The sequence below is a fragment of the Larus michahellis genome, chromosome 11, assembly GCF_964199755.1.
Source record: "Larus michahellis chromosome 11, bLarMic1.1, whole genome shotgun sequence".
NCBI classification, from domain to species: domain Eukaryota; kingdom Metazoa; phylum Chordata; class Aves; order Charadriiformes; family Laridae; genus Larus; species Larus michahellis.
The window spans coordinates 18552394-18623648 of record NC_133906.1 but is presented as its reverse complement, the minus strand read 5'-3'; the positions used below and the strand labels follow the sequence as shown (position 1 = coordinate 18623648).

The 71255-nt window shown below is 50.6% G+C and overlaps 1 protein-coding gene across 1 annotated transcript; it reads left to right on the top strand.

Annotated features, from left to right (window-relative positions):
- Nucleotides 1-24372: 24372 nt before the first annotated feature.
- FAT2 (FAT atypical cadherin 2) lies at nt 24373-70515 on the top strand. Its single transcript, XM_074603546.1, has 24 exons — nt 24373-27637; nt 28091-28405; nt 35516-35577; nt 36415-36726; nt 37377-37587; nt 40062-40219; nt 41972-42247; nt 42696-42906; nt 43857-47909; nt 50231-50427; nt 51056-51209; nt 51976-52209; nt 53012-53401; nt 54694-54908; nt 55535-55672; nt 56329-56472; nt 57173-57370; nt 58461-59268; nt 60060-60205; nt 63534-63975; nt 64538-64573; nt 66502-66655; nt 68529-69121; nt 69983-70515. Exons 1-24 carry the CDS (start codon nt 24373-24375, stop codon nt 70513-70515), a joined length of 13245 nt encoding a protein of 4414 aa, XP_074459647.1.
- Nucleotides 70516-71255: the final 740 nt, after the last annotated feature.

Here is a 71255-nt window from a genome sequence, read left to right as displayed (position 1 = left end):
GCGACATTGTTTCAAGGATGTAGCTCCAATCTGGCTTTTTTGCGAGGTGCCTGCTACCACGTGCGGTCAGTGATAAGATCAGAGAGGGACAATCAAGGGAAGAAGGGAGCGAAAGCTGGACCAGTCGGTCAAACCCAGGATGCTCTGCAGAGGGGCTGAGCCCAGTCAGCTGCTCCCAGGGTTGTGCATTGATTTGAGGGTACCCCAGAGCCGTGTGGGGTGTTCTGCTCCCCTTTCAGACAAAACCCTGGCTTCCGAATAGCCCCTGCTATTGCTCGGGAGCCACGTGTACGCAGTCATTGCTGGAGGGAACAGGTTGCAATACCTCACTCCCCTTCCCCAGCCCATCTTGGCTTGGGATATGCTGGCAGCTGGGAAGAAGCCGTGTTGAAATGGTGACCTCAGGCTCTGCAGGAGCTTGATTTGGGAAGGCGATGTGCTCCGGGCAGCATGGCAAGCCCACACTGAGGACTGCCATGCTGTCCTGGCCTCCTCATGCACAGGCTCACTTCCCACAACCAAACCCTTTGCCGAGCCGCAAGGAGGGGGACAGAAGGCAGCCTCCAGCTCTTTCCAGCAAATAAACTGCTCAGTCTGGCGTGAGCTGATTTCAGGGCTCCTACAGCCCTACATCAGCATCCCACATGGCTCAGCCCAAACGCAGTCCCTCAGGGCTGTTTAGCCACCAGCCTTCCCCAGGACAAGGGAATAGCCTAAAGCCGGTTTCACACGCGTGCTCCCGCTGCGGAGCCCCACTCCTATTTCTCTTTGCCCTACAAGATCCTCCTTCCCCAAGGCACTTTCCTCCACGCTACAGGACAGCAAATCCCACCAAGGTGGACTTACCCTTATCTTTCTTCTGCTGCAAAGCCACCGCTCCAGCCTGGGTCACACCAAAGGACTCTCGGAGAGGTGATGGACAACCTCCCCCCCTGCCATTAACCGTAACCTCCTGCAGCTGCTCCCCTCCACTTTATCAGGCAGCAAACTCCCCACCTGTACCAGTCACCAGCACCATTTCCCCTAACCCTTTCTCTGCCAGCACGGTCCCTGCCCAGAGGCAATGGCAGGCAGGCCCACGTCAGCACGGCGTACATCAACCTGACCTCTCAACTTTGGGAACTCAAATGAAAACGGGCCTGGGAGATAAACCAGCCTCCCAGGTTTGCTTTTTAAAGCTCAATGCAAATGAGGACGGAGGACATTTTGCAAAAATCAACATTGCCTCCCGCTGCGGCGTTTCAGCTCTGTTATGAAACAAAAAGAAACCTGTGGTTTATGGGATGGCTTGGTACTGACTGTATCAATGGGTCAGGAGCGTCTGTCAAACGCGCAGCCAAGTAAAGAGGTCGGAGGGTGGCTTGAGGTCTCAGCAAAGCCTCCTGCAAAGGACTCGGTGCTGTCAAAGCGCTGGGGAGGGTTTGTATCTGCTGAGCAAGGAAGAGTGCCTGGGGCTGCGCTCCTGATACCCATCGGTCCCCGTGGCCGAGGTTGCTCAAGCTCCTGGGCATCGTGGCTCGCCCCACGCTGCTGGGAACGGAGCAGGAGCGACGGGCGGAGGAGTCATGTTCGCGCCCTCAGCTCCCTCCAAAACACTCACGGATGGTTTGGAGCAGGATGCCAGAACCACCCATCATACTTCACTTTTTTTGTTTTTTCCCTTTAGTCTTTGCTATAATCCTTTAATGAATTAAGTGGAGCAATTAAGCAGGATTTTTATTTTTTTTTAAAGTGAACGCGCATGAAAATGGAGATGAGTATTTTTGCTGTTCAAACACTTAATATGATAATGAATGCAAAGCCCCTCAGCTCTAGGGATTCTCCACACCTCTCACCCAGCCCTTTTTCTGTTTATCTTTCTGGCAGACTGCCTCTCATATTTATTCTAACGAAGGTCGACCCTTCCTCTTGCTCACGCTATACTCAAAGTGCAAGCGAGAGGGGGAGGAGGGAAGGGTGGAGACTCAAAGCTGCTTCAGAGCAAAAGCCCCAACCCAACATCAACAGTGGAGAGCCCTTTCACGGTAGAAAATGGGGAAACCTCCTTTCTGGGGCAATTCAGAGGGCACCACGACCTCAGGGCAGAGTCAGCATCGTGAGCAAAGCCCTGGCACCGTGGGGCTGCTCTGCAGCCCTCTCAGGGCCATGGTGCCTGGTGCTACAGGCAAAGAAGAGGAACCTTCATCCTCTTCCCACGCATGGCCCCGTTGCACCCATCTTTCACAGGTTCAAGGCAAATCAGGAAAGCCCTGTTTAGAGGGGATGCTGAAGAGACTCTGTGTTTGCTATCCAGTAACGTATCCAGCCTTCGTCTCAAGTGGCTGAGTTGATTCTTCATGCCCAGCTCACTGGGGAAGGATCTGCTGCACAGGGTGACAAGGTAAGGACCTTCGCCATCCCTGACAAGAGGAGGCTGGGCAGGCTCTCCTTCCCAAGGCAGCCCTTTGGTAGCCTGTAACTTCTGACCCCATCAAACCTCCTAGTCCTCAGGCCCCTTCTCCATTCCTCTGTTCTCCCACCTAACCCGTGTTTGGCTTAAAAAATTTGTAAGCATAGTTGAACGTCTCTGTGCCTCAGTTTCCCCACCCATGAAAAGGAGGTTAACAGATCCCCCTGCCTCCCTTGGAGGAGGTAGGCACAGGGAGATGACAAACATCTGGGAGATGTCACAGGCCCAGGTCAACACCGAGAGGTGCCCTGCCCCTCCTGCTCCCTCACAAGTGTTTTACCCCTCACCAAGAAGACTGCCAGCCCTACAGCTGTCCTCATCCCCCCACCCCAGAAACCATGGGAAGGAGCCCAGGAATGAGAAAAACCAACAGCACAAGGAAACCACTGGGACATTTCTCTGAATGCTTGGGCAAAGCGTTTCAAAGATGGGCAAAGTCTTACCTGTAACTCCCACGGGCACTTAGCAAATGTGGCTCGCTGGAAAGCAGGCGGTGGGTCACCGGTGAGTGCCAAACAGACTGTCCCCGCTGGGCTGGATGGTCTCCCTCGGCACTAAGATTTGCTGATTGGGTTGGGGAAATGCCTCTGCAACCCACAGTTCTCTCATTTTTCACTCTTTTTTTTTTTTTCTTTTTTAAAAAAAAACCACCTTCTTCCTGTTTTGATCAAAATGCATTTCCTGACACAAAAAGGTCTTGGTAAACGTTCCCTGACTCATCGAACTGGCCAAACAGATCTTCTGCCTCCTCGGGAACTGGACCATCCTGTTTGCGGGTGCAACAGCCGCCCCCAGCTGTGTGCCGAGGGCTGAGGAAGGCCGTTCCCATTGCAAAACACTCCCTGCCAGATGTGGGCAAGCCTTCCCCCACATCTGGACAGCAGTCAGCCATTTTGATTTCCTCTCTCAGTCGTTTGTTGCCTTGTCCTGGAGCAGGACAAGCCTTGGAGATGACGCTCTTGGCCCATTTCTGCAGAGCAGTCTACCAGCTTTTTGTCTGTAGGACCATGGTTTTGTAAACCTGGAAGGAAGGTACTAACAGCCGCGGAAAAGTAGCTTCACTTCTGGGAAAGAAGTTTTTATCCCCTCCTTTGATACCCTATGAGAAATCGGTGATGGTTGGGACACTGGATTTGTTCAGTAGCACAAGTTCACAGAGATTTGGGTGACTGCTACTGCGTCCATTGGTGGCCACCAACCTTTACAACATGGCTGAGACCCTACTTTTCTCCGCACCAACGCACAAAGAGTGCTGCATAGGTTGGAAAGGCTGCAGTGATCATGGCCAAACATAACAGTCAATAAAGCTGATGACCCTTGCTTGATTGTCCAGTTCAGCCAAAGCAAACACTTTTCCCCTTGGGCAGCTGTGCAAGACGCTTCAGAAATGAGGGAAATTGCTCCCCCAACGTCCCTGGGAAATCTCAGGGACACACCATCCATCAATATTTTGCAGTGTGAGACAACAGCAACATCTCCTGCTACACTGGTACAAGCCCAGACACTGTGCTCTGGCTTCCTGTAAACAAGAACTGTTTAGCTCTAAATTCTTCTTTTGGCTCAGGCTCCCCTGGTTCAGGGAGGATGGTATCGAGATAATCATCACGGGGATTGTATTCCTGGTACAAGGCTCCATTGCACAATGGCACCTCTTTATAATGCCCTTGGAGCAAGGAAGTTCCAAGCTGGCTTCTCCGCCAGGCATGACTGGGCGTCAGGTCTCAGCACCAAGCCGAAGGAGAAGTGGTAGACAGTGAGGATCTGAAAGGGGAGAAGAAAAATCTGGGGTTGAGGCAACTGATTAACAGAGAAACATTTACAGACTGCCATGCAAAGGAGAAAAGGGGACAAAGGATCTGGGCTGGAGTAGGACAGAATTTTTTTCCCAAAGCAAGACATAGCAGGAGAGGAGCGGTCTTTCCTAGGGAAAAGAGTTGGTGGCCCCGGATTTTTCAGGCCAGACCAGAACAAACACAAATAATTTCCTTACTTGAAAATTAACCTCCACTTTGAAAGGGTTTCTGCTTGAGCTGGGCAAAATGGAGACCTCTGAGTGCAGCAGGAGAGCGGGCAGTCATAGAATCATAGAATCGTAGGGTTAGAAGGGACCTCTGGAGATCACCCAGTCCCACCCCCTGCCAGAGCAGGGTCACCCAGAGCAGGTGGCACAGGAACACGTCCAGGTGGGTTTGGAATGTCTCCAGAGATGGAGACTCCACCACCTCTCTGGGCAGCCTGTGCCAGGGCTCTGCCACCCTCAAAGGAAAGAAGTTCCCCCTCATGTTTAGGTGGAACTTCCTATGCTCAAGTTTGTGCCCATTACCTCTTGTCCTGTCCCCGGGCACCACTGAAAAGAGCCTGGCCCCATGCTCCTGACACCCGCCCTTCAAGTATTTATAAGTGTTGATAAGATCCCCCCTCAGCCATCTTTTTTCCAGACTGAAGAGACCCAAATCCCTCAGCCTTTCTTCATAAGAGAGGTGTTCCAGTCCCCTCATCATCTTCATAGCCCTTTGCTGCACCCTCTCCAGCAGTTCCCTGTCCTTCTTGAACCGGGGAGCCCAGCACTGGACACAGTGCTCCAGGTGCGGCCTCACCATGGCAGAGTAGAGGGGGAGGATGACCTCCCTCGACCTGCTGGCCACACTCTTCTTGATGCACCCCAAGTGCAATCCCTGCTCTGCCCGTGCAATCCCCAACACGCGATCCAGTGCACTGGGCTAACGTTGGACACCCAGTCTAAGCGAGTTGTGCTGGGCCAGTGAGGGGAGAGAGGCATCTTCTGGGAACAGCTCATTCCCCCTGGACAGACACCTGAATTTAAGGGTTTGTAATTTAACTTCTCGTCCCTGCTCTGCCCTTCAGATAAATTAACTCGCTGTCCTCTTCCCCCACCCAACCACTTCCCATGGTCTCCCCACCACCCATCTTCACTGCCACCTTCACCAGCCTCTGCACGAACACCAAGCTGAAGCCTGCTTTCTCAGACAGGATGATGGAAAAGCATGTCTGCTTTAATCCATCCACCACAGCCCTGCTCCTTCCTGAGAAACAGTTCCACAAGGAGGGACTTGCTGGGGTCCTGCCTTGGCTGGAAGCCACCATGCCTTGAGGTGCACAGTGGGGAGAAGGGGCTCCAGTGCCGTAACTTCAGAAAGAATTATGGTGGCCCGGGACACTCCTGGTGGACAAAAGCATGAGCCAGTGAAGTCCTGTGAAGAGCACCAGCTTCTTAACTAATTAAGCTAGGTGGGTTAAGGAGTTGGTGATACCAGAGGCACTGGCCATGTAGGCACTCTGGGAATGTAAGGCCAGCCACACTATCTCAGAAAATGAGAGAGGAGCCTCCTGCCAGACCTGGAGGCTGTTCCCTGTCCTTGTCCCCCCAGCACGCTCTGATGAAATCACCCCCTCAGGTCTGGTGGACAGTTTTGCTTGAGGTCACTTCCCCGTGCCTCTCAGGGACATGGTGGCTCCTCTCCCTGCACTGCCCCGACGGCCACCCCGTGGAGATTGCAGTCACACGCCGCTCCGGATTCAGTCACCGCCACCCCAGCCAACGATGAGATCAGCCATCCGGCACGTGGTGGAGACCGATTGGCTTGAGATGAGCTAATGCCTGCTCTGCGCAGACGGATGGAGGGGGAGGAGGAGGAGACACGCTGACTTGCTAGCTCATCCCATGACGAGAGCCGTGGTCCAGCCCGTGCCCTCCCAGGAGGACAATCCGCAGTTCCCGCCTCCCAGTAGGGCTCAACTCAGACGATGGAAGCAGGGCCATGGCACATCCCGGTACTCTCTGCCGGCAGGTCTTCATTGCCTTCCCTGCAACACCAAACCTTCTCCTGTGGTCTTGCACAGCATCTCGCCCCATCCCATCAGGGCCCATCTGTCTGTAAAGTGATGACATCCCCTCTGTGGGCTGGCATCCCAGCCTTCTGTTGCGCTGAGCTTCTGACTCTGTCCTGGTGCCAGATGGCTTTGGAGGCAGATGACTTCATCTCTTTTAAAGGGGCAAGGGACCTGTCAGCATTGCTCTGTAGGAATCAGTGTGCATCATCCTTGGTGGAGAAGCCAACAAGGGGAGCACGGCACAGCAGTGGTTATGACCCCACAAAGGGCCCAAAGAGTCATGGATTCCAGTTCAACATGGCCAACAGCTTTGTGTTGTTCACTCTTAGCGATCCATTGTGTTTGATCTGCACGACAGCCTTGCGCAACACCATAGAGAGTGGGGGGCCCGATTCCAGCACAAGCTCTGTGGTGATGCCCTTCTGTGCGTGTAAGGGCAGGGACTGCCCAGCATTCAGCTTCAAAAGCCAAAGATGGCTTAGTGGAGCCTGCACTGGGTGCTGGGGAGACCAGGAGGAGTTGTTTGCATTGCACCAGCCTCTATCCCCAAAACTAAGTAAGATGGGTGGCCTGAGTCAAACCCGCCCATCAATGGGCTCCTCTTGGACCTCAGGCCAGGATAACCCGGAGCTGCTCTAAGGAAATCTAAGTTCAAATTTGCATTGGGTAAAAAGGGTGAGTCTCAGAGTGAGAATCAGGTTTGCACACAGAGACGTGGTTCAGGGCCTTTGGTTACCACGCGGAGAGTCCACTGCAAAGGCAGAGATAGATCCACCCTGTGCCCCTTGGGAGGCTTCAAGAAGATGAGAGAGATGCCACCCGCCTGTCCCTCTCTGCAGACAGCACCCGCCTCGCTCCCCGGCGCGTTCTGCCCCGCTGGGAGCTGCACGGTGCTTTGCAGCTCCACAGGAACAATCCTGACTCATCGGAGCAGCTTCACGAAGGGTTATTATCAGCGCTGGTCAACGAGGTTGCAGTGCACACGCAAGCAGAGGGAGCCGATTCCTGCGCAGGGCTGGATCCTCCCCTCCCCCAGCCACACGCTCCCGCTTGTTGGGGAAAATGCTGCTGTTGTTCCAGGCAGATAATCGCCCCTTCCCTTGCAAGTCCCTGCACGCTCCCGTGCAAACATACCCACAGAGCGTTTCAGCACAGCAGATGCTGAGGCTCAAAGGCCAGATCCACAGACCGGCTCTTCTTTTTGCAAAGGGGAGACAAAAGTTGTTTGTCCCTGAGGGAGGTAATTCTCCGTCTGCCTTGGCTCTGCCTCGGGGTCCGTCAGACCCTTGCACAGCGGTGAGCGGATATTTGCTGTAGATTTGGAGGTGGCCTGATAAATCAGGTCAGGCACCATGGGAGAGCAAAGGGAGCTGGGACCACTTAGGAAGTGCCCACCACAAGGTTGGCTGCCCACCCTCACACAACGGCTGGAGAACTTCAGTCCGGATCTGGGCCAGCTCGCTAACAGAGTGCCAGACCCTCAGCAGGGGTGAGAAAGGGGGTTGCACCATCACGTCTGTTTCTGAGGGCAGGAGGGTTTGGAGAAACACCCCGGTGCCACATCTCAAAGGCACTACCCTGGCCTCCAGATCCATGGAGGCAATGTCCCAGCGGGGCCAGTTGCCAGTGTTGGCCAGAAAGGGCACATGTTTAGGAGGATGAGCTGGAAGATGGGCCTGCAGGCATGTGTTCAGGAGGCAGGCAGATCTGCTCCCCAGGGCAATGAGTAGGTCTAGCCATTGGCAGCAAGGCCCCTGTAAGTGTTTCTTGTCGGTCCAGAGAGGCCCATGGTGATTTCCCTACCCTAGCCTGAACATGCTGCTTCTCTCACAACTCTTTGCGTGCAGCTAACCCACAGCAGAACATCTTGGCTTTATCAAATGGAGATCTTGGGCGGAACCAGGAAATGAAATCCCTCCCTGTGATTAGGGAGAAAGGAGCGTGTTTGCCAGCCAAGCGATGGAGCCCTGACATTCCCCGCGCCCTGGAAAAGGGCCCATTGCATCTGACGGGGCGAGATCCCAGCAGCGGGACATGGTGGTGTGAAATGTTGACACCAGCTTATGGAGCTTTTGTTGGCTTGTCTGATTGACTGTCAGAGTGGTGTGAAGCAGCAAAGCCAGGCATAACGCATGGCTCTGTCTTCCTTCTTTCTTTCCTCCTGGCGCAGCTCTCCCAGCCAGGTCAATCCTCTCTGCTGGCAACCACAGGTAATTCTGCAACCCACCCCTTTCTGCAGGAGTAGGAGCCGCTCCTTGGGACAAACACAACACTCTTCTTCCCAACCCAGCATGACTTCAAGTTGAGTAGGAGAGCTGAGAAGGCAGAGACATCCAGTTTTCACCAGTCCCAGGCTTCCACCCACCACTGCTAGAGAATTAATAGCTGGACCTCAGGAGAAGTTCTCCTGTGCTCCTTTCCCTTCCTGGATTACTGGGATAACAACCAATCCAAACGGGCTCCAAGAGCCCTTGCTTGCCTTTGTACGGAAGGCAAGAGTCCATCTTAGTGTCCTAGCCAACTATAATCTGAGGATTTTGGGGTCCCTTCTCCACAGCTAGAATGCTGCACACCTTGATGCTGTGATTTAATTAGGAAAGGCAATATTTCTTATTAAATCGCCTGGTACATTTGGAAAAATAGAAAGGGTTTTGGGCAATCAAGTCCTCCTTTGCTCACATCCCAAAAATGCCTGTCTATTTTTTTTTTCCATCTACACCTGTTGGGCTAATATGTTTCTCTACTCCACAGCCAGGGAGCAAAGCCTTCTCTGAGAACTGAAGTCGCTCGCAGCCCCCTGCGGCAAACAAGACTGGTACCGTGCTCTGCTGTGGAAAGGAAGACCCGGCGTCGCCAATCTGCTGGCAACAAGGTGGAGTTGTCGGGGGCTTTTGCGTTCGCTGGGCATTTCTGTTTTGTCAGGGCATTGGGTAATAACCACCCTGAGCTCATGCCCAACCTTTCCGCAGGGTCTGCCTGATACACGGCTTCATACCAGCTTCCCCAAACAGCATTTCATCAGCAAAGCGCAGCAAAGCAAAGGAGCTGAAAGAGGGCCTCTGTGGCCATCTGGAAGACCAATGAGGCAGTGCAAAACGGAGAGCTGTCTTGTGAATGGCACGATAGTCTCTTGCCTTGCTAAAGAACAGCATTTTCAGCCTGGCTGGCCGAGAACTCACACCTTGCTACACGAGATGAGACCAGGTCCCCAAGTCCAATGTCTCCAGGGTTACCCGCTGCTCCAGATGCCGGCAAAAGAAGGAAGGCGCCTGGCCAGTTGTGAAAGGCTCCAAACACAGGGAAATGCTGGTTCTTGTAGCGATCAGCTGATGCCCCGAAGCCAGAGGTTTGCTCACTTGTACCTTGGTATGTCTAAGTATAATACAAGTATTGTTCGGAGCCCTGCCTCAGCCCCATTGAAATCCAGCCGCCAATACCTGATTTTCTCGCCTTCCACGGCTGCGAGGGACGCAGCTGCGTGAAGGAGCTTTTCCTTTCATTCCTCCCAAATGCACCTCCCATCGCCATTGCTGACTGATCACCTGGACTCCTCTCATGAGACGTCTTAAAGACGAGAAGCTGATTTGCAATTTCAAGGTACTATTACTTCTACTATCGCTTTTGTAATCCTCAGAACTTCCCTGCAAGTTCCCTTGCAAGTCATCTGACTAAACCAGCTGGGAAAATGGACAACTGCACATGTAGATCCAACCGGATTTATGCCCTCTTCTCATTCAGTTCAAACTATTTCTGGAAAGCCATGATGAGCTCCAGACCGAAGACGTTTTCCAAGCGAAATTAAGACGCTGTGAGGAGAGCACCCAACAGGAACATTTGTAGCACAAAAGCTAGCAGATCAGTCCCCAACCCAGCACTGTCTCGGGGTGACCTTGGGGAGATCGCTCAGTCTCACCACACTGTGCAAATTTCCTCTCTTTTTCTTGGTCCAAGCTGTTCACTAGATTTAGCCTAAAATGCTGAACCATTTTTGATTCCCTCAAAACTGCAATTTCTGACGAATTTACCAGGTTGCTCTCACTCACCTCCACCAACAACCCAATATCTCTTAGGTCAAGCTCTCCCCATCTTTTTGGATTTGCACCATGAAAGCACGTGGATTTCCCCACAGATTGGTGTCTTGTGATTTAATTCAACAGTGTCTAGTTTGAGACGAGTTCCAGTCGAAGCTATACGTGCGGCTGGGGGATTCTTAACCTGCAGTCCCGGGGGATTTGCTGGTGACTGGTAAGGTGCGAGTTTGCACCAACCATTCCTCCTCCAACGGGATGCCAAGAGGGTCTGTCTCTGTCCTCTACCCGCTCCTGTGATCACTTCCATCATTGTCCCCTGCACAGAGCCTCAAAAGGAGCAGTTAGGCACCCATTCAGATTGTTTGAAGTGAAAATTATCCACTTTTCACATTCTTTACTTGCAGTTTTTTTTTTCTTTTTCCTAAAACTGTACAGGAAGCTTTCTGGTCACTTCATCTGCAAAAATGCATCATGGGGTGGGGGGGAAACTTCACCTAAACCTGGACATTGATTTCCCATGTTGAGACCTACCCCTGCATCTGTTCAAACCCTGTTGCAATCTAAAGGGGGTACATTAGCATTTACTGAGGTCTGGGGGGAAAAGGAGGAGGGGAAGTGAAGGGGACTGGGACAGAGGGGACCGAAGCCATGCACTGGCCGCCCATGCTCTAGACAGCATGACAAGGAGCACCCACAGCCGGGTCCATGTCCCTTCCCCCTGGGCCAGCCCTGAACAACACCCCCAGGGGCAGGATGCTCTTTTTTTTGCCAAGAAAAATCCCCCAAAGCTCCGGTACGACATTTGGTCTCCCTGTGCTGCCTTCTCTCCTTGCTGCCTCCCTCTTTTTTCCTCTGCCTCCTGCCTTTTCAGGACAGGGACCACCTTTTCATCCTCTGCCTGTACAGCACCGAGCACCCCGGGGCTTGTTGGCAGCAGCTGGGGTTTCTGGGGGCTCCCCCAACACAAACAACAACAACCACCTTCAAAGTGCCTCTCCGCACGCAGCTGCTCCGAGGGCAGATTCAGGTTTCCCCCACCCCCTTCTCCCCATCCCCATCCCTCCTCGCAACACCCACCTGGCAGCTTCTTAAAAACAATCTAAAAACAATCTTTGGGTTTTTCAGGTGTGTTGGAGGGATTTACCTGACATATTCCTTCCCCCCCCCCCCCCCAACCTTGCAGTTGAGGTCCTGGATTTCATGGCAATACTAGTTCATCTAATAGTAAAAAGCTCTGCAATTATTTGGCTCTAAGGCTTGGGTCCTTGCCCGGCTCTGACACACACACACACACACACAAAGTGCACTTCTCCAGCGAGGGAGCGGGTGATGCCTCTCCTCTTCCTCCTCCTCCAGTCCGTCACGGAAGGGCTGGCTCTTCGGTGAGGGAGTTCCACCTCCTGCAACTTTCTCTCCCTCGCCGCTCTCAACCTGTGCTGCCGGAGTTTCAGCCAGCAAAATCCCTTCCTGCAGGAATTTCTCTGAGCCCCCTCCTCCCTTTCGCAAGCACCATGGACCCCCGGCAGCCAGCGAGGGGCTGCTGCGGAGGAGGATTTTCAGCGGTGAGGGCAGAGAGGCAGTAAACTTCAGGAGAGGTCTCTCTCCTGTTGCAACAGGTAAGGCACGCTGCTCGCTGGTGTGGGGAGTTGGAATGACTCAGGGAGCAGTCTGTACAGCATGGATGGAGGCAGGCACGGAGGACGCAGAGATTTAGTCATGAAACTGCTTTCGCACGTGAGCAACTTTCGTTGGAAACAGCTTTTTCCTAAAGATAGGGATTTGGCATGCAAAGGGAGAGCCTTTCATCTTTTTCTCCCTTCTGGCAGCCCTAGCATGGGGGGTTATGGAAGAGCCAGGAAAAGCTTGAGCCATGTTTGCATGGAGTTTGTATCTGGTCTCAGCTGGGAAAGTTTAGCACGCTGCAGCCAGTGATGCAGGTGGGCTCCGGGTGGCAAACGCGAAAGCCACGCTGCTGAGCGAGGCAGGCGAGGAGGGAGTGGGCAGAGAAGCACTCCAGGTGTCTGCGCGGGCAGGATTCCTGCAGGGAGCACGCTTGTGCTGGAGTCCATGGATGTGCCGCTGCGGGAGCGGCGATGGCGCCCGGCTCTAGGCTCCGTTGTTGGCCATGTACAACCTCACTAACCGAGGTGGTATCGCTCCACGCTCTGTCTCTGTGTTCTCCATTAAGCCACCTCCACTATCAGCTCAAACTCGGCTATTCCTTGGGGATCCCTGTGTGTAGATGTGATGCTGGTGTTTCCCCAGCCCTGCCTCCCTGTACGGCCAGGCAAGAGCTTCTTGCCTGCCCTGGTCCCCCTCCACAGCGGGCAGAAGAGGTGGGGACCTGATGTGAGAGCCATCATCCCTGCTTCGCACGGGAGCACGTATGCCAAGGTGTGCACATTTGCACCAACGCAACTATCAGGAACCTGATAGTTCTCTATCAGGTGCCTGATGGCCAACTAGGGTGAAACCCCAGAGCAAATCCAGTCCCAGTTCAGGGTGTGCAGGAATTATTTCCCGTGTACACGTGCGGTGCTGAGAAAAAGAGGTGAAAATACAGGGAGGGAGAACAGGGCACTTGGAGGAAACGCGGCCCTTCCAAACAGCAGTTATCAGCTAATCAGCCTCCCCGGGGGAATTCAAGGCAGACTCGGCGGAGTGCAGCACTCCAGAGGGACAAAGATCAGCTGTCACACGACAGGGGTTGTTTCAGACAAAAGTCTTGAAAAATGCTGGCGCTTGCTTGGGTTTGCTGCTGCGAAGGGCCGAGAGTTTCCAGGACGCGTGGAGAGTTGGGCTGTGTGGTGGCCGGAGCTGGGCAGGCTCCGCCGGGGCAGGCAGGGCTGTGGCCAACAGGCTCCCGCTTCACCCAGGGTGTCGTGGATCCAGGCAGAAGATGGATCCTGCTGCTTCCTCTGCCCCGGCACTCGGGGAGGGGTGCAAAGAGCAGGCATGGGACGCATAGGGAGCTGCCACGGTTCTCCGGGCTGTCAGCTAGAGAGACCTGAGAGGTTATCGGAGCCTCAGGACGGAAAGCAAACAGTCTGTATCAGGCTCCTGAGGAAGGCTGGGCTGTCTCGGAATTCGGGGAGGCAAAAAAAAAAAAAAAAAAAAAAATCACTGGGCTTGGTATTGTGCACCCTTATCAGCTCGTAATATGCAGCACACCTCCCCTTATCGGGAGCAGTTCAGGGACATCCGCCTGTCGGACACACGGTTGGGGTTCCCGAGGGCCTGAGCAAGAGGTTTCTAACCCAGCCAGGGGCTTCAGTCTCTGCTTCTCCCCATCTCCTTGGTGCGCTCTAACGTGCTCTGCAGCAGCACAGAAGTGAGCCTGGCTGCCCTGGCCACCGAGGGGGGCGTACAGCAGCGTCTGCTCCTCTCCTGAGCCTTTCCCTTAGCTACAGCTCGCACCGTGATAATGTGTTTCAAATCCTAATGCTCTCAGACACCAGTGCGTCTCCCAGCCCTCCAAACAAACAAGCATCACTCATGCACGAAGGGAGAGTTCAAAGGAGGCGTAACACCTGGAATCAAACATCTGTGAGGAACTAATGCATTTTGCATCCTACGCTCCTGCCAACAGCTCCAAGGCAAGTCCTAGAGGATCGTTCCAGCTACCTCCATGCTACAGAAATGGCATTCCCTGCTCCGCGCACCTCGCTTTGTTTTTTTGCCACGTGCGGAGCGTACGAGCGCAGCTGCATCTCAAGCAGTAGCGAGCTTTCTTCTGTACCCTGCACAAGCATGAGAGGATTAAATACCCTCAGCCTTTTTTTTTTCTTTTCTTTTTTTTTTTTTTTTTTTAAACTGGGTTGGCAACGCCGATGCTCCATTGTCTATTAGCAAGCCGATTTGCTGAGCAAGCAATTTTTTTTTCCTCTCAACCACACTTTTTCCTTGGCAATGGGGCAGGTACTGGTTTATTAGCAAAGCAACTTTCTTTCCTAATTCTTGCAAGAAGGAGCTCCAGGGAGGGGCAGGCTGCAAGGGCTGTTAGGAGAGGGTTGTAGCTCCAAATTGAACAAGCAACAGGTTTGAAACAAACCAAAGGAAGTGTTTCCCCCCCCCGCCACACAGACACAGAGGGCATAATTAAATTTTGGAACACATTGCCACAGGATATTGCAGAGGCCAAGAGTGTACTTGGCTTACAAACAAGGTTTCAATCCATTTGGGATGGATGGCTCCAGTGGAGGTTGTTAAACGCAACAGCCCGAGAACAACTGTTGCACTAATGCTGGAAAGCAGGAGAAGGAGCACGTTACAGGTACCTTGTTTCTTATGCTCCTGGCACTGGGGGATCAAAATTAGCCATTTTGGGAGCGAGATTATAGAAAGAAGGCCAAGCATGGCTATCTTGATGTCCTTACGTTGTGGGACTATTTTGGACTGACCAGGTTGCACCTCGGATGGATGCTGTGAGTCAGGCAGCCCGGGACAGGCTGGTTGTGCCATGAATAGATACTCCATATGGCTCAGGCTGGGAGGGACATTGTGTGCCCAGCCTGGTACCAGGTTGTCACGGGTGCTGCAGTGTCAGCACACCGCTGCCCGCTCCGCAGAAGTGTTACGGCGGTGAAAGCTTTCAGAAACGTGTTTCCAGCAGACAGTCCGGAGTGGGAGGTAGCGCCTTGTTCCAGGAGCGTAACGAGAGCAGACAAGGACACGCTGCGGCAGTGAGACCAGCCTGGGCAAACATCCCCGTCTCGGGGGTTAATCTTTTCTCCGGTGGAACCCTGAGCTCCCCAGGCCGGGGGCTGGCTTTGCATCAGCTCGTATGGCACTGCGGGTACCGCAGAGGAGGTGGGCTGCTGTAGGCAGGTTTCCCGAGGGCAGGCAGGTCTGGGAGCTGAAGGTTTTCGATCAGCTTGCAGGTACTGCTTTGCATTCAATAAATGTCTGCTGCAGGGAATTTCTGTGGCACGGCTACCGGCATCCTGGCCGGCCATTCTTTTACAAGGAAGGATCATGCCCTGGTTGTCTCATTCATTCTCGGTCCTCTGTGTCCTTACGCTGCCTCTGAACATGGGAGAGGGACGGGAAGGAGCAGCGCAAGGCAGACAGATGGCAACAGAGTGAAAGAGGCTGCAGGCAGGGCGGAAAGCTGCTCTCCCCGCTCACCTTCAGGCACCAGAAGGGAAAGACCAGCAGGGTGCTGGGCAAAGGAATGAGAAGATCTTCATGTCAGCGCAGGGACAGGTCTGCAGGTGAATGAGAATTGCCTGGTAGGAGAGAAAAAGCCGAGGGAGGAGGCACGGTGGCCAGGGCTGTGCTGCAGGGCAGAGAGAAGTCGAGCGGTCCACGTCCTGCTGAGCGCCAGGGCTCCTCACCTGCATCCAGCGGGGCTCGAGGTCCCTCGCCCAGTTCTTCATGCCAAGATGCTCTTGGACTCCTTCCTGACAAATTTTACTGATCGCAGGATAACACACATGTTCCCCACAGGGAATCACAGAAAAGGGCATCAGAGGACTACCGGCACTCAGGTGACGTAGCCTGTGTCCTTATTGCAAACATCCAGGTCGAGTTAAGGTGTGGATGAGGATGCAAAGGATCAAACAGCTCAGGGTTAGAGCCCCTTCAGAGACTGGGCAGAGCTTGTCCTCTCTCCGGGCTGGGGTGGGAGCTGAGCCCGGTCGGGGTTCACAGCTCCGGTGGGTCAGACGGGAGTTGTGCGCTGGGATCCCTGAGAGAATCTCACAGGCTTTGCAGCACCTAAATAAACAGCTGTTTTGCGAGCAGCAGAATTCATGAAGCTTGGTTGCCTCGGGCGCTCTCTCTTGTGTGGATTCTCTGATGTCTAATAATCGGGTTGGGCTCACATTAGAGCCTTTTCTTCCAGCTGGGAGTCCTAATTTGGATTTCTCTCCTCTCTCCTGTTGCTTTTCACAAGCTTGTGCAAACCTAACTCCTTTCAAGTCTTCACCTATCTGGTTAAATTTGGCCGAAACTGGCCAGTGGATCCAAAAAGTAGCAGGGAGGACTGACAATGTGGGTCCCGCGCACCAGCTTCCCTCAGTGGTCTGCAGACGGGGGAATGATTATCAGTGCAAGGCAATTCGCATCCCAAGCACGAGGAAAATGTGAAAGGCTCGGTACGAGTTTTGTCGGGAGAAAGCAATCAAGAAGGAGCGTAGGATCCCTTGTGGGCTCTCGCAGCCTGTGCTGGTGGTCACAACGCGCCAGCTGGGCCGGCTAGTTTGCAGTGACCGAGGTACGTGGCCCTCGGCACTAACAGCCTCCATGGGAGCTGAATCCCAGAGAGGGGCGCACGGTGCCAGCAGCAGGAGAGTTGGGCACGCTCACAGAAGTACCTGCCGCGCTGCAGCTGGCTCTTGTGCCAACAGGCTTGGGCTGCTGCGCTGCGGTGCCCAGCCCCTCGCACCCTGCCTGGTGGGCAGCTCCGCCGAGCCCCCTTCCCACCGGCACTGCCCATCCCCCGGCTCCAAGACCGTTTCTCTTCACAGGCAAGAAGTACCCCATTCCCACCAGAGCCACCAGTGGGATCTGCTGCTTCCTCCCTGTCTCCTGGCTGTCCTAGCTGCCCTCCTTGGACAAGGAGATAGTCATCACCCCCGACACCTCCCTGCAATGGCAGCTTCTGGACCATGGGCAGGATTTATCTGCCTGCTGTCGGATAACCGGGGAGGGCAGGAAGCGATCAGTGAGAAGAGAAAAGCAGCTAATCTTTTCAGGGGAGAGCAGAGGAAGGGGGTTAGAAGTAATGCATAAGGATGCTTCCCCCTGCCCTTGGCACAAGCAAGTCAACCTCCCTGATTTCTCTGGGAGAGGAGCCAGCAGCAGGGCAGTTGGCACTGCAAGGCTCCCTCAGACCCCCACTGAGGGCTCCACAGCTCTGGAGCTACATGGTTAACTCTTGCTCCAGAATGATGTTGCAATGCCAAGACAGATAAAGATCACTGACCCTTATAACTCTACAGGGAGTTCAAGCCTGTTCAAGTTCTCCTGTGCCTAACAGAGGAGCTTCTGGAGGCTTACAACAATGACAGAGAAACCTCAGCTATGCGACATATCTGAGCCAGGCTTAGGTGTTGGCGGCGGTACAAAAATCAGGCTCTCCCCGGGTTCCTCACAGAGCATTGGACACAAATGTGCATCACAGGTGGAAAGATGACAAGAGAAAGCCTTCAGCTTCACATGCAAGATGGTGCCTTGCCCATGGACAGAGGATGGCTTGGAGGCAAAGACACGTAGCGCCTGCTTGCTCCGGTGGAGGAGCAAACCAGGGCAGCAGGTAGAGCAGCAGGGCACAGTCAAAGCCATGAGGATCGGACAGTGGGGGAGACGTCCGAGGGGGAAGAGGGCGAGTAGCTGGCTGGAGAAGGCCACAGTAAGATAACATGGAGGAAGGTGCCTTTAGAGCCAGTCTGTATCTGAGCACTCAATTTGTGAGCAACTGGCACGGTGACAAAGATAGCACAAGCATTCGGTTGTGTGGGGGAAGGAGGACATCAGAGGGATATCAGAGTAACTAAACGCTTCCCAGCCACCTTTCCCATGTGGGAGGCCATCCCACTCTCTCTTCTCCTGCGCGACTAACCCAAGTCTTGCACATGTGCCTTCACCGCTCCAGGGACAGCATCCCACCATGCTCCCACTGTCAGCCCTGAACGGTGGTCCTAGCAGGACCCCTGGCAGGTCCACTGGCTGCAGCCGACTAGACCCAGGGAAGTCAGCTCTGTCTCAGAATGAAGGATTTTTTAAATTTATTTTTTTTTTTTTTTTAACCAACCCCTGCAGCAATGCAGCCTGACTAGAGAAAAAGGGTGTTCCAGCACCATCCCAGGTCTACCAACCTGGGGCCCAGCTTGCCCCACGCAAGTCAATGACTCACAGGCTCCCCCCAGAATCCTTCAAGAGAGTCTCTGTTCCTCCAACACCCCTTAGAGACTGCCGGTCCAAGCTCCCCAGGGTACCCAAACTCCCCAGGGCTAAAGCACCTGCCTGGTCCAGCTGGCAGATGATGAGAGGAACATCTCCGTGATGTTCATAGGGCTGTATTCATTCTGCTCAGGGACCTGTATGTGACCCCCTGGCATGCTGAGCAGCCCAAGCAAGAGTCACTGCTCCCTGGACCAGCACGACACTCATTAATCCAACAGCTTTCCATGGCTCTGCAGCTGAGAAGCTCCCAGTGCAGCCCACCCGATCTGCACGCAATCTCTTTACTGCCAGGAACGGAGCTGAACCATGAAATCGTTATGGCGCAGGACCCAGGCACTGCCCATGGGCCACTCTCTGTGGGGCAGGAGCAGCATTTCACAGGTCACTCAGAGCAAGGGCAGACCTTGGTTGTGAAAGGCACACGCACCAGGTTTTAAACGATCAGCCGCCTTGCTCCAGGCTGTCTAGCAATCTGGAAACAATTTCCAAAGGTCTGTCCAAGCCTTTTGGAGATTGGAAAGTTGAGATGGGGAAGGAACAGCCCAACTGTGCCCTGGTGGAATCTGCAAGTCCACTAAAAAGCTGCACCCGCACTAACACCCCCCAAGCAGGCTGGTGCAAAACACAGTTCTGCAAACATCAGCCCTATGAAAACCATCCACAGGCACTGGAAAACCCCGAGATACATTAAGGAAGGAAACACCATAACTTCAGGGGCTCTTTTCATTAGTTTTCTGGCTTTGTGTAGTACCTCCAGGATGTATTTCTTCTGCTTTGCTGCAAAACCAGGCAGAGCCTGCACAACCGAATGCAGGAGCAGGATCTCCAAGGACAGCACCAGCCCGGATTCAGCATCCCATTCAGAGAAACGCTGACGAGATCATGGGAACGGCTCCGTGCCATGGCTTGAGAAGGCATGGGTTTTGTTTGTTTTTCAGACTCCAAGAAAACAGTTCAAAAAATACCCATCTCCCAGCAGAATTCAAACCCCGCAGGCCCAGCTCTGTGAGCAATCATCAGGGAACTCACCAGAACTGAGCAAGGCTCCAAATGGAAAAGGATCTAATTCCCATCAGCGTTGCTGCGGCAGAGGAGAGGGCAAACATGAACCAAGCAGCCCAGGCCCCCCCCACAGGGTGTATATGGGTTGTTTCAGCGCTGGGAATCAAAACATCTCACAGACATGGCTCAACACCCGTACAAGAAGCGTACTTTTTAATCTGCGACTTCCCAACATTAAAAACCCAGGGACTGCTTTCTGGTTGATCCTACGTGGCGGGTGGCTGTAAGGACATTACCCCAACCATAGCTGAATCCCTTCTGCTCAGTGACCACCCAGCCAAGAGAAGACAGGGTGCCAACACCAATTCACTTTCCTAAAGCCTTGTACCCACCCTCTTGTATGATTTACTTCCTTTGCTCTCTGTCTCTATTCCCCAGCGACCTCTGAAATTCACCGTTAAACTGCCCCGTCATTGATTATTCGAACAACCAATGCATTTCCCTTCTCCCCCAGCTCCTAGTGCTTGTAGCCTCCAACAAAGATGTTGAGGTCCTTGGGGATGGTTTTGGTCGGTACCTAGCCCAGGGGAAGGACTGTTTCTTGTAGTGAAGAAAAAAAAAAAAAGAGAGAGAGGTGGGAGGATAGTGAGAGAGAAAGAAAGCTGAAGAAAGAGAGTTTTGGATGTGTGCTGGCAAAAGAACAATAAGGGAAGAGTTGTCCTTATTTTTCCAAGAAAATGAGGATTTTCCTCTAATCTTCTGATGTCAAAACTTTGGGCCAAGCCCCCACCACGGCTCGCGAGGGGAATGCTGCTCTTGGTTCACTCGGCACTCGCCTTGTTTTGTGCTTTTATTGCTTTTAAATGCTCCTCTTGAAGTGAATCAAAAGGTGGGGTTGGGGCCACACCTGCATCCTGGCCGACAAACACAGCAGCCTGCATATCACAGGAGACCCCGGGGAGGACCCCCCAGAGGACCCCCTGGGCCGTGACCCAGCCAGACGGAGTAGCCGTGCCCTGCACCGATCCCCCCCAAACCACCCATCTCCACAGCCTCCCCACGCGCACACTTTGAACCTCGGCGCTGTGTTTGTTCCTTCGTTTCAAACCAACAGATTTGGGCATGCCTTTGACAGAGGATCACAATTTGGATGTTAAATTTAGACGCGCGCTTAGGCTCTGATTAGAGATACACCGAGTGTTTACTCGCTCTGCGGGGAGTTTGCATCTACAGGGCTGAGGGCGAAGCCCCTCGAGGCTCTCTGATCCTCGCCCGGTGATTAGGAGAGGAGGCTGAATCACCACATAATGATGCCCTGGTATTTCCCTCAGTCTGGAGCGTGCCTTACCTTCCTCAACTGCGCCCCACCGATCGGCTTTCTCCAACACATCTGCCTCTCCATGTGCCACCAGCTCCAGGAGGGCATCCGTGCCCCAGGAAGCCACAAAAAGGAGAAGCAGAGAGCTTTCAGGAGTAGAAATAACTGATCCCATGAGACGAGGGACCAGAGACAGGTGAGGATGTTTAAGTGTTTAATGCTTGCAGCTGATGAGACAGCCCTGAAGTGGGTATCACCCTTGCCATAGGTGCCATGGATCACACACTAATTACTGTCAGCAGGAGAACATGCGGTAGCACAGCTCAGAAAAACAGGAAAAATGTTTCTGCTAATCTACAGGAAAAATCTGTCACAGGCACAGTTGATTTCACCCAGCCTCAACATGGAGATCCTTCGACCCCATTGCAAGGACCCTTGAGCTTGGCAGCGCTGCCCCCTCAACAGCCACCTGCATAAGGGATTTTAAGGGCTAGTAAATTGATTTTATGCCGTTTCCACGTTATGCATGGCTTTGCCACCCACGGTACAAAAGCCATAGAAACCCACTTCGTTTCTGCTCGTTCATTACTGACACCTTCCAGGGGCGGTTCCAGCGGGGCTTTCCCTGGAGCTCAGCCAAGGCCGTAGTTGACCAGATTCGCCCTCTGTTCAGAACACTGTGCCCCGTTTTTCTGTTGAGCTTCACCACGGCCTTTGGAAATGTCCCAGTCCCACTTCTGTATGGTTTTGCATTGTGAATGTGGTGTAAATGGTCACAGAAACAGGAGACGGAGGAGGGACTGCACAGTTATCTCCTGGGAGATTTATTACTCTTCCCATTACGTTAAAACCACGCTGGAGAAAAAGAAACAAGACATCCAGTACATCGTTGTTTCCCTACCAAAGAAGAAAGGCTACAAGTAGTAGGTGATGGTTTCCAGTCCTGAGGTGGGATGTTGCGAGCTTTCCTGGTAGCCCCACGACGTTCAACTGGAATAGGCCAACTCTTGTAGGACACTATGGTCACCAACGTTCTCCATCTCATTCTTTTCCCAAAGGATAAAATAAGAGAGGATAAACATGAGCTTGTGTGATGGAACTGCTCAAACAGTGACAGGATATCCCAGCAATATTGGTCTAGAAATTGTCCAAGCAGATGCACATGCAGTAATAAAGATGATGAAATAGCAAGTCTTGGAGCACAAGCAGTTGCTGTCAGGGGACACGACGGGGTCTCTGTGCTAATGTTGGGGCTTTGGGCATGAGCCCTGCCACAAAGAGAAACTATTAGACTTCAAAAGCCGATAGTGATGCCTCCTAGAAAATTCTCCCTAAGTTTTGTCTGTACCTTTCAAAGTTTCAGATCATTTCCAGAGGAAATGAGGCTTCTGCCTCATGCCCCATGCGCGTAGTTACTCTCCATCCCTCATAATAACTGCTGAAGTCATTGATTGCTTTCAGCCCAGCTTGTAATTGAGAGCAAAGCTCTCAGAAATATGAGGTCATGACAGGTTTTCTAAAATTATTAGCTAGACAGAAGAGTATAACCCTGCTAATGCCCCCACGGAGGAAAAAACAGCGATGTGAGTGAAGCCCTCCTTAGATGTCAGGAAATCTACAGGCAGGACATTCCAGGAGAGATTCAGAAGAAAGTTTGCATCTTGTTAAACGCCAGAAAACCCACTCCTTGCTCCAGGTTATCCTCCCATATTGAATTGCTGGTGCCCAAGAAGGCATGTGCTTTAGCTCCAGCTTTTCTTGTGGTTGTGGAGTTCATAACGTCTCTGCCTTGTGGGTTCTCTGATGTCTTATAAGAGATGAGTTCACATTGCCGTTTCAGTACAATTCAATTAAAAAGTCAATTAGCCCAGATACAAAGCGATCGGCTTCATTAATTCTGCTGTTCATGGAACAGCACTATGTTTTGTTGCTGTTTTATTCTGCTGTCTTATTCTACTCTGAATTGTATGTGACTTTTCCTGCTCCGCAGTCCTAGTAGACACACGCGCACGCAGCATGCATACATCTTCTTTCCAGGTTCAGCAGTTGAAAATGTTGGAAGGGAGCAGCTCTAGGCAAGTCCCTACACGCTGCAAAACTTTTAAACGTTGTTAAGTAACAAGCAGAGCTTTTAAGAACATGGTTTTCAACTTCTCAGAAGGAACCACATGCCTTTCTGGATCACCTAGCCCTGTCCTCCAAGATTTTCTTTCATTTGCTGTGCGTTTGAGACTATGTTGTATTTCCTAGAAGTGAAATGATGTCATAAAAAAAGAAGAGTATGAATTTTGTCAAATCCAAATTGCGTTGACTTCTCTGCACATTCTGGTAGTTTCACTCCTGCTTCAGACCATTTGTTTCAAAAAGGAATGACCGGAGCAGGGAGATTGCTGCATGGTTGACATCTATTTACCACGGAAAAAGGCATTTGAAGGAAGTATGAAATTTACAGCTTTGTATTTATCTGTAATTAGATATCTCAGAGAGAGAATGAGACACATACTGTTAGTCAGACTCTGATAATTTGTTCCTAACATTCAACTTGACTTATAAATTGAACTAGTTCTGGCTTTTAAAGAGATGAGTCTTGAAAAAGTGTCTGGAAAAACAAGTCTTCCCTGTTTAAATCAGGAATGTGCCAAATGACTGGCAGGTACTTGATATATAATTTAAATTTAAAAGAGGAAGAAACAGTCCTAGATAAAGATCTCCTGGGATATTTAGGGGAAATATATGCACCTATATTTAGCTTATCCTGGGTTTCAACCCCTGCATGCACACACAGCAGCACGCACTTAGCTTTTGAAAAGAACAGGCCTTGATCCCTTAACAAGCTCCGCAAAGCTCACTAATAAAGTTACATCCTTGTTAATCACGTATGTGCTCCCCGGTTCCTTCTTTGATACACCTTGTTAACAGAGACACGTCATGGAGCTGCAGATGTTCGTTAGAGAAGGAAGCTGATGGCGGGTGGTCATGGATGGCAGATCCTCCGCAGGAATCCTGACCCTGGGGCTTTGCCGTGAGAAAGGAGGAACCAGAAAGATTACTCAACGGCTAAGGGTGACATGGTCTAAGTGTCTTGCTAGAAATCTGCTCTTTCGAGTAACACAGAGGAGGCTGCCAGGGTCAGACCTGCGAATTAGAAGAACTTTGAGGTAACTGAGATACAACTTGACTAAGACCTGAGCTAAAGCTGTTGAAAAGGCCACATTGTAGAGCTGGCCATTCAGAAGGAATTTGCACAACGTAGCAGGACATGTCTGCTGAGGAAGGAGAACAGATTGCTGTAGCAGGGGGAGAGGAAAGGGAAGACAAGCCACGGGGAGAGACATCAAATCACAGTTTGTATATTGTCTCTTGAAAATACTCTGCAAGAACTTGTGTGGAGAGAGAAGTTAAGATGGAGAAGGGAGGATGGAGAAACAGAACAGAAGTGAGGTTCGGATTGGGGTGGAGACTTCAAACGTGCTGTCTGACTAGGGAGAAGGCAGAATGAAGGGAGCGAGAGATCATTCACAGAATAGGAAGCCACATTGCATGGCTTTTTACATTTTGCCCTCTACAAGGGCAAAAACTAAAGGAGAGAAAGTGAATGGATATGAGCCAGCATGGGGATGTGGGAGGACAGGTCTCTCACTGGGATAGAGGGAAGAAGAGCAGAGCTAACAACTGCATCAGCAAAGATCACGGTAGGGAGAGCAGGGAGGTGAGGCTGAGCCCATGGAGACTTTTTGTCTAACACACGAGCCTTAATAAATTTACCAATGTTCTTCCTTTGACACCTGCAGGACCCAAGGAGACACCACACCATGGAAGTCACTGTCAGGAGGCACTTCCTGGGTTTTGCTGTTTTCCTGATGCACTGTGTGGTCCACAAGGCGAGCTGTGAGAAAGGCAACACTTCCCCTCTGCACTTCACCCACTTCTTCTACAATGCCACCATCTATGAGAATTCAGCCCCTAAGACCTACGTGGAGAGCTACGTCAAAATGGGTATTTACAAGACAGACCCCGAGTGGGACATCAGGTACAGAATAGCATCTGGAGACAACACCGGTCTCTTTAAAACAGAGGAGCACGTGATCGGGGATTTCTGCTTCTTGAGAATAAGAACCAGGAGCAGCAACACAGCACTTTTAAACCGTGAGGTCAAAGACAGTTATATGTTAATAATCAAGGCCACAGAGAGCACCTTTGCCTACGAAGCCTGGGCCAAAGTCTTGATCCACATTCTGGACAGAAATGACTTGAAACCTCTCTTTTCACCCCCCTCCTACAAAGTGTTCATCAGAGAAGACACTCCTCTAAAAACGGTGGTCAGCACGCTCAGTGCCACTGACGCTGACGCTGGCCAGAACGCTGAGTTCTACTATGCCCTCAACACCAAGTCCAACCTATTCACCGTCCACCCCACCACAGGAGCAGTTATGACCACAGGCAGGCTGAACAGCACCCATCGAGGCAGGCACCACCTGCAGGTTTTGGCTGTGGACAGAATGAGAAAGATCACGGAGGGGAATGGCTTTGGGAACTTGGCTAGTCTCATGATCCAAGTGGAGCCGTCTACCAGAAAACCCCCCTCTATCTCCTCAGTGAAGGTGACGCCACCTGACTCAGCTGAAGACTTTCTCTATGCAACTCTGTCTGTAGAAAGTGGTGACTCAGAAGCAGGGATAGATTCGGTTGACTTCGTGGATGGAGATCCGGGAAGACATTTCAAAGCCATCAAATCCTACTTTGGGAGCACTGAGTTCATGATTGTGTCCACCAAAGAGATCAACTGGCTACTTTATCCATTTGGTTTCAACCTCACTCTGCAAGCCAAGGACAAGAGCAAGCCACCACTGTTCTCTCCTATTAAAGTTATCCATATACCTCCCTCCAAGTACGTCTCTGCCAGGTTTGAGAAAGAAGTGTACCGGGTCCAGCTCAGTGAATTTTCCCCAGCCGGAAGCCAAGTTGTTATGGTGAAGATCACACCAGCCTTCCCAAATCTTAAATATATTTTGAGACCTACTCCTGACAGCACTAGCTTTAAAATCAACCCTCACACTGGACTGATAACTACAGTCAGAGCAATGGACTTCCATGAGCAGTCTCATTTTGAACTTGAAGTTACAACTGTTAACAGTCACACATCCACGACTGTCATCATCGACATCACGGACTGCAACAACCACGCTCCAAGTTTTAGTCAGTCTTCATACCGTGGGGCCTTTGATGAAAATGTTCCTCCTGGTACCAGTGTCTTAACAGTAAGGGCTACAGATGAAGATGAAGGAGACAATGGCTTTGTCACCTACACGATAGCCAACCAGAAATCGGTTCCCTTTGTCATTGACCCCTATTCTGGCATCATTTCTACCTCCAAGTCAATGGACTACGAGTTGATGCAGAGATGGTATCATCTACGAGTGTGGGCATCTGACTGGGGCTCCCCCTTCCGCCATGAAACGGAGGTGTACGTCTCCCTCACGCTGAGCAATGTCAATGACAATGCTCCTGTGTTTGAGAAGGCAAGCTGCAGTGGCACCATCCCACGGGACTTTCCTGTTGGGAACCCTGTGGCCACGGTCTCTGCAATTGACAGTGATGAGCTGCAGCATATCAAATACGAAATCAAGTCTGGCAATGAGTTACGGCATTTTGAACTGAATCCCATCTCTGGAGTAATATCCCTTAGAATATCTCTGCGTGATCTTCCTTCTGAACCGCCACTTTTCTACTCTTTGAAAATAACTGCAACAGATGGAGAGAACTACGCTGTGCCAACATCTGTAAATATCACTGTGGTCAACCAAGGTCTCCCTGTCAAAATGCAGTGTGAGGAAACAGGAGTCTTGAAACAACTGACAGAAACTATCATACACTCCATTGAGTCTCAGTCTCAAGGCCACGGGCAGGATGATGAAACCTCTCTGAACTTGCATCTTATAAACCATAACGCTCCAAAGTTCGATGATGGCTTTCCACGATCTATTGATATCATGGAGACTGTTCCCATCAACTCAACTATTGCTGACCTTTCAGCTATTGATCCTGATACTGGTTTTAATGGAAAATTGGTCTATGTGATCTCAGATGGAAATGATGACAGTTGCTTCACCATTGACCTGGAACTGGGTCTCCTTCAAGTCCTTTCTCCTCTAGATCATGAACGAACCAGCTTCTACATTCTTAACATTACTGTGTACGACCTTGGCACACCACAAAAATCATCCTGGAAACTCTTGGCTGTGAATGTGTTGGATACCAATGATAACACTCCTAAATTCCCACAAGGTGCCTACTGGGTGGCAATACCAGAACATGTAGCAATGGGGACAACGATAGCTCAACTGAAAGCAGAAGATGCTGATACAGATGACAACGGGAGAGTAAAATATTCTCTCCTAACCCCCACTGATAAGTTTGCCATTAACAGTGTCACTGGAGAAGTGACAGTTACAGGTGGCCTGGATAGAGAATTGTGGCCTGGCTACGTGCTGAAAATAGAGGCTAGAGACCAGCCCAAAACAGGCTACCAGCTGTTCTCCGTTACGGATCTCATTGTGACTCTGGAGGATGTCAATGACAACACCCCGCAATGCCTCCCAGCCCTCAACAGCGTGAAGGTCCCAGAGGACCTGCCCGTGGGAACCATTCTCCTGTTTCTGGAGGCTTTTGACCCAGACGCTGGCTCTGGGGGCGAGGTGAGGTACAGCCTCATTAATGATGAGGAGATGATGTTTCATGTGGATAAGCTGACCGGGGCACTCCGGTTGGAGAAGGAGCTGGACTATGAAAAGAAGGACTCTTACAATCTAACCGTGCAGGTCAGTGACGGCGGGAAGCCCTTCTCTCGCTCTTCCCTTTGCCACCTGGAAGTGAACATCCTTGATGTCAACGAGAACTTGCACCCACCACGCTTTGCCTCCTTTGTCTTCAAAGGCTGGGTGCAGGAAAACAGCCCTGAGGGCACATCAGTGATGATGGTCACGGCAAAAGATATCGATAAGGGGAAAGATGGAGAGGTTCAATATTTCCTCCGAGAGGGGACTGGCTTGGCTGTCTTCCACATTGAAAAGGACACAGGTAGTGACAGCTTAGTTTAATGGTGTACCTTAAAGAATTAAATGGCATGCTGTGTTTGGCCTGACTTTTTGACCCAACAGGGCGTTTCTGTATTCTCTCTCTTTACAAAGTTCCATGCATTCAAATCTTCCTTGCTTGTGCAGGGATGTACAACGTGCGTCCCTGTATCTGGGGAGGAGCAAGCAGGGTTTGTCTCCTTAAAATAATGGAAAATCAATGCCTGTCCTCCCCAAAATACTGAGGTCTTCCCTTTCACTTGTGTATTAGGTCACCGTCAGCACAAGCAAACCCTCACCTTCCACACAATCTCCCAGCCATACAAGGTTGGTGCCACAGTTTATACCTGCAGCAAAGACCAGGACGTAGACTAGAGACACAGACTGGTCTGGCATTAAGGACAAAGTGGTCTGAATTGCTTAAATCCCTCACGAGCACTTTCTGTCATTCTTCTAGGCACCATCCGGACCATAGGACCACTCGACCGAGAAGGAACGTCTCACTACTGGCTGACAGTGCTAGCTCTTGACCTGGGGACAATTCCGTTGTCTTCAGTGACAGAAATTTACATTGAAGTCACTGATACCAATGACAACCCACCTCAGATGTCCAGACCTGTCTTCTACGCCTCTGTGATGGAGAATTCCCCACCAAACACTTCCGTCCTTCAGCTCGATGCCTTAGATCCAGACTCTAGCTCAGAGGGAAAACTGACTTTTCACATCCTAACTGGAAATCCTCAAGGACTCTTCACCATTAACCTCGTTACAGGTAAGACTGACCCAACTCAGCATCTGTTTTTGAGGTTTCGAAGTGCCCAGAGGATGTTACATATTCAATACAAACAGCCCACACAGCTGCCTTTGTCACAACTTCCTTCTGCAGCAAAAGTCCCAGTCTCCAAATACACTGTGTGGGGAGGCTAAGGATTGAAACCCTCAACCTGAGGGCTGCGATTTGCATCTAGATGGCTCTCAGAATGACACAAATGTGCTACTTTCAAAGCCCTAACCAGAACCAAGCAGTTGCTTTTAATCTTCCCCCTTATAAACAACTGCCCTATTGCACAGCCTGAGCCAGGAAACACCCTTCTGGAGGTGACTGTCTGTTCCTGAGACAGACCAAGGCAGGATTAATAAAAATGAATCCCACTGCATTTAAAGGCTCCACCCGTTCTCCGGTGCTATTAACGTAGTAAGTGTAGTAAGCCTCTTCTGCCATCTTCCTAGACTGTATCTTTCATCTGAGGATTAATTACCAGATCTTTCAGAGCCATCAAAAACCCGCTGATGTTTTGTGTAAACAGCTTCCTCAAACTATCCCAGCGGAGCTGACATCAGGCCAGTCTGGCAAGGAAAGCTGTGCCGAGCCCTTCGCTCCATCAGCTCCTGGGAGAAGAGGGAAGGGAGGGCACAGAGCCTGAGTGTGGGAGAGGATTAATTGCATGACTTTGATCTCCTGTGGGTGATAAAAGCAGTTCACCTACTGCAGCGGGATAGGAGCCTGCTCTCAGATGAGAAAGGGGCTGGATGTATTGAAAAAGGCTGGCGCAGCTCTCAATTGCTTGTTACCTGTGCTGTACTGGCTCTCTGGCAGTCTTCTACTGGAGGACTCAGCTGGCCAGGAGGGGGGCGTTTAGAAATAAATTGTTAAGCTGCAACACTGAAATCCTTCTGCTTGCAAGATATTCATAGGGTGTCTCTATGTGCCACCATATAGATACACAAGGAGAGGTCAGGTGTGACCACTGTTACCCCCAGTTGTAGCCACCGCCGCCGCCAGAAGCTTTTTAGACAGGCCAGGGCATTGCTCCATATCCGACTTCCCCATATAGTCCAAACAACCATGCACAACTCCCCCCCACGGACAGCCTGCAGAAACACTGGGTTCCATGAGGAGGTGCCTTCAGAGGCCCAATTTTAGAAGACCACTGGTGGGATTTTGGATGGGATGTGGACCAGAAATGGCCATCAGGAGAGCAGGCTGGCACCCTTCCTCCACTGAGCACCAGCTTGCACCCGTGCACCTTGCAGGAAATTTGGTTTTCTCTATGCTGCGAGCAGCAGGCGAAACTTTTACCCCGGTGTGAGCGCAGCCCTACAAAGCCCTGCTCCAAGGATCTCATGTTTTATGGTAAAACAAGCGACACTGGCAAAATCTGAGCTTTTCCTAATGAGACGCCTCACCTCTAAGCCAACCCTTTAACTCCCATCTTAGACAAAAAAAGCTCTCTCGGGTATGAGTCATCTCCTATCCATCACTATCTACAGTCAGGTAATTTGCATGTGAAGAGTGATAAGTTTGTCAGTCCTGTAAAAAAACCCATGAGCTGATCTTATCTCTTGGACAGTTGCTGGAGGTCTCTTCTTGAAACCCTGAGCTTGGAGGTTGTTTAAGGACCTGCTTCCAAGCCTGATGAGGATTCAGTTATCCGTTGTTTTACTTGCATGTCACCCAAAAGAACAAATAATTACCTGCAAACATTGGCACAAACTGAGCGGTTTGTATCCTCACGCTTACAGTATCTAAAGAGAAGTCATCTGCTACTAATGCCAGAAAGAATATCACAGCTTGTCTAAATTTCAGGGCTGTAGGCAGCTAATTGGAAACCCCGTGATATTTTCATTCTCCAGACAAGGGCGTGCTAGTTGCTCTGTTAAGCACAATAAAAATATCATCTTTGGTCTCGGCGTGGTAGTGAAGTGTTGGAAGCTGAACTGCTGGTCTTTTGAGCTCCTGGTCATCCACATCAGTGCAGGGCTGTATTCAAAAAAAGGGTTATCCCAGTGCAGCGTAAATCAAATGACTTACATTTGAACAGGAGATGAGAGAAAACACTGCAAGTATCTGAGCATTATGGTGCTACTAGACCACTGATGTTTATTCTGCATTTTTAGTTAGGACATGCCCTTTGTTTTTTAAATGCAATAAATGCATCTCTTCTTTCACTGCCTAGAGGAAATGATCACAAACAGACCCAGAAACATTTCAGTTCTTGAAATGCCAGAGATCTGTATGATCCAGATTGCCAATACTCCTTCCGTGGTCAATCCCAAATCCTATGAGAGCAGAAGAGTTTGAGTAAGCACAGAGCTGCTTATCTGTGATGAAGCTGAGTCTCTGTCACATTATTCAATGATAAACATTGAAGTTTCAAGAAGAAACCACAGAGGCTGCTGCTCTTAGTCACTCGATTTGTGCAAAGGACAGGATGATCTGCACGTGTCAGGAGTTCCTCCAGCACCCGGATCAGAAGGGAGACTCCTACATGCAGAGAAGACTGTGATGGAGACCTCTCCTCTTCTCCTATCCCACGCTGGCGTCAAAGGGCAAATGAGTCACATCGGCACTGAAATGGGCAGAGCACGAGAGGGCCAGCGGTCAGTCTGGGTCTCTCCTAGGCAGGGCACTCCTGGTGGGAGCCCCTCGGCAGAGGGAGAGGAGGAGGAGGAAGCTTCTCCTAATCCGTGCGCTAATAGGAGTTACAGTCCTGATTTACGGTTACAGCAGGCACGTCTACACCCAGAATAACCCTGCAGAAAAGCCCTGGATAATTATTCACGGCACAGTGCCACACTATTGCAAGTAACCTGTTTCTGATCCTGGAGCGGGCTTGTTGTGCGTTTGATCCAGTATCTCAACACGAGGGTGAGTCGGCCAGTGGAGACACAGCCAACAAGACCCCCTGACTTCTCCTCTCGAGGCCTTGCAAGGGGACAGGAACGTCTGTGACAACTGTCCCTCAGCAGGGCTTGGCTGCTCCAGCATCCCTGAACTACCACAGAAGGGCTCTAAGCTCTTCCAGCTCTCAGTTCCCTAAAGAGGGTGGAGGAAAAAAAAAAAAGAGGGAAAATAAATGAAAGGCTAATGAGAAGAAGGAATAAAACTGCGCAGTGAGATGAAAGCTTTCTGCCATCGGCGATGGAATCTCTCCAGCCCAGCCTGGCAGCTGGTGCAGAGCAGTGTTTGTGGGAGACAGAGAGATAGATAGATAGATACATGGAGAGATGGAGAGATAGTAGGGTTTGGGGTATTCTTTTGCTGGAAAGGTTTTCAGCTTGTTTTGTGCAGGGTTTCCAGTCCCTGATGTGGAGTGGGTTCCAGTTCAGACAGGACTGGGAGGAATTGGGAGGCTGTCGCAGGAAGAGTCAGGACGAAGCCATTCATCCCGCTGAAAGGCTGTTTGGAGAATCCTTTTACCTTGGACTGTTCACCCCCAGATCCTACCTAGCGCTTGCTCTTCTGGTGCTTCTCCTGCTGTGTCAGTGTCCACGGGATTCCCCAGGATGCCTGTGGTTCCCTGCATTTCTCTGTGTGTGGAAGGACATCCCGACACAGCCTGCTCTTTAAATCTGAGGGATGGTTGCACTGCGGCTCCCCGAGCCAACGTACCACAGGCTGAGCACGCAGCAGTGCAAAGCAGGGTCGGAACAAGAGGGGAGGTGGTAGGAGGAGGAGAAAAGAGAAGGTGAAATGGAAGCAACAGAGGGACAACAGATAGAGGACTTCAGGAGAACAACCTATTCCCTTCTCAGGCTCTTTTGAAAGCCCCAGCGCCTGCAAACCTGATTCTGGCTATTTTCACTATCTTAGATTTTCCTCCCTGCAGCAAGGGCAGGGGGCCAGCAACCTCCACCCCAGCCCTGCTCTTGCCAGCAGAGGTTATTATTATTTTTTGCTCCCTGACAACAATGCACTGTTAATTTTGCTGCTCCTGTTCCGACACGACCAGCTTTCCTCTCTCCCCTTTCCAGGCAGCAAGCAGGAGAACTACAGGCAATCCTTTCCCATTGCTGTGTGTAGATAGGCTGCAAGAGCAGGGCTTGTGCCTCTCTGTGTGCAAGCAACAGGAGGGATCATTTCTGGACCTGCAGGTGAATGCAGAGCTTGGCTAATTGGCCAGCTGCAGTTATGGCCTTTGACAGTTTGGTTCAGTCTCTGTAGGACTCAGCAGAGAACTTCAGGGCCACATAAAAGGACCCAAATAAAAGACAACCCACTCGATCGCAAGTCCCGTGGGATGGGCTGGCTGGTGTTTTCCAGAGGGGCAAGACTGCACTGATAACTCACACACATGCACACACAAAACACTATCATTAAAAACTAAACGTGCTCTTCCCAGGTCCTTGTAGGGGGCAGCAGGAAGAACCAAGGAACTGTTTCCCCAGGCCACGAAAGCTGACAGCAGTTCCCCTCTAATAACAGTTTCCACTTCCATTTTAGCCCTCTGGCTTCACAGGGTGTATAACCAAGTAGCAACAAATAAAAATATGCATTAATTCCAGCTGGCTTCTCTCGAGCACCACGTCCCATCCCCGTCTCCCTGTCTCTGGATGCTCGGCTGCCGTGTGAACACTGCTGGCAGATTGTGCATCTTGGCAGCCGCACGGCACCCCGGCTCCGTACGGGAATTAGAGTGATTAACCGTCAACCACAAGAGTTTTCTGATCCCAAGGCAGAGTGGTAACTGGCTCTGGAGAGGGGAACGGGGAGCCGCGACTGAGCACTGTGTAAGGGACAGAGGGAGTTTGCCTGGGGTCAGGAGGAGAAGCCAACCCTTTGACTTGTGGCTCAACCGATACGAAGCTAAACCCAAAAATGTCATCCATTAAGACTCCCAGCTGGGATACGGTACGGGTCTATGCTACGGTACAGGTCAGTGATAGAGCGTGGAGTCAGCTCTTAACCCCCAGGAGATCTGAGCATCTCCAGTGGCACAGACATACAAGACAGTCATTAAGTTCCAGTTCATCTGCCTTTGCTACAGTCCTCCTCTGGCTCTAGAAAGCTCAGCTATGATCCTGTTTTCTTTCATTTTTATCATTAGGTCATGAAAGAATTTCAGGGTGTGTCCAGGCAAATTCAAATAATCACTTTGGAGTGGTTTAAGTTACCTTCCATCAGCTGGCATGCAGTAACCAAAAGCAAACAAGGCCTTAGTCTGTTGCAACAGAATTTTGCAATCCGATAGACTAGAAATATCCCAGGTACTGGGTGGCTCCGTTGTCAATATCTAGCTATGTGTCCTGTGGGATTGTTAGGCCAAAATTATGAACCGTCCCCTGAGGTTGCTGGAGTTTTAGGCTTTGCTCCCCTGTCCCATCCAGCCTATTGGCAACATGGACGGGAGCATCGGAGATCTCAGTGAACCGCTGCTGCGATTCCTTCTTTAGGCGCCCGTTAAGAGAGCATTTCCATGCACATCGCGAGTTTTGTGGCTATCGGAGCCCTGCAGCCTCCCACGAGCCTGGGAGGGAATCAAAAGCTCCTCAGCTGCTGGCTCCCAGGACACTGCCGAGTCCTCTTCAGCTGCCGAGGTCTCAAAAGGAAGAATGGGGAGAAAGAAGAAAAAAAATTCCACGACATACAGGCAGAGTCTTTCAAATCGTCTTGTCGTAACACATTAAGGAGTGTTGATTTATGATTGCAAAGGCATCAAATAAATGTTTAGCACAGCGGCTCGTGCCAAATACGAATGATCCCAGAGAACAAGTGGAAACGGTTTGCTATAGTCTTGTTCCAAGCAGCTGCCCCACGCTCCCTCCGTCAGCGGCCCAGCGTTTCCTGCAGCCATCTCAAATTTTCTCCTGCCTGTCGTGCTCAGACAGCGATACACCACAGAAGTAGGATACAACTGAAAACAATACTATTAATTAAAGCTTTTTGGCTTTGGACCGGGCATGCGAGGTGAGACGGGTGCGCGCAACGCCGGTTTACAAGCCTTTCAGGATGCAGGAGCGCACGTGCTCGCGCCGCGGCAAACACGCGCTGCCCCCCCCACGCGAAGCACTTCCCGCGATCCCGCGTCGCTGCTTGTGGGGGGCAGGAAAACTCCCCCCCACACACACCTTTCGTTTGTGCGAGGAAGCAGGACGGCCCTTCGCGAGGAACGAACGCCAGCCACCACAACAGCAACCGCTGGGAGCAGGAGATGCGGGGAAGGGTCAAAACCACTCCCAGGCGTCAGACCTGGTGACCGTCAGAAAATCGTGCGCTGTGCGTCCCATCATCTGTGATGTGGCCGTGAAAGCGGTCTAGAGCTGCTTTTCCCCAAAGGCGAAGAGCCAAGGCACTCGATAAGGACTGTTATCAAACCAGACGTGGAAACACAAGCCTCAACTCCACCATTTCCACACTTGCATCTGCTCAGTTTATTCACTGACGGGTCGAAGAGAGACAATTATGACGATTTCGTTTAAACTCTAGTTTACTATAGACACAATTCCTCCCTCCTGCATCCAACCTGTCCCCTGCGGTTAAACTAGCGGGTATTTTTCAGAAATCCCTCAAATCTTGCAGCTGTTAGAGGATGCGCCCTGTCTCTCAGCAAGGCTTAAATAACATACCAACATTACTAACGGCTGTGTATCTTATTGTTAGCCTAAATGCATTTCTTCTAGCAGGAGTGTAGAGGGTATTTCCCGAGACAGAAGGCAAAACTTTTGTCAAAACACTGTAAATTACAAAGAGCAAGGTTCAGCACAGGGGAAATAGGAGTCGAGACTTGTTAAGAGGCCAAACTTGTGCCAGCGCATGCAGAATGTTTCTTACTTAGAGGCATAAGATAAGTCTTGTTTTCACAGTCCTGCAGCCTTTCTCACCAAATGCCTTGAGAACCCTCGGCTGAGGCAGGCGTCTGGGTGGTGTCCCCCCTCCTCCACGGTCTCTGTAATCGGAGGAGCGAGAGCAGCACCTCCACGCAGGGATTCCCACTGGAAGTGGACAGCTTGCCCTCCGGGGGTATCCGTCTTTCTCCTCCGGTCGCAAAGGGAAGCTGAAACAGGACGGACGGGCAGGCTGATGTGGGGCACATGGGGATTCGGTCCACCCTGGCTTTCCTCGGACGGTGTCTTGGAGCTCAAAGGCTTTCTTTCTTGGCAGGTCTGATTTCTACCACTTCACGGCAGCTGGATCGAGAATACAAGGCTGAACATATCCTAGAGGTGGGTAATGATTATTGTAATTAGCTTTATTTACCTACAAGTGTATTAAGTCCTCAAAGAGCTTTGCTTGCAAGTTGGAGCACAGAGAAAGAATCTCATCCCGTCAGCTCCCAACTGCTGGGAAACTTAATTAAATGGTGTGCGTTGCCCTAAGAGACAGCTGCAGCAGTACTGCGGGGTTTATTATTTCCTTACTGAAGACTGGAGCTAAAGGCCTGCTCTGGAAGCTGTGGGAATGCAGGAAGAGGACTGGAATTGTCCTCTAGCAGGATGGATAATAAGTTATGGGGGAAAGAGCGAGCCAGAGAAATCCACCCTGATTTATCTCATTGTATCAGAGGTTGCTGTGTAGCTTTGTGTTACCTGCCCCATCCTTAGCTGCTCTGAGCTACACTTATTTACATTAGAGGGATCTTGAGGTGTTGCAGTCTATCGGGGTGATTGAGGATAATACATTTCTCTCTGCAATGCAACACGCTGGGAGCGTGCACAGGCACAGCGAAGGGAAGATGGGGGACAACTTGCTGAGCCGTTGCCGTACAAAGGTTTTGAGTTGTGTGACCCCTCGTGAGCAACAGTCTGACCTAGATCTGACCCACTGCCCTGAACGGCTGCGGGCGCATCCCCCTGGGCGTGCACAAGCCTTGCACAGGGCCAGCTACAGCCGCCAGACTTCACCCTACAGAGAGGAGCAATGTCTCTGAAGGTGTCGAGCTACAAATGCAGATCCACACCAAACCCCTCGTGTAGTCATTGCCCACCAGGACGAAGGCTGGCTGCTCGTGTCCTGGGTCACGACAAACAGCTCTGTCACCTACTCCCTTTCCTTGCTGGCAGGTGGCTGTTTCTGACAACGGAGAGCCAGCCCTGAAGTCCACCAGCAGAGTCGTGATACAAGTCCTGGACGCCAACGACAGTCCTCCCAGTTTCCCCCACAAGCTCTTCATGGTGCAGCTCCCCGAGAGAGATGCCTCGGAGATGCCGCTGCCGGTCTACAGGCTGATCGCTTCAGACCGTGACCAGGGCCAGAACAGCCAGATCACCTACACCATCGAGGAGGAGGAGGAAGGGATATTCACCATCAACCCCACAACCGGCATGGTGTTCTCCAGAAAAGCTTTTCCTGCCTCCGAATACAACATACTCACGGTGAGAGGGAAACAGAGAGAGCCAGTGGGAAGAGATGGGTGAAGAGGGAAAGAGAGGAAAGGCTGCAGAAAAAGAAAAGATAAAAGAAGGAAAGAGATGGAGAGAATGCAGCAGTGGGAGGAGAGCTTGAATGAGACAGACCTGCGTTACAGGGAGAGAAACTGGGAGGGAATGATGGGAAATGCAGAAGGTAAGAAGCTATTAAAAATGGAGTATAAATTTAAAATTAACTGTCCAACCCGCTCTCAGAGATTAGTACAGTGATCCACGATCCCATATTGATGTGGACCCGAACCTGAACAGTCTTGGGATTTCAGTGGTACCTCCACTCAGCAGTTTGATCAGGACATGGGGCTTGGATGCAGATTTAAAGCTCTCCCACGCTACGAGGGTCCCTGCCACAAGGCTGGTGATCCAGGTCTCTGCTGTGGACCGAGCTTGGCAGATTTGCTTGATAGCCAAGAGGAATTTGGGTTGCGTGGCTCTGCCTCGAAAGCAGGCAGAGCATGGACCACGGGGTCAGGTTTGTTTTGTGGGACGTTGAGTGCGCTCGGACCTGAAACTCCTGGTGGGTGGGAGAAGCAGCTTCCCATGGGGCTCCTATGGGCTAAATCAGCCTTCTCCTTGACTGCACATGCATTTCCCGGCAGGTCAAGGCAACAGACGGCGGCAGCCCACCACTTTCCTCCCACGTGCGGCTTCACATCAGCTGGGTCGCCCGGCCCGGCCCTTCCTCAGAACCACTAGCTTTCGATGAACCCCATTTTAACTTTGCTGTGATGGAAACAGATCCCGTAAACCATATGGTGGGAGTGATCAGCATCGAAATGGGCCCCAGCCAAGTGTGGTTTAATATCACAGGTGAGACACAGAAATTAAAGCCGGGCAGCGGTGTGTCTGGGAGCGCTTGCCCCAGCTCCCTTGGCTGTCAGCACTCGCATGCCTGAGCTAATGAAGTTGTTTGCTTTAGGTGTAGGTGAGCTACAGGGAAAGCTTTCTCACAGACACCAAAAGGCTTAAACAGCAATAGACAAAGCTGCCCGTCCAAGGGCTCCGCTGCCAAGTGCAATTATCTAACACGCTTTTTTTTAATGACATTCTGGGACTTGCCAGTGTTTGAGGTGTTCTCCGATGTCGTGTGAAAGGCAGGGCGTGCTGGCCCCGGCTCCTCCTGGGAATGGAGTGACACTGTTGGTTGTGGTCAAGCAGCCTGCGAGGACCCGGGTGTCTGGCTGGGTCTTGCAGACACCCCCCGTCGCTCCCTCCCTGCTGAGCCCGTGGTCCCGACAGGGAGCCGAGAGGGAAGGATTCCTCAAAGAGCTGGCCTGACCTGACTGGTGGGACTCTCCCTTCCACCTCACGGCATCCCAGGGATGACTTAGACATGAAATGTGAGGAGGCTGTAGGGCCTCCTCTAAGACACACAATGCCAGGGCAGAGGGGACGTGGGCTGTCACCTCAGGGACTCGTGGGGCAGCACGTGTGCGGAACTGGTCCTACGAACGAGGGCAAATTGTGCTCGTGTAATTTGGGGTTTTGAAGCGGTGCCCCAATCTGCCTTGCACAGCCTTTCCCTGACACTGCCTGCAGGGCTTGCCCTCGTCAGACAAAGCCTTAATTGGGTGAGTGAATAGTTTTCCCCGTTACGGTGTTAGGGCAGGGATAATGGTGTATAAATACAATTAAGCAACAAGAGATACAGCGCTACAAGGAGCAGACAACATCAGTGCAAGGCTTATGTGGCATTAGTAGTGTCTGCTTGGGTTTGCAGCATTAACGGTGTATTCCTCTGAACGTTATCCCGTCATTTCCCTGCTGAGTGCTTGCCTGTATGCTTGACCTCATCTTTACCAGTTTCTGGTGCCCCAAGTGCTACTCAGGGCTCTCTTGGTTTCTATACTGGTGGAAGAGGGCAGGATTTCATTTCCCCTGTTAGGGAAGCAAAGCATCACGGTAGCTGGTAACCAAGCGGGTGATGCAGAGATCCAGGAGCCTTCAGCACCTCATTCAAAAATTCGCCTTTCCCATTCCGCAAAAGCTCTGTCACTGGTGTCTGCAAAAACTCTGACAAAGCAGCATCTTTTTCCACTTCTTTCCTTTCCTGGGCTTCCTCTTTCCCTTTGTCAGCGTGCAAAGGGAGCCCTTCTCTCTTCTCAGGGAAACACACTCATGGGTCTCTCTTTTCCTCCGTCTCTGGTTCTTTCTTGTCTCCTTCCCAGCAGAAAAGTGGTGGTCCAGATGGCTGGCAACCACTGCATTTCTCCCGCAATGAAAGATGTGTCATTTAACTACTACACAAGATTTTCCCAGTTGGCAAGAGAATAAAGCAGAACCCAGAACACCCAGTAGCTGGGAAGGGAGAAGCTGAGACCGGGGACAAATCGCAGAAAACTGCTTCTACCTGTCCATATCTCAGAACAGCGTAGCAGTGTTTCACGTGTGAACGAACAGGCCGCCAGCGAGTGAGGCATGAGAAATGGAGGTGCCACGCCAGGGCTGAACAGCAGTGGCGTGAGGGACAGCCTTCTGCTGCTGAGCTGCTCAGGCCTGCGGTTCCCTGCACTACGCAGCCATCTGGGTTGGAGGCAACAGGCTCTGCTCACCCTGGAAGCACCGTCTGCCTCCCCAACTGTTCAGCTATTGGGCTTCTTCAGGTAGCCCACAGGCTCCAAACCGCGGCAATGAAGACCATTGCTGACATGCCCACAGTGTGACCTTGAGTTGGAAGCCAGAAAGAGCGTCAATCAGCCCTGCAGGTCACCAATCCCTGCTAAGCCTGTGACACTGCATAGCTGGAGACCTTGTGCAGATGAATCAATGCTCAAATCTGCCTCTTGCAAATCTAGCTAGGCCATCGTATGCATATGTGCATCCTTTCCCCTTCTCTCCTCCTCCTCACTTGCTCTAATTCCCCTCACCTTCCCTTTCATCCTCCTTTGTCACCATCTGTGACTACCTTTTTGTCCAGCTTCTCCATGTCCTCCCTGTCTCCTGCGTCCATCTAGCACATTTTGTATTGAGTTTCCAGATTTGGGGGAAACCTCACCTATGGCACTGTCCCCAGTCTAGCTGTGGCCGAAGAGGCACAGCTAGAATGAGTGCCTACATGTCCCCGTTCAAGGTATATTGCCTGGCACACCACGTATCTGTGGCTGGGCATGACCTCATGTGGTTTGTGTACGGTGTCTGGAGGGGAGATCCTCATCCTTCAAACCTCCAGGCGACTCCTGGAATTCCTTCCCCTGCAGAGGCTGCCAGCACCCGCAGCTTGCTCCAGACGAAAGTCTAAGTGTAACTGTCCCCCATTTCATTTTCTCATCTCTCCCTTATCCCAGGTGGCGACGACGACATGGATTTTGACATTGAAAAGAGCACAGGCAGCATGGTCATTGCAAGACCCCTCGATGCAAGGAAGAAGTCAAGCTATAACCTGACAGTAGAAGTCACTGATGGGTCCACTACCATAAAAACCCAGGTAATGCTTTTTTCTTTAGTAGAGACCCCATCTAGAGTGAGTATATGCCAAAGGGGATCTTCTGACCCCACTGAACTCAGGTGCCAGGCACAAGAATCTCCTTATACTGAGATCTTACTTTACACAATGGCCCAAGTCTTTCCTAAGTACCAAGATAAGTTGTTTTTTGTTTATGTTGTTGGAAACACAAATGTTCTAGGAAAGCCTGAGCCTTTCCTTGTTGATCACAGACAGCACACAAGGACACATCTACACCCGCAGCCAAGCTGGGGTGACCATTCACACTCACAGACCTCAACCTGCTCTCAGCTGCTCAGGCTGAACTACAACATTGCTGGGACAACGTGCTAAGACGTAAGGGAAACACATACGCCGTTAGATCAGGCTTGGGACCATGGTACCATGTCAAGGGGTATTCCTGGGACTTACTAGTCTATGTATAGCCAGCACAGACGCATCTGCAAGAGGTGGGATGAGGCCCTGTCCTGTGCTGCTCCAAGTGCGTGGACCACTGATAACACATCAGCACTGAGGTCCATGGGACTGAGTGCGGCAATGGCAGAGATGCTGCGTCCTTTGAGTTGCCACGTGAAAAGCAAGCGCTGCCGAAAGGAGGCGCGCTGCTCTCGGGCATGCCCCCGAGCGCCAGTTAAAATGGCTACTGAGATTTGCCCACGTTTACCTACCCTCAGGAGGGGTGTTCAAGGCTTGATCTTTCACCAACTGTTTTCTGCACGCATAAGCAGCAGCCAAAAATCCACCCCTCACTGCGCAGGAAGGCCTAGAACGTGAGTCACCCGTCAGTGATGCTTATTGTGGGAAATTCACTGCGGAGGTTTGCGGGGGATGATGAGTGAAGAACACTGCCGTTCCTGCGAAACGCAATGCTAACGGATGGCTATCTCTCTCAACTATCTTCGAGTATTGTTCCAAATAAACAAACAAAGCCCCACCTTGCCTGGTGTGCATTCCCTGCCACCTTGCATCTCATCCCTACGTTTATTTTGGCACTCAAGGCCGCTAGCAGATGTCAAAAAACCTGCTTGCGCAAAACACCCGTGGCATGTTCAGGATTGCTAAAGGAAGCAAATTATTACACTTGGTTGGGACTTCCTAAGATGCAGTCAGCACATCAGTAGGGGGGTCAGGACAGTAGAAGGCAGAAGGAGGAAAAAGAAGAAACTAGGTGACTTTGCAGGCAGGATTCAGGCAGGCCATTCTCAGGGGTTTGCTGTTAAATGCAGAGGGGAAGATGGAGCTACAAAGTGTAGACCACAAACTTTGGTTCTGCCTACCTTCTCCACGCATCTGCTGCTCTTGAGATAGGCCAGCCACCCCCCCCTCCTTTACCAAACGTCCCCTGTCAGCTTTCTGGTGTGTAAATAACGAGGGCTGGTTGTGGAGGCACCAGCCAGCAAAGTTGGCACCATGGCTGAGCCACTGCTGCTTTTCACAGCAGGCTGTGACAGTTTCCCCATGTGCCAAGTGCAGGCACGTTCAGTCTGAATGGCTTGCCAGATCGGAGAGATTAAAAAAAACGAGAGGAAGCAAACTGAAAATCACTAAGGGAAGGCATCACCGGAGTGCCTCGGGGAGAAGGACAAAAGGGCTCCGTGGATGGCAAAGCCCCAAGGGTTGGAGATCTGTGATGGTTCCAGGGCTCAGAGCGTTGCTACACCCCAGAGGGGTCGGTAGCTGAGATTTTATATGGCTGCATAAGTCAGGTTCTCCCACACCTCTGCTGCCCTCACTGTGCTGTCTCCCCCACAGGCCTTTATCCACGTGATTGATATCAACCAGCACCGTCCACAGTTCCTGGAGAGCCATTACGACGTGAGGATTCCTGAAGACACCCCCTCGGGGAGGGAAATCCTTCAAGTCAGTGCAACAGACAAGGACAAAGGCAAGGGACTCATCTACACCATCCATGGCAGTGTGGACCCCAAAAGCACAAGACTTTTCCAGTTGGATCCAAACAGCGGGGTCCTCACAACAGCAGAAGGCTTCAGTTCCCAGCCCATGCCACAACACACCCTAACAGTGATGGTGAGTCCTAGCCAAACCCTGCTGAATCCATCACCTTCTCTGGGATATATAAGTCACTGGAGAAATTCGGACTGGTTCTAGTCTTTGAGGGAGGTCTTGTCTAGAACCACAGGGTAGAGGAAAGCAGGATGTGAACCTTTAGTATATAACCATCCTAGATAAGTCCTGCTTTCCTCTAACCATGTGCCGAGACCATCACCTGCTGATTTCATTGGAGGGCCACTGGATTCTTATCCAAGAAAGCCCAGTGGATAATTGTTAATGTTTGGTTTCAAGTCCAAGGCTGAGCTTTGGTGCTGAAACTCACAGGCTCATTCCCACCCAAGGGGTTGGTGCCACAGAAACAGACCACCCTCTCTAAGAGTCCTGGTGAGCTACTGGAAAGCTGGTGCAGGAAAGGCTGTCTGCTCCCTGATGTGACCATACCTGCTCTTCCTCTGTCATTCAGGTACGGGACCAGGAGGTCCCCATCAAGAGGAACTTTGTTCGGGTCATCATTCACGTGGAGAACTGCAACCTTCACCCTCCACAGTTCAGCAGCATCCATTACGAAGCAGAAGTGCTGGACTCAGCAGTGGTGAGCACAGAGGTTATACAAGTCAGAGCCCTTGATCAGGACCAAGGAGCCAACGCTGAAATCCACTATTCCCTTCAGGCAGGTGAGAGCCATGCAACAAGGTGGTTTTGGCTATGAACGTGCCCGCATTTCCGTGCTCTAGCTGGTGGCCAGACAGTTGACCAGCTTCCTGTAGCTTTTGCAAAGATCAGTAAAGGCTGCACATTGCTAAAATGTGATTTTTTTCCTACCCAGAGGAAAAAGCATCCTTCCTTAGGAAGACAGTTCAACCTTGAGTCACTGGTCTAAGAAAAAAATGTGACTGGACAAGTTAGATCAACTTAAATCTGCTCTTCCCATCTATGGGAACTGTGGAAGGGATCCCTGTCCAGTTGTTAGGCAAAAGTACTCCCATTCCCACAGCAGTCACCATCACTTCCACCAGTTCTACCAAGAAATACATCCTTGAGGAAGCAAGCACCCTCTCTGCATTGGTTGATGGTCTTTTTAGGTCACACAAGCTCAGTGGGCTAGTATTTTATCATTCACTTTAAAGGTTAAAACTTAAATATTTAAAGCTGTGCCACATTGCCTGTTTACCAGGTAAATCCTTTGCAGGAGACAAGCCATCCTTTGCCCCATCTTTCTCGCTGCAATTTAGATCAAGGACTGAGGAATTTAATTGCTCCTGAAGTATTGGTAATTATAAGCATGACAGGGCTTGAAGCAACTAGTACAGTCTGCGCTACCATGTTCTGCACACGAGGCAAAAGCTTCAAGCACATGCTCTGCCACCACTAAATATGCTCAAATTAGAAGGGTATTATCTCTAATTTACATTTTGATTGATTTAAAAGTTAGCTTGTAGATCTCAATGGGTTCATTGTTCTTAGAACGAAAATTATTTAGAAACTGATGAAGATTGTTGTCTCCCAATGAAAGAAACAGATGTTAATTAGGTCTGAAATCAGGAGCATCTATGGAAAAGAGGATCAGAAAACCAAAACCAGTAGCGTGTCTGTGTTCTTCATGTTGCATTTTCTCTTCTTGCAGGTAATGGGGAAGGTTTCTTCAGCATCGACCCATATTCTGGAATTATTACAGTTGCCCAGAAACTGGACCCATCCAGGCAGGAGCGATTTACTCTTATTGTAAAGGCAGAAGATCAGGGGTTTCCCCAGCTTAAAGATTCTGCTACAGTACACGTCCGCATTAGACCCTCTGATCGAACCCCTCCAAAATTTCCAGAGGCCGAATACATCACAGAGATCAGTGAATCCACTGCTGTTGGCTCTCCTCTGATCCAGGTTTCAGCCACAAGCTTGTCACCAGTCAGCTACGAAATAAAAGATGGAAATGGAGATGGAGTGTTCTCCATGAACTATCAGTCGGGCCTTATTTCCACTCAGAAAAGCTTAGATTTTGAGCAGGTATCTTTTTACCAGTTGAAAGTCCGTGGCACCAACATGGCTGGAGCATTTATGGACACAATGGTACTTATCTATGTCATAGATGAGAATGACAACGCGCCTGTTTTCGTTAAGCCTTCCTTCGTGGGCTGGATCATGGAGAATGCTCCGTCACAAAGCATGGTTCTGGATGAAAGCAATGCTCCCCTCGTGACCCATGCAACAGATGCTGATCAAGACTCCAATGGTCTGCTGGTCTATGAGATTTTGGAACCGGAGGCACTGAAATATTTTACGGTAGATCCCAGCACAGGGACTCTTACCAGTCGTGCTGATATAGACTATGAGCTCACCCCAGTTTTCCACTTCAGTGTACATGCACGTGACAGTGGAAGTCCCAGCTTATTTGCATCCAAGCCAGCCAAGGTCACAATCCATGTGAAAGATGTGAATGACTCACCTCCGGTCTTTTTCAAAGACACTTATGAGCTCTCTGTCTTGCTGCCTGCCCACCCAGGGATGGAGCTTTTGTCAGTGCAGGCAAAAGATGCAGATTCGGAGGTGACTTACAGCATCGTGGAAGGGAACCTTGACAATGCTTTCTATATTCATCCACTCACAGGTCTCATCTCCATTCTTAATGCTACTGGCCTGGGAAGCTATCGCGAACTTATGGTGAGAGCTGGTGATGGCTTATATAAGAGCACTGCTCTGGTTAAGCTAAATTTAACTCAAGCACATGGTACTGGCTTAAAATTTGATCACGATGTGTATACAGCAACTGTGGTGGAGAACTCTACAGATGAGAAGACTCTCACTGTTCTTGGGGTCAAGGGATATCAGCTAAACGAACCACTTTTCTATTCACTTTTGAATGGAAAGGAAAGATTCAAAATGATCCAGGCATCGGGAGTACTCCAGACCAAGGGTGTGAAATTTGACCGTGAAACACAAGACATGCACGAGGTAGCTGTGGAAGTGAAGGACAACAGGAAACCACCAAGGGTGTCCCAAGCCACAGTTAAGGTTTACGTAGAGGATGTCAATGACAATCCACCGCAGTTTGAGAACGTGCCATATTACACCTCGGTGCAGGACGGCACAGAACCGGGTGACGTACTTTTCCAGGTGTCAGCAACAGACAAAGACATAGGGGATAATGGAGCCATTACCTACTCATTTGCAGAGGACTACAAGTATTTTTGGATTGACCCCTACCTAGGAGACATCTCACTTAAAAAGCCTCTTGATTATCAAGCTTTAAATAAATACAACCTCCGAGTCATTGCTAAGGACAAAGGCGAGCCTCCCCTCCATGCTGAAGAGGAGGTTGTGATCAGCGTGAGGAACAAATCCAACCCTCTGTTCCAAAGTTTGTACTACCGAGTGAAGGTGCCAGAAAACATCCCCCTGTACACATCTATCCTCCACATACAGGCTCGCAGCCCTGAAGGCTTGCGCCTCATCTACAACATTGTGGAAGAAGATTCCCTGAAACTGTTCAGCACCGACTTCAAAACCGGCGTCCTTACTGTCACAGGTCAGCTGGACTACGAGCTAGAGACAAAACACACATTCACCGTTAGAGCCACGGACACAGCACTAGGATCCTTTTCAGAAGCTAGAGTGGAGGTGGAGGTAGAGGACATTAATGACAACCCTCCTGTGTTTTCTCAGATGATCTACACGGCATCCGTCTCGGAGAGTTTGCCAGCACAGACCCCAGTCGTCCAACTGTCTGCTTCTGATAGGGATTCAGGCAGAAACAAAGTGGTCTCCTATCAGATCTTGGATGATGGCTCAGATGCTACCAAGTTCTTCAATATTGATGCCAGCACAGGGCAAATTACAACGGCTCAAGCACTTGATTATGAAAAAAATCAACAGTTTCGCATGAAAGTAAGAGCTGCAGATCACGGGATGCCTCCCCTTAGCAGCGACGCCCTGGTAATTGTAGATGTGACAGACATCAATGACAATCCCCCTGAGTTCAGCCAGCTTCAGTATGAAGCCAAGGTGAGCGAAATGGCTACATGTGGGCACATCGTCATAAAAGTCCAAGCCCTGGACCCCGATAGCGGAGACACCACGCGACTGGAATATGTGATACTCTCAGGCAATGACAACAGGCATTTCACTATCAATAGCACTTCTGGAATAATATCCATGTTCAACCGCTGCAAAAAGGACTTGGAGTCATCTTACAACCTCAGAGTTTCTGCTTCAGATGGAGTTTTCAAGAGCACTGTGCCTGTGTATATCAATACTACAAATGCCAACAAATACAGCCCCTCCTTTCGGCAGAACGTATATGAGGCAGAGCTGGCAGAAAATGCTGAGATAGGTACCAAAGTGATTGAACTGCTGGCTATTGACCCTGATGGTGGCCCATATGGCACCATAGACTACACCATCATAAACAAACTCGCCCATGAGAAGTTCTCCATAGACAATAAAGGCCGTATTGCCACACTGCAAAAACTGGACAGGGAAAATTCAACAGAAAGAGTCATTGCCATTAAAGTCATGGCCAAGGACGGGGGTGGAAAGGTGGCGTTCTGCACTGTCAAAATAATCCTTACAGACGAGAATGACAACCCACCTCAGTTCAAAGCCTCTGAATACACACTGTCCATCCAGTCCAACGTAAGCAAAGGCTCCCCTGTCATCCAGGTACTGGCTTATGATGCTGATGAAGGTGCAAATGCAGATGTCATTTATTCCGTTGACTCTGTGGAAGACATGGCAGAAGACCTTGTCGAGATCAATGCTGCCACTGGGGTTGTTAAGATCAAGGAGAGCCTTGTTGGTTTAGAAAACAGAGCCTTTAACTTCAAGGTGAAAGCAGAAGATGGCAGGCCCCCTCACTGGAACTCACTTGTCCCAGTGAATCTTCAGATTGTCCCCAGGGAGGTGACATTGCCGAGGTTTTCTGAGCCCCTTTATACATTCTCTGCATCTGAGGATCTTCCAGAGGGATCAGAAATAGGGTCAGTCAAAGCTTTTGCAGAGGATCCTATCATATACAGCCTGGTGAAGGGAACCACTACAGAAAGTAACAAGGATGAGGTGTTCACGCTGGACGAACAAACGGGGGCTTTGAAAATCAAAAAGGCCGTGGATCATGAGACCACCAAGTGGTACCAGATTGATGTTATGGCTCACTGCTCACATCAGGAGACTGAGCTGGTCTCCCTGGTCTCTGTGAACATCCAAGTGCAGGATGTCAATGACAACAGACCTGTTTTTGAGGCAGATCCCTACAAAGCTTTTGTCATGGAGAACATGCCATCAGGAACCACAGTTATTCAAGTGACAGCAAACGACCAGGACACGGGAAGTGATGGACAGGTGACCTACAGTCTGGAAGCAGAATCTGGCAACCTCCGAGGGCTCTTCACCATTGATGGTGAGAGTGGGTGGATCACCACGCTAAAAGAGCTGGACTGCGAAGCTCAGGAGACCTACCGGTTTTATGTGGTGGCCACTGACCATGGCAGGAAAGTCCAGCTCTCTTCACAAACCCTGGTGGAGGTCACTGTCTCTGATGAAAATGACAATGCTCCACAGTTCACCTCAGATTTCTATAAAGGATCGGTAATTGAGAACGCGGAGCCAGGGCAGGTTGTTGTCACGCTGAGTACCATTGATGCAGACATCTCTGAGCAGAACCGGCGGGTCACGTGCTACATAACTGGTGAGTTTTTCCTGACTTTAAACCTTCAGTGAGCAAGAATAGAGTATCATCTCAAAGTGAGGATTCGATACCTTGTTTTATAGAATACCAATCCAGAAGAGCATTATTCTGACAGTCCTATCAGAAGCAGGAGATGAAGCCTGAGCTCTGCCATGAGCGAGACTCTTGAGTTAGATGAGTCTGGGACATCCAAAACTCTTTAGTAACGAACGCAGTGGGTGGAATTATCATTATAACTATTATCCTACCACTGAATTCTTCTGGTTTTTTGGAAATAAATAAATAAATATAATATATAAGAGTAGTTACACAATACTGTAGATACATATTTACACATGCTTAACAGAGAAATAATTAAGACAGCGTAATTGCCACGTCTATTGGAAGGACAGAAGCATAGGTGCAGCAGGAAGGAAGGTTTTTCTCACATAGATACTGTGATCTGTATTTAAGATCTTTGACCCTGCTTTTTCGCCTGCAAACGGTGCAGTCAGTTTACGCAACACACATATGTGTAGTCTGCCTGTATTTTTTAATAACTATGTATACGCACATAGGATGCGTATCACTTTCTGGTGTCAAATGTGTTTCCTGTGAGGCTTAACAAACAAGTAGACATCACCAGGCTGCAGTTAACCACTCTGCAGCCTGGTGGGTATTTGAGATCATCATGTCAGTCTCAGTGAGGGTTTTGGCTAAAAGAAATACTAAAGATACTAATTCTTAAAACTAACTCTTGCATCCCTGAAACATCCGTTGTGCCAACTAAAAATAACCACTGCTGTAAAACAATAAAAAAGTTGTGCTGGCATGTTTGTTGTGCATCTGCACAAGTAGAAGCTTGATTTTACGGTACTTTTTGACCCCAAAGGGTCTTTCTCAGACCTGGAACAGATACTTCCAATTAAAATGTTTGTTCAAACTCAAATGAGGACCCTTCAGGGTCAAAACATTTAGTCAGATCGTGCTGCAGCCTGTTATCTATTATTGTAACCATCCAAAACAGGGGGCGAATGCTGGTACTTGCAATTGCTTTATGGCAAGTCTAGGTATTTGCAAGCCTCTGGGAGGAAAGATTAAATCCGTTTATGTATTCACATTTCTGCCACCTTAAAAGGTGGTAGTAACTTCTAACTACTAAAAACTTTTCAAAAAACTAAAAACTACTAAAAACCTCCAACTACTAAACTTCTAGGTTTAAAAAAACTTAAGAGAACGCACGTTGTTGTTAGTGGTGAATACCACATGTTCTCTTTGATTTGTACCGACAAGCACGGGTCAAGCTCTGCCCGTAAGCGTATAAACACAACTGGAGTATAGCGCTGCAGCAAAAGAAAGCAGGAGGTGAAAACAGAGCCTAGCGTCCCGTTGTTCACCTGCACATTCAAACACACGGAAACTAAATCCGAGCAAGGGCTGGAATCTCCCAGCCTCAGAAGAAGGGCTAGGAGAGGTCTCACGGTGCCTCCAGATTCACAACCTCGTCACCGCAAAGCACATGAAAAGGGGGAGAGAGTGAATTTAATTTACCCGGCTGTGCGAGGCCCTTCAGAGTCTAACACAAACAAGCCCTGCAGCCAGCTCTCTTCATCGCCTGCCGTTACCTAACGTGCTCCCTCCTCCTGCCCGGTGGCACGGGTTCAGCAGAGGACACCAGCTCCTTGCCAGAAGAGAGGGATTCTCCAGAAGGATTCTCCTCCCCATTTAAAACCTACTCTGTGTAGCATCAGCAGGAGCAGCATGAATCTGGTGGACCTTAGAGCCTGCCTAGTCTGGATTTACCTGTCTCTCATCATTTGACTCTTCTAGAATCAAAAAGTAACCCCAGGAAGCGCAGCTATATGTTAAACACATCTGTAGATTAAAAGGAAATACAACTATACACGGCACTGTAGCTGTAAAATCCGACCAGTGTCTGCAGGGTATTTGCAGCTCTCAGATCCCTTTAGGAACACGCACCAAGAAAGACTGACACGCTTTAGGAGGGTGAGACAATGTTGTTTTGAGGCAATGAATATGCATGTCCGGAGAACATTACGGAGGCATTTCTACAATCAGGAGTAGTTTCCTCCCTCCAGTGCAACACGCCGCCTGCACAAGGCAGTGAATAAGAGAAAGCGGCAGGGTATTTCTCAGCTGCGCAGTGAGGCAAACCAAAAGCTCCTCACCTGCCACGCCAGTCCCTCTCTGTGTCACCGCTGCAAGTCCTTCAGCTCTCCTAAGGGACCGGCAGTGGACACACCTAAACCCCCTTCCCTTATCGCTTCTGATTTTCAGCACTCGGTAAATGCCTTTTTTCCTTGCCTCCTGCCCCCTTCTAGAAGGAGACGTACTGGGACAGTTCACGGTTAACCAAATCGAGGGAGAATGGACTATTTCATCCAAGAAGCCTCTGGACAGAGAAGATACAGAGAAATATCTCCTCAAGGTTATGGCCTCTGATGGGAAATTTCAGGCTACCACTGAAGTAGAAATTTTTGTTCTGGATATCAACGACAACAGCCCTGAGTGTGGCCAGGTAAGACGTCTGTCCTGGGACATCGGGGTCACGAGGGGAGCATTTGGGAAGCAGAGAACACAATAGCACGGAAGAAAGAACAGAAAGAGCACATTAAGAGGGTTTAGCTTGTCGTAATTCTTCTCACACGATCCTGTTCCTTTGATTATGCTTAGTAATTTTAATTAAGCTGCATGTCAAGCAAGAACATTAAATCTAGCCTCCAAGCACGTTTGCCAGCAGTGAGTGAGTGCCTAAGCATTATGAAGGATAATTTTTGGAGATAAACAATGCCAGGAAGCCTCCTGGGTAGGGGCATGTAAATTACCGAGTTTTATATCCTGCTAAGCTGAGAGATTCCCATCAGGAGGTTTGTTATTGTAGAGAGCTGATTGCTGGTATGGATGTTACCCATGGTGAGAAAGAACAGAAGCCCTTGCTTCCCAAAGGAGATTCAAAGGCTTGCGTGAAATGAGCTCACTGGTCCCAGTCCACACCCCAGCAACCGGCAACGCGAGGCACGTTGTGTTCCCCTATAAACCACACGGTTTGTCCTTTGCAAAGATTCTGCTGGTCCGTTCCTCCCCACACGAGCTGAAGGTATTTCGGAGACGTCTCAAATGCCAATGACACCTTCTGCCCTTGCCAGATATTCTACACTGGGAGAGTCTCTGAAGACGCTCAGCCGGGTCTTTTCATTTTGAAAATATCAGCAACCGACCCCGACGTCGGCAGCAACGCCCAGATAACGTACAGCCTCCACGGCCCCGGCGCAGAGGAGTTCCGGCTGGGCCCACATACAGGTGAGAGCTGGGCAATGGGATACTTTTATCCTCTTCCTCGCACACTCCCAAGAAATGCCTGCTCCAGGCATGGCTCAGGACCACTTATCTCCTCTTGCGCGAACAAAAGGACTGTTCATCACAGTTCTCCCAAGCCAGGAGGGAATGGCAAACAGGCAGGTTTATTGCAATACGGGATAGAGGAGAGCGAGCTCTGCGTCTTCCTGCTAGCTTTCTTTACAGATGTTGGCATTAGCACGGTTAAAGCGAAGGGCAGACACTATTGCTAACAGACAGGTCTCAAGGAGGAAGGATCAGCAGGTTTTTGGCTCGAGCCAAAGACCCAAGTTCTAAATCCTAAAGAACGTCTTATCGGGCCTTGGTCAGTATATTTGCCCAAAGAGATGATCATCCTAGAGATCACTTGGGGTTCTTTACGCTGCAGAAAGCTTAACGTAGCTGGGTTCATAAAAGTGTTTAGCAGTACAATTTATTTATGAGCACTTTTATCCCATGACGGCATCCCTTCCATGGAGCTCAGCCTGACTTGCAGGACTCCCCGTGCCAAGCCCTGCCGGGCCACTGGCTGGCAGTGATCCGAGAATAGCCCCGAGCAATGTGGTGTGGACACATCACCACTATTACCTGGATTACAAATGGTGTTCAGAGCCGCTCTGCTGTCTCCCACGGTTCATCCAGGACGGCAGCGTGCTTGAACCTCTCTAAGCTCTCCTTGGCTGCGGCTGCAGTTGCAGGAGACAAGACCATCTCCTGTTCTTTCCAACAGGGGAACTGACCACGTCTGCACCTCTTGACCGCGAACAGAAACCCACGTACCATCTTGTTGCCAAAGCAACTGATGGCGGAGGCCGTTCCTGCCAGGCAGATATAACGCTGATCATAGAGGACACAAACGACAACGCACCAAGATTCTTCCCCAGTCACTGCGCTGTGGCCGTTTTTGACAACACCACAACAAAGACACCCATCGCCGTGGTTGCTGCCAGGGACCTTGATGAAGGTGAGTTAGAATGGGATTTACTTTTTAGTAGAGCTCATCTTTCATCCTGAATAGAAACCTTTGAAATCTAGGGAAGGGCCACAGAGACCAATGGGCATAGATGATTGAATCTTGTTGAAGATGTGCCTAGATCTCATCGCTGACATGATCTTGACTAGCAGGCTTTTTGTGACCCTGTAGGACTTGCAATGTCTGTAGAAACACACAAAGTCAGAGTTTGAGGACGTGCTCATTAACTGTAACCGTGATGCACAGTGCAAGCTGACACACGGTTTTTCTGGGAACGAAACCGGACAGAAACTTCCATCCAAAGATGGAAATCGAGAATGAGCACAATAAGGAAAAAAGGAGCTTTGGATCTGGATGGGGTAAATGATATGGATGCAGAGGTCCTTCTGAAGACACAAAGATTCTCAGAAACATAGGTAAGGCTCCTAAAAAAGGAGCTTTCAATAAACCCCTCCAGCAGAGACTGAATTTACAGTGACAGTGAAGCAAGATCACATTTATCTGCTTTGGAAGCAGCTATGAAGGGAAATTACATTTAAAAACAAGGGAATTAAAAATGGGAAGCACCAGTAAATACAGACAGGTGATGCTGATGGATGATGGTGAGGGTGGCTAGATGCCTGAACCTACAGATGGACAGGGGCACACTTGATGTTCTTACAGCCTCCATATTTCCCTAAGAATTTAAGGTCATTAAGTACACATAGTCCTAATGGATTAAAAAAAAATAGGTTAATAAATCTAGAAGCATTCCTACCCATGAATTAATGCATCCTCTCTCTCATTCTTCCAGGTCTCAATGCTGAGGTGGTCTATTCTCTGTCTGACTCTGCCAACGGACACTTTTCAATTGAGGAAACCACAGGAGTGATCCGTCTGGAAAAGCCTCTGAAGGATTCGCAGCATTCAGCATTTGAGTTGACAGTCTGTGCTACCGACCGAGGCACCCCGGAGCCCCTCTCTGCTCTTGGCACTGTCACTGTCTCCGTTGTGGATCTAAATGAATATCTGCCTGTTTTCCTGGCCCCTGAATATGTGGCCATGGTAAAAGAAGACGTGGCTGTGGGTACAGAGGTCCTCAACTTGTCAGCCTTGACAAGGGACAATGCAGAAAACACAGAGATCAAGTACGAGATTGTGAATGGCAACGACCATGGGAAATTTCAGCTCAACTCAAACACAGGTAAGACGATCTCATGCCCAAGCAGGTCCAGATTGACCCAACATCAAGGGCTGTCCTTATATGCGTCTTCTCTGGTTCTTTGCCATTTGGCTTGCACTTCTGCCTGCACAAGGGCAGGGAATAGAGTCTTCTCTTCTACCCTAAATTTTTCCAGCCCAGTCACTTAAGGAGTGATCTAAATCTTACTTGAAATGAATGGAAAGACTCCTGTTATATATCTGGGACCTGAGATAGGTCCACGGGAATGACAAATACATGGAGAACAGGAAGGGGAAATTTTTCCACTTCAAAATGCAGGAGAAGGTGGTTTCATTTAAAAAGTCTCTCCGTCCTGATCCCACAAGGAACCTGCAGCCCAAGGTAACAGGCAGCTTTATTAGGTAGCACTCAAAGAATGTGGATAATACCGATCTGTTAATCATGAGCAGGTGTTGAGCCAGGTTTACTAGCCAAATAAAGCACTGCTGTGTTTCCACAGCAATCTGATAAGAGCTGTTATCAAAAGACCAATGTTAACTCCCTGAAACAAGCCCTTGGCTGCGTCATCAATGGCCTTCTGCCCTTGGCTGTAACATCCTCATTCACGGCGCCTTCATCAGCTTCTCTGTCCCCAAGGCTCTTGCTAATTTTTCCAAAATGATCTTCTTATTAGTTTGTACATCTTAAAAGACACAGAACAATGTCATTTCCAGTGAAAAATTTTGTGACAGTTTCAGTGCTGAACCCAGGACAGCATTGAACTACACATTCTGCTCCCCACAGGATATTATTTTTCCTTCACTTTATGTCTTCAGTCCATGTTCCTCGTTTGTTTTTTGAGATTAACAGCCACCTCCTCCTTTTTGTGTTGCATCCCAAGCCTCACTTACAAATCACACCTTTTTCTCCTGTACAACTCTGCATCTACATCTCCCACCTTTTCATCCTGCCTATGACACAGTTCAGTGATGCCCTACTACTGCCTCGGTCACGGCTTTCAATAGCACTCTTGGACTCTCACCCTATTTTGTCCCAGATCTCCTCCAATCAAGATTCCTGGAGACCTTCCAGAATGAAAGTTTGTTTCACCTCGTCAAACACTTGAGATGAGAATGAGGCAGGTTATAGCAGAATCAGTTCAGTTACATTTTGGTTTATGTGATGCCATGACCTTCAGTATCCTGATTTAACCAGAGAAGGTCAAAGTTAGGTCAACAGCACCTTTTCAGCGGGCAGTTTGGCAATCGTCTCTGTCTTCACATGCCATTCATTCCAAACGTCTTCTGTCCTTTTCTATCCATCTGCCAATGCAGGTGCCTTATACATAAATGGGAGCTTGGACTTTGAAGCGAGTCATGAGTATTACTTATCCATCGAGGGCACGAGGAAGGGCTCGGCTTCTCTCAGCGATGTGACCATGGTGGTGATCAACATAACCGACATCAATGACCATGCACCGGAGTTCATTCAAGACCCTTACTTCGCTGATATCCGGGAAGACGCTGCAGTTGGGGAAATCATTCTCACGGTATGATAGTGAACCAGGCCAGCTGTCTTTGCCTATTCTTTTACTTGTGCTACGTATTATTTACTCTGCACTTTACTTTTCCTTGGACACAGCCACCTCAGTGGTTTTGTGACATTCAACATCTAAGATTAAATATGACTTTAAAAAAGGATGAGTACCAGAATTCCTGACACTCCATAGACAGGGAAAACACTTTGCCTTGTAAGACATCTTTAAGTGAAAGCTTGAAATACCTAAGGGGACCTCAGGAGCTTTGAGGACCTCCCAAGAGAGCTAAAATACCCACAGAAGGCCAATACTCTTGTGACCTGGGGAAGGCAGAGGCTTCCCCTGGCAGAACAGCAGATCCCAAGGTATTCCTGTCTGGAGTTCCCTGCCCAGCCTGTTACCGTCACAGGGATAGTAAAGTCAAGAAAGGGAAAAGGAGAAAGCTATCGTTGGAGCTGTGTTGAGTTTTGTCTTGAAAAAAAACTAATGAATGACACTTAGGTAAACCGCCTTCCTTCCTGCTCCTCCTTTGAGGCAAACTCAAACCAATACTCTTAAATGTTGAGGAGGTCTTGCCCCATTCCTCCATAGCAAGGCCTTTTTGGGCCAGGGTTTCTAGCTTTTTCTTCTCCTAACAGGTGTCAGCTGATGACTTGGATGGAACAATGAACAATCAGATCACATATTCAATTGTGGAAGGGAACCCACTGGGACACTTCACCATTCAACCCAAAAGTGGGCAAATCAGCATTGCCAAGCACCTGGACAGGGAGGAGGTGAGTTCAAGGAAATGGGAACAGGAAAACTAGAACAGATGTGCCCAAAAATATGGAGGAAGCACAGTATACTCAGATACCTCCTGTTTCTGCTCATAATACTGTAAGCAGAAGGCAAGTCTTTAATTCATTCATTTTCTAGACTCATAGACACTGCTGTAGGAAGGTTGGGCTTTAGGGAAGAAATATGGCCTTCAGTGGTCACAACTCTGGGCTTCAATCTGCTCCGCTAGTGCTTCAGGCTGGCTGGGTGAGAGTCGGCCCCAAACTGGAAACCAGTGTGGTTGGTTTCTGCTTCTCTGCATCAGAGCATTATAGAAAACGGGTATGGGGAGGAGATAGAAAGGTCATCTGGACAATCTCTCATTCATAAAACAGTAGCAGCTCAAGCCACTATTGACACATATTTGCCCAGCTTAGTCTCATCCATCTTTGGCAAGTTGGTTCCCTTCTCTGCAACTATGGTGAGGCTGATTTTCTTTATCAACGTGCTTTGAGATTTATGGATGGATTGCATCAATCCATTGCATAACAAAACCAAAAGCTATTGTTACGGCGCTATGCGTGGCCTCAAGCATTTCAACAGTAAAACATCAATGTGAGAAAGCCACCATTCTTCCATTTCTCCAAGTAATCATGCACTACAAATCCTCCAGATCCCCAGTTATTCCCTGACAATTCGAGCCACGGACAACGGCCACCCTGCTCAGTTCAGTGACGTTGCTGTGCACGTCCACGTGTCTGATGTCAATGACAACCCTCCTCGGTTCTTCCAGCTCAACTACAGCGTGGTGGTGCAGGTAAGCATGGAGATGGTTTGTTCTCACAGTCCATCTCAGGGTACTAAGGTAATCACATGTGGGCTGCTGTTGGAGCAGGGGGGTGAGACAGTGATGAAGCATGCTGTTGCTTTGTGCTCATCGCCACAAAGAACGGGTAGCATCTGCAGGGGCAGATATTCTGCCAAGAGATGCCATTTTCCCTTTCCAATAGCTTCAGGCACCTCCTGTCCTTTCAATACAGAGAGTACAGAGCTTTTCACACTTTCCAAGCCTGCCCTTGAAAACATCCATGTCTACACCATGACATAAAGAGCAGACCCAAGCACATGGCCAAGCATCATCGTGTCTGCTGGAGGCAGCCCAGTTGTCGCTTGGACCCAAAACACCTATATGTACTCGGAAAGAAACACAGACAAAACATGCTTTCATCTGCTCTTGTGCTGGCATGACTCAAGGGGCAATCAATGACATTGGCTCAACTGCCCATGCTTAGCTGCCACATATGTAATACCACAAAAGGGAGTCCCTTGCCACCACTGGGTTTCTGCCATTGCTGGCAAGAGTCTCAATCTGTGTGTAGTAGAGAGATGTACACGGGGTGGGGGATTTCTTTCCCTGTTCCCGATCCAGCAGCTCCAGGGGCACTGTGCGTTTCCCTGGACGTCTTTTTTTTTTTTTTTGGCTTGCCTTTCTCCACTAGCATCTTTCCCCATTTCAGGAGAATGCTCCCGTGGGTACAAGCGTCCTGGAGCTGATCATGAGCGACAGAGATTCCACAGAAAATGGACCACCGTATTCGTTCCAGATCACCCAGGGCAACGACGGGAAGGCTTTTGATGTCACCCAAAATGGTCTGCTGGTGACATCATCTGTCCTGAACAGAAGAACGAAAGAACAGTACCTATTACAAGTCCAGGTAGAGCCTGCCTTACCGTCCTGGTGTCTGAATTCCCCAACCAGATTAGCAATAAAATGAGATTAGGATTGCACAATGGGTGGAAACATCTCTGACTTTGGAGAAATCCAATCCAGGCACAAATTGTGCATCTTAGAGCCAGCCCCAGAGATCATTTCTCCACAGACTGGCCACAAGAAGCTGGAGGCCAGCTTCTGCATTGATTAAATCAGATAACAAGATCATGAGAAATACCCTGTCAGCAGTTTCCTTAGACAGATGCTTTTCCCAGCATCATTCTAGTGCCTTCCAGTTTAAAGTGAGACCTGGATCTGGTCCTACAAGCTTTCTCCAATTATCTTTGTCATTTAAGAAGTGGTTTAAATTCCTCTTAAAAGAGGATTTCTATTGTTACAGAGTGAGTTAATTATTTTTCAATGTTATCAGTAAGGGTAGTCTGTTACAAACAAAAGGATAACAACATGTAAAGTACACACTTCTTCAGTAATGGTAGTTGTTCTAAAAGCTAGGTGCTATTATATCATAAACTTCAACCACTAACTGCCTAAGATTAGGGAGAAACTTATCCTATAATCTGATTATTCACTTTTTTGAGGTTCCTTGACTCATGCTAGACAGACACTGTCAGAGGTGGGCCATGGGCTTAAATAGTCTGGAAGATGAGCAAACGTGTTGATGTGCGTAACTGCTTTATATATCTTTGTGTGCTCAGTTACGCATGGAGCCCCAAAGACTGGCAATATCTCTAAAGATGATTAATCCTCAGGAAATCAGAGCCACTCAGGTGTGCCTCAGCTGCTGATGAGCACACACAGAAATGAGAGCGACCCCAGCGCTAACAGAAGGTCTCAGTGAGTCTCCATGCTGGAAGGCATGCTGCCGTTTCCCTGGGGCCGTCTCCGGGCAGAGGTCCAACGCTGCTCTCAATTTTCCCCATTCTTTCTTCCTTCCCAACCCGCTGCCTGACACCTTCCACCCACTGTTTCCTGCAAGTCACTCTCCTTCGCAGACCTTATCAGCCCATCCAGACAGGTGAGGTGACAGTAAGCCAGCATGTGGCTATAACAGATCCTTCTCTTTTCCTTGAAAGGTCTCCGACAGCGGTATCCCTCCCCTGTCCTCATCTGCATTTATAAATATCCAAGTGACTGAGCAGAGCCAATATGCCCCCTCAGCCCTTCCTCTGGAAATATTCATCACCACCAACGAGGAAGCCTTCCGAGGTGGCGTTCTGGGCAAGATCCATGCCACGGACCGAGACCCCCATGACACGCTGGTGTACACTTTGGTGGCAGAAGTGCCCCAGGAAGGGCTCTTCTCCGTAGGGACTGCAGATGGGAAGATCATTGCTGGGGACAAGCTTCCCCATGGCCACTATCTTCTGAACGTGACAGTCAGCGATGGTACGTTTACAGCCACCACCAGCGTCAATGTCCACGTGTGGTGCTTCACACAGGAGGCCTTGGACAAGGCGGTGGTGCTACACTTCCGCCACCTCTCCCCTGAGGAGTTTGTGGGGGACCATTGGCGCAACTTGCAGAGGTTTCTGGGAAACATCCTCGTCACCCGGCGCCAAAACATCCACATGGCCAGCTTACAGCCTGCAGCTACCTCTGATGGAGTGGACCTGCTCTTGGCTGTTGGAGAGCCACACGGCTCCTTGTATGAGCCTCGGGTCCTGGCAAACAAGATCACTGTGTCAGCTGGGGAGATGGACCAACTCGTTGGTCTCCGGATGAAGAAAGCAATTCATGTACCATGTCATGGGCCAGATTGTGCCCACCGTGTCTGCAAGGAAACCATTCAGCTGGATCCTGGCATGATGTCTACGTACAGCACTGCCCGGCTCAGCGTCCTCACCCCACGGCACAGCTTGGAGCAAATCTGTTCTTGCAATGGTGAGCAATCCTTCCTGGTAGTGTCCCCACCCTATAAACCTGGGCATATTGTGTTTTCCTTTGGTACACTGTAAAGCACCTGGGCTTTCCATGGAATTAGGTTGCTCAATGACCAACAACTCTGCCTGCAGTTTCAAAGCCAAATCTAGACTCTTAGAGCTTGAAATATTTACATAGGGTTTTGTTTTGTTTTTAATTAATCTCCTGTAGCATTTAGTAGCAGCAACATCTACCTATCTCTTTATGAAGAGTCACCCATACCTAGCAGGTAACGAAGCTCAGTCATCAGAATTTCGATCTCTGAGCTCCTGTGTTGATTCTAGCCTCAGCAAAGCACAGGCTAACTGTTAAATTTGAGGAAAGCCAAATAAAGTAGATTTGTTATACTCACTCTAGAATACCGCAAGAAATAAATGGAGGAATCAGGGGTAGAGATTAACATCACTTGGACAGGAATGGTAGGGGGATACCATAGAATGATATAAAGACGTGTTAAGGATGAGGAAATCCAAGGGTGTTGTAGACCACACCGAGAGCACCATTAAGGTGTTATGGGACAGAAATAGCCAGGCTGCTATTGCAGGACTGTTTTACAGTTCAGTACATAGAAGAAATACTTGGCGCTCCAAATGGGAGCTGTGGGAGATGCAGATCAGCGGTACATGGGTTGCCATGGGTAGGACTGTTCCTGGACAGTTACGGTGTCAGGCTGGGAAAAGAGGAAAGTCTTGATATAGTCCACAGTCTCAAAGTGTGACAAAGATGAGACCTTGCGCTCATTCTCCTTCCAGGAACGGCTGTGAGGTTCGGGGGCCACAGCTACATTTGGTACCAGCACTCACAGATGGGCTCCTGGCACATGCACTTTCGCCTGAAGACCCACCAGCAGCACGCTGTCGTGTTCTATGCTAACGGGACTGACCACGCCACGTTGGAGGTATGTATTGCAATGAACGGGGGTTTCTTCCCAGCGTAAAAAAAAAAAATATAAAAAATCGTACTCTTTCGAGTAAAGGGAATCACAGAAAGAAGATACAATAATATGTATCCTTAGTAATTCATCTACCTAAAATATAAGACTTGGGAAGACCACGTGAAAGCCAAGCACAGTTTGGCAATTGCTGCAACCACAACTAGTGAATCATTTTTCACATCTATGAATGCACGCGCTGGTCTCTGGCGTGAAGGCATATCATAGATATACATCATCTTCTTTCCTTACAGCTTGCTTCTCCATCTCTCCCTTATATTACACCTCTCAGGGAAAAGACTTTACCACGTGGAATTTTGCCCAGACCAGTTTGCTTCCATGGTAGCAAAGGGCAAACTTCCCCCCAGACCTCAGGAGTGGAGTCAGACTCCCACTGAATGCACAAAGCATTTGCCAGGCCACATTATGGCTCAGTCCGACACAGAGGAGGCAGCCACGTTGGGCTAGAGGGCTGGGGTAACAGAGTAGAGCTGAGGAGGGCACAGGTGAGCTCTGAGATGGGGAATATCACCAACCTTTACCTGCATCAGATCGTGTGCCAGTCACGTCATGCATCTAATCAAACAGACCTCAAATTAGAGGTCCCTTACAGTAATGGACAGAACAGACAAAACAGGAGACTTAAATGCTATTTCTCTACACCCTACTCTCTTCAACCACTTTCTTCAGGTGGTTTCACTGTTTAAGACACTTGCAGAGCCAAGAACATTTCACTCTGATCTCTCTCCTCCCTCTGGCTGCGCACTGGATCTACCCGGCATTCAAGGATCATCTCCCTCTTCCACTTTGGCAACAGGAAAGCAACAGATGACTAAAGAATAGGGTGTTTATACATTCCTCAGCAATTAAATTCAGACTAATTGGAGACCAAGATCATAGGACATATTTACCAGCTTACAGACATTTGTCCCTGAGACTAATCAAGTTGAGACACACTGTAACCTACCTAGAAGTGTTCATCCTGTCCCTGAATACCCTCATCCCTTCTTATGGTTTCACAACCCCATCTTCCTATTTTGAAATACTTTTCTTTCCACTGTTATAAAAGACTCGCACAGGCAGGGAGCAGCCAACACCAGGGACCTGCCCAAAGTTCATATCGCAACCTCCTGCTGCCACAGCCATCGCTCCTGAAGAGCAAGAGCAGAGAAACATCCGTATGTCCTGTATCCATCTCCGAAAGTGACATTAAGCTACATTGTACAGGGCTGACGAGAAAAACTTCACTTCTCAAGAAGGGTCTCTAGCTTTCAGCCCTGTCTCTGGGAAGGAGAGTCACGAAGCAGCTCAGCGGGAGTCCAGCACTCAGGCTGGTGCTCAGAAAGGATGAGACGGCAGGAAGCTCTACTGAGCCAGGCCTAACACACAGAGCCAAGGGAGAAGAGAGTCATTGATGGAGTTCGTTGTGCCCATGATCTCCTGTACCCAAATACGTCCACAAGCTTTTCAATAGGAAACATTCATAAACCCTCCACCATAAAGCTGCCTGTAAATCATTTCTTCCCTGATTCACTTTATTAACAATATCTCAGGAACCAAACATTTTCCAGACCACCTGGCCTGAAAAAAATGAAGGAATCTCTCAAGATCTTATGCTCTGTGGACTGCAGTGCTCTAGGTGTGAGCCAAAGCCTTGAAATAATCATAACCAATTGTTTAAAGATTTGGTGAAGAGGATAAGTTCTCCCAAGGGCATGCATATCATCGCCCATCCAGTTACTAAGCTCTCCCGAGTGCAGCAAGAAGATGGCAAACCAGGCAAGCTGGGAAAGACTTGGCAGTCTGTCAGTTCTTGCTGCGGGGAATCGAGTTCTCAGCTGTCTCCCAGCCCCAGAAATTGATAAGCCCAATCTACAGACCCATCTGAAGTGAAACCATGTTCCTCCAGATAAAGCGAAGTGACAAAGTTCTCTGGTGCGCTTGCCAATTGTGCAAAGCGATTTACACACATGTTGCCTCAAGGCCCTTCCGTGGCATGTGCCAGCTGCATCTAGTTCTTCCTTCCTTCAGCAGCTGCCCTCCCCTCCCACTGGGATTTATTTATACCATGGACTTCTCCAAGAGTTAACTGTTGTCCTGCTCTGCTTTTGGCCCCTCCAGAGTAGCCCCATCATATCGTATGTAGGTTCCTCTAGAGTTCAGTGTATCACTCATAGTCACCCCTCTTCTAGTCTCTTCCAAGCATCGCCACTCCGCTGTCCCTAACGTCCCCCACGGAGATCTCTTTTGCCTGGAGTGAATTGCCTGATGTTATGTAGCAAGCTCTGCAGGTTTTCCATGAATGTTCTGTTCCATCCATCTCTTCTCTCCTTCTCCACAGGCTCTTGGCTTCTATGAGATAGAGGTTTTATCAACAAACCACCGGGGAGAAAAAGGGAAAGAGGGGTTTTACCCCTGACTTCACCCTGAAACAGCACAGCTAACCTTTCATTTCTCCTTCCTCCACGTGAGGTTTTAAAGATGAATCTTGGGCCACAAATAGGATTTTCTGAGGTCCCAGTATAATGCAGTAGACAGTGGCGCGGCTCACTTTTAGAAGTTCAGTAACTTGTCTCCTTCCCATCGGCTGGAGATCAAGGATTGGATTGCAACACCTATTAGCAGCTTTGGCCTGGCTTTCCAGCATGCTGGTGAAGAGCTGGGTACACCAGTAATTCCTTCCTCTGCCTCCCAACTCCTCCTTGCCTCCTCCAGAAAAAGCTGCCAGTGGTCCTGCTCACCGAGGTCCTTTCACCACCCTCACCCACGCCAAAGGGGGAACTGCTCCAGCACCTTCCCCACCACTAACGAGACAGTGAGAACAGAATAAAGGCCACAGAACAAGAGTGCACCTGTGACTGGTGACAGTTATGGATAGTCTGAATACCAGGGCTCTAATTAGGCTCAGGAAGGGGGAGAAGGGGTGAGCAGCTGCAGGAATACGATCACATGGCTCTGCACTCTGTTACATGGATAGGTGATCTTCCCTCCCTGCACACTTGTCAAAGGCTGCAGGGAAGGACCACGGGTGAAGTTGTGCAAGAGATGATGGTGTTTTGCAAAATAAGGGAGGTTGGGGTTGTTTAAACAGGCTTTGATTGGCCCATGCAAAGCTTAATATGGCTGAGAGAGCCTAGCTGATAATTCTTGGAGTCTGAAAGTTGGGATTCATCTTGAGTCTCGATGTTTAGGCAGGGAGAGGGGGGAACAAGCAATTAGAGAACAGTTGAAAGCCTCTGTGAACAGCAGCCACCTGTATCACAGCTAACCGTGTTTTCTGGGACGTGTTTTGCAGATGGTTAATGGAATCCCTCAACTTGGGTACAGCTGCCGGGGGAACTACGCCGGGAACCTCTCCTCCTCACGTTTTGTGAGCGACGGTGAGTGGCACTCAGTCTTCCTGGAGGTGAAGAACACGTCTGTCCGCCTGCTCATTGATGGACTGGGAAACGCTTCTCTCCAGCTGCCAGCGACATGTAGCATCTCCCAGGGCAGGCGAGACCTGCTTTTTGGGGGCCTGAGGCAGCCGCTGCAGTCCCAGAGAGTCACACGGGGGTTCAGAGGCTGCCTGGACGTGGTTGCAATCAATGGCAGAGAGGTGGTTCTCCTGCCCGGGAAAGGACAATCTAAGGAAGTCATGGAGGAGGTGGGGATCAAGCAGTGTTGCTCCCCCACCGGCGCCTGCAGCAGCAACCCATGCCTCAACAACGGGATGTGCTCCGAAACTCACGGAGGAGGTACGTGAATATCCCACGCAGAGCAATAAGCAGCGAGGGGAGGGAAAGATGCAACCTCTTCATTCATCCCTATGCAGGGGGGCGACTCCAGAGGAGAATCAGAGGTCCCCTGTCCCGGGGGACCTCAAGTGATAGCTGAGTCAGTGCAGCAGCAGCTGGGGGGTATGAGATCATCATCCTGGCTCTCCCCGGCGGACCATGGCCCGGAGGGCGTTTCTAAGGAGTGTGCATGACCTAGGAGAGCGTGGCTTTGCCAAAAACTCAAATGCAAATAGAAATTCCACCCACCCCTCTGCATCCTCTTTGCTTAACGAGCCATTAGCAAGGCTAGAATCAGGCAAGATTGGATCATGCAGTGATAGTATCTGGGCAGAAACAAGCCAAGATCTTAGTCTATTCCCACTGCAGTCAGTGACTCCCCGGGGCTATGGGAAGGGATATGGGAAAACTGTAAACTCAAATACAAGAGTCTCAGGCTAACATGGGGTGCGCATGCTCAAGAGGTTTGGTACCAGGCTTTGCCCAAGACAGTCTCACCGCTGCCCCGTTCCTCCCATCACAGGGTCTCCCCGCAGCGAGTTTGTGTCACGGGGACAGGGTGAGTTTGCAGTGGCCTCTGGGGGACGAACCGCTCCCAGCAATGTCCACCCTTGTGTCACTGCCCTACACCCGCGTCCCAACTTCCAGAACAGGGGGCTGCTCCCCACAACACCCCGTCTATCGAGCTGGATACCATCTACGCTTTGGCCCTTCCTTGGGGCAGAGGGGTGCTTTCCAGGCTGCTGCATGGGGTAGGAGATCCTCCCGCAGCTCCGTGCTCTTTGGGGCTGTTGCCAAACCCCACACCCTGCCCGGCGAGCAAGCAAGGACGGAGGAGGGAGCACACCTCCTCCTGCCCTGCCCGCAGCCTCTGGGAACGAGATTCCCAGCCCTGTCGACTCAGCAGCTGCCTGGTTCAGCTGAACTTGTTTGACACGAGGTGCCTCCATACCGAACGGTTAGCCTGGCTGGCACTCACGCCTCAGCCTTAGCCTAGGGACCCTCCGCACAGAAAACCCCTCCGGCTGGGCTGGAAGGGGCTCAAAACCCAAGAGGTGAAAACTCCTTTCTAGTCTAAGCAAAAGCATCACCTGCTTGCTTTGCAAAGAGGCACAAGGAGGGGGAAAAAGAACAATTGAAAAAAAAATAAAAAAAATCACTCCCTCATTGATAATCATCCAGCACCCTTCCCAGAGTTTCCTTCCAAGGTGATCAATTTCCCTACGAATGGGACTGCCCTGGAAAGAGCCTGTGGGACACGGCCCCATAGAGAAACACTCAGGACACTGCTGCAGTGAAGGGGTTGCTCAAGGAACGGGTAGTTTGTGATGTTATCCCGGGTGTTTGGCTTCCTTGAGCATTGCGGGCTCAGTCCTGGAGACCGCGGGCATGCAGCACGAGTTTATGCAAAGTTCTGCCCAGGGATCTCAGGCGTGGGATTACATGCACAGGCAAAGACACGTCTGTGCAAGCGAGCCCGGGAAAGCCACGTGGCCACGTGAGAACGCATCTGTGCGGAAAGGGTCAAAGCCAGACCAGCCACCACATCAACTGCAGCGCCCAGGACCACAGGTGCCAACCCATGTGAACCCCCACACCCAGGAACACGTGTGTTGGGGCACACACAGCCCTACGAGCGATGTCCGGCACCTGCCGTGCGAGTGGCAGCACGTCCTGGCTGTACAACCCCTAACACACATGTGGAAACAGGTCTGCCTTTGTTCACTCTGTGCTCCAAAGCAGGGAGGTTTAGCGTGCAGACGACTAGCAAAGGCTTTTCAAGCGTGCTGCAAGGTGGAAAATCTGAACTTCCCGCATGGCGCTACCAGCCGAGGGACTAGCAGGAGCTCAGTGCAGCCAGGGACATTCCCATGCTTAGGGCTAGACTAAACAGTAGCCAAAAACGCAAATGGCAGCAGCCCTCTCCGAGTCCCCAGGTACGCTGGGTTTCTCTCTGGCTGAGACCAGACACCTCCTGTAGGCAAGAGAAACCCGGCGTGTTGAGACAGGTCCTTCCTACCGCAAGAACTCGCAGGACCAAAGGCTTCAGCGAACAATGAGTTAGAGAGGATTGTGTTTAGCAGAGTCAGAAACTGTGAATCAGCCAGCCGGGCTCCCCTTCCTTTAACCTGCATTTGTCCCCCAGCTTGCTTCTCCATGCAATAAAGCCGTGCCCTGACTGCATCCCTGGCGGGAGAGGATCTGTGTCAGCCCAGCACGGGCTTGATATGTTAAGTAAATAGCTGCCCAGTGTCATTGTGTTGCCCTAAAGTGGCCATCCAGCCTCCAGCAACTGCTCCAGGTCCCGTAATGTGCCCACCAGCCCCCCACGGATGGCTTGGGAGCCCCACAGCACCAAGTACCTACGCTTAGGTAGCCACATTGAGCCCCCTGTGGATGCCATCAGCTCTGGGCACTGCTCCTCCTTGTTCTTGCTAGATCTTCCATGCGAATACAGTCTCTGTATGTCACTCTCACCCTCTCCAGGTTACACCTGCATCTGCCCTGGGCTGTTTTCTGGTGAGCGCTGCGAGCTAGGGGACAGTCCCTGCGAGTCCAAGCCCTGCCTGCACGGGGGAACCTGCACCCTCTCGGCCACCGGCTACTCCTGCCTCTGCCCCGACTGGTACCTGGGCGAAAGGTAAGGGCTGGGGAGGCTTCGGGCTGGGTGATCTCCCGTGGTGGGCTGAAAACATGATCTCTACCAACAGGCACTGCACACTTCTGGACCCCACCAGATCCAGACGCTCTGGGATTAATTGCACCTGAGCACGGCAGCAGGGAAGTGTCCAAAGGCAGAGCTGAGCAGACCAGGACATAAAAAGCTCTGCCGTCATGTGGTTGTCACCCCCCTGTGCCCGTCTCCTCTGAGCAGGAAGAGATTTTTTAAAAAAATCTCTCCGTACAGATGCTTTGAATGCCTGCAGGTGTTATGCCTGCTGCAGGTCCAAGGCTTCTCCTTGCGATGGGGGGGGGGGGTCTCTCCCCACACGCTGCTCCTCCCCGCGGTGCGATGGTGGCACCCTCCCCGCGGCCAGGGCTGCCGGGGAGCAGGGTGCGGGCAGGCACTGGACCGGGTGGCAGGAGGAGGCCCCGGGGCTGGGGGGAGGCTGGCTAGCACACTTGTGAGCTGCCCCCTCCCTCAGTAGCTGGGACACCCACCCTGAGCTCTTCGGGGGCTGCTTCTGTGCGAGACCAGCTCTGCAGGGCTCATCCAAGGGGATTTTCTGTCCCGGGTCGCAGCCACGATTCATCTCAGGGTAGTGGGCTGCACTGAAAAGCACATGCAGGATGCGGTTCCCCCGCTCCTCTCAGATCCCCCTATGGATCCCTGCTACCACAAGGTGTTGGAGCGTTTGGCTTTGGCCCTGAACCCTACGGTTCACGTCCCTTTGAAGTTGTCACCATCAGTGTTGCAGCTTGGATGCATTTCCCATATATGAAATATCAACGCACGCTTGCCAAATATCTGCAGCTGGAGAATTAAGCCAGGCCCTGAGGCTGCTCAGCGTTACCCACCGCAGCCGCGCACCCCCTCCAAGCCCCCTGCCCTGCCTCCAGCCCAGCCCCATGAGAGGTGCCCAGCACAGGCTCAAACAGCAGCACGTCCAGTTCGTCCTTCGGCCTTAGTCATTTAACCGGGATGAACACTGGTCCTTCGAATTGAAGGCAAAAATTATTCGTGCAACTCTTGGAATAAAAGTATGTAGCTGAGCATTAGGTGGCAGTGTAATATCTGGAAGCAACGGGAGACTGTCACACACGCCAGCTCACACATCCTGAAACACTGACTAAGAAGCAGGAGGAGCCCAAACCTCACAGACTTTGCTCAGTAACAAGAAAAATAAAGGAAGGAAAGCCAACAAAGCATTGTGTATTCCCCCTAGCATAGAGAGATCGTTACTGTTGAAGGGAAACTACTACTGGGGAACGTTTATGTTGCGTAGGATGGATCAGGACAGACAACCAGAAATTCAGTCTCAGCTCTGCAGATGCTCCATAAAATGCCAAAAAAGCCTCGCCAACGGGGATACCTGTTCACCCCTTCTCAGGCTAGATGTTCCCCAAATGTCTGCTGCAAACTGCAGACATCTACAGATCACCTGGAGACCCCACAGAGCCTGGAGGACATACGAGACTTCACGAGAGGTTAACACATCTCAGAGTGACCCTGGGGTCCCTAATTTAACAGGATGGGAGCATCTTTCTATGCGGTGTTAGCCCTAGAAACTCCAAATACTCCTCTGAGGCAAGAAGCCCCCCCATTTCAATTTGTTGCATGACTGAAAAATAGGACCATCCTGTAAAACAAGGTCACCTGAAAACCATCATTTTATACTCAAGGATCACAGTCTCTGGCAGGAGGGCAGGTAGCATGAGTCTAGCAAGGGAGGAAGAGCAGACCAGGATGAAGCATCCTTGGCTGGTGCAAGTCAGAGCCCTGAATAGGATGACGCCGTTTTAGCTGCATCCCTAGGCTGACGGTGGTTGTCTCCATCCTTTCCTCCCCACAGGTGTGAGAAGCTGGCCGAGGAGTGCCAAGACAACCCGTGCCGAAATGCCGGGCGCTGTGTGAGCAACCAGGGCTCCGTCCACTGCATCTGCCCATCGGATTACCAGGGGGACTACTGCACGCAGCCCATCATCACCCCCGCCATCGTGCCCACCCAGTGGGCGGTGGGCCCCGAGGAGATCGCGGAGATCGTAGCCGGAGTGTTGGGGGTGGCCATCCTGGCCGTCGCCTTCGTGCTCATCCGCAAGCGCTACCGCCACCGGGCCAAGGCACACAAGCCCGTGGCCCGGGAGGACCCCGACCTGCTCTCCAAGAGCGAGTTCTCCAAGAGCGTGGGTGTGGGCACCCAAGCCGTGCCGCCCATCGAGCTCAACATCCTCAGCGATGCAGCACACAACAACCTGGACCGGGCCACGCCAGAGCAGCGCAAACCCACCAGCACCCCCGAGTTCGTCACCTTCAACTCAGCCAATGCCCCAAAGCACCGGGGCACCATCGTGTGCAGCGTGGCACCCAACCTGCCCCCCGCCGCACCCCCTTCCAACTCCGACAATGAGTCCTTCATCAAGTGCACCTGGGCCAGGGAGGAGATGGGTCAGTAGCCACAGCTTTTTCTTGCTCTTACACATCCCTCTTCCCTCTGCAAAGCAGATAGAAGGTGTGCAAACTTGAGGGACTGACAGCATTGATTAAAGCCAAGCAAAACACGGGCAAATGCTGCCCAAGCCCTGCTATGGGTCCCTTATTGGCCCTTCCCTCCCTGCTCACCTGTGCATCCCAGTTTTCAGCTTTATCCTGCTCAATCTCGTACATGATCAGGAGGCAAACCATTAATGCATAGCTTGGGTCAAAAGACCTTATAAAAGAGAATAATGAAGCTAAAGGGAAAAAAATTAAGAACCTAAAAAGTCAGTGTGAGTTTTAGCGGAGGCATTTTCATGAATGCTCCTGGGCAGAGGGAAACACTTTGCACGGCTCTGGACAGCAAGGTTACTGCTTCCTCTCCATCCAGGGCTTCATCACCAAAGGATGCTCTTAGAAGAGAGTTCACAAGACTAATTACAGGGAAAGAGAGAGATCCAGTGGACCGCTTTCTCTGCCCCCATCCCTTCATCATAGAATCATAGGGTTGGAAGGGACCTCTGGAGATCATCTAGTCCAACCCCCCTGCAAGCTTCTTGCATCCGAATGGTGTGATGAAGTGCGTCTGTTGGGTGCTAGAGTAGTGGATGTCTGAAGGCTGGTGGGAACACCGCCTCGGCAGAGCCAGGGGTGCCCTCAGGGCCCCTCAGTTCCCAAAGCAGCAACTACAGCTCCCCTGTCCCCACGTCTCCTCTCTTCCCTGCTCTGCCACATCGCCTGCAGGCTCAGAATCTACAGAAGGAATTAGCAGGAGGGCAAGAGAGGGAAAACAAAAGCTTGAACTGAAACTAACTCGACTCTGTTTTATTCCAGTCTACCCAGCAGAAACAACCTACTGGCCCCCCCGCTACCTGTCATCAGACGTCCAGGAATATTCCCACTACGAGATCATTCAAGGCCCCCCTGCGTCCTCCTCCCACCCTCCTCTACCCCCGCCGCCCCCTCCGCCAGCGGACACGGAACCGGTCGCTCTTTACGGTGGCTTTCCCTTCCCGCTGGACCAGAGCAACAAGCGGGCCCCCATCCCGCCCCGCTACAGCAACCAGAACCTGGAGGACTTCTTGCCGCTCGGCCCCGTGGACATGGGAGCCTCCCAGTGCCAGAACGAATACACGGCCATCAGCTACTACCCGGCCCAGCTGGTGCAGGGCGAGGGCATCCCCTACCAGCCCGACCCCGGCTACAAGCGGGTGAGCATGCGCCTGAGCGTGGCCCAGCCCTCCTACGCAGACTGCGAGGTGGGCCACCAGCCCAGCATCCGAGCCCAGCCCCTTCCACCCCCCAACTACGAGGGCTCCGACATGGTGGAGAGCGACTACGGGAGCTGCGAGGAGGTGATGTTTTAACGGGGGGCTCATCCTTGAGAGAGATGAGAAGAGAAGGGCATCTCCACGCAGAACAGTGTGCAGGGAGCTGGCGTGTGCTGCTGAAGGGAGGCTTATGTGTGTCCCCCCAGCTTGCAGCACCTCCCCCTGCACAGCTGGGATGCAATTTGGCTGGATCTTTCTCCCCACTGCCCTCCATGGTGCTCCTGCTGCAAACGGGGAAAACGCTCCAGCCACTGCCAGGACACGGAGGATGCTCCTGGGATGCCAATGACTAACCCGCCGCCTTGTCGAGAGGACTTCCTCCGACACCACGCAGGACCGCAGCGTGCCACCTCCTCCCACCCCGGGCTCCCTGGCCACAGGGATGGTGAGGAGGAGGAGGAGGGCAAGCACTGTAGGCATGGCAGCAGCCGTGGTGGAGAAGGTGAGAAAAGGACTAGCGATGCACAGCCTGGGAGTGCCCCAGGTGGGATAGCAGAGGCTCCCTGCCCCCAGCTCTGGCTCCGTGGGCTTGCATCAAGCCAACAGTTTGCCCAGTGGAATGGATCAGCTGGTGCAAACCCTCTTCCATGTCTGCTCCCTGACACAGAGAGAGGGAGAAGAGGGAATGCAGCTGGTCCCATCAGTTCGTCTCTCACTTGGCCAACAGAAGTCCAAGGAAAAAAAAAAAAAAGAAAAAAAAAAAGTTCATTTCTGTAGAAAAACCAAGCAACAAACTTTGTCGCACCAGGAACCACCCACAGACTCAAACCAGCAAC

Coding starts and splice junctions, on each gene's coding strand:
- FAT2 (XM_074603546.1), top strand. CDS start 24,373: ATGGAAGTCACTGTCAGGAGGCACTTCCTGGGTTTTGCTGTTTTCCTG. Junction 54,909..55,534: donor TTGGGGAAATCATTCTCACG/GTATGATAGTGA, acceptor TTCTCCTAACAG/GTGTCAGCTGATGACTTGGA. Junction 60,206..63,533: donor CTGACCACGCCACGTTGGAG/GTATGTATTGCA, acceptor CGTGTTTTGCAG/ATGGTTAATGGAATCCCTCA.